Here is a 71,564-nt window from a genome sequence, read left to right as displayed (position 1 = left end):
AGCCATAAAGCTTCTTGAAAATTAGGAAATTATTTCAGCCTATCCATTTTGCAGTATCATTTGCTTGCTATTGGAAGAGGCTGATCTTGAAGGACTTCTGGAACAGAGTTTTTCTGGCCATATGCATGCCCTTCTGCCTTCCTAAAGCCTTTAAACATAAGCTTTGCATACAAAGATTGTTTAGGGTCTTAAAACTTTGTTTGGCAGTCAAAGTATATTTTTAGTGTCCTTAGCTAACTGAAGAACATACCACCGAAGTACGGCTTTAAACTTCTTAACTTCCATGTCATGTTTGTGGGTTGTTCATCGGCGAAAACTTGTGCCTTTCTAATGAGCTAGCAAAATACACCGTGTATGCTGACGTAAAGCGTTCTTGCTGCTTTGCATTTCCATTGGGCCTTACTGAGCAAGAAAGCTTTGGTGTGCTGTCAAGTGCTGCAGGTGTCTGACGAGCTGGGGTGCAAGGGTTGCGCAGCGCTCGTGGCCTGCGCCGGCCTGCTGAGCACTGAACAGCAGCCGGGCATGGCCGAGAGAAACCCCCGCTTGGCTCTTCCCTGAGGTAGTCGCTCTTGTCCCAGGGAAGTAATAAAGATGTAGGTGGTGGTTTGTGTAACTTAGAGATACAGTGCATAGCTGTACGTGCAGGGGTTTTTTGTACCAGTGAAGTTGCTCTGTGAAGCGGACGTTGCTTATTTGTGATATTTCAGCAGCTCTCTGCTATTTCTTGTTTTCCTAGGAGGGCATGACTCTGTTGTAACCTGCTGTCTCACTTCTGCCTCTGTTTCAGGAGCGTAGGTTGTACAGTGGTAGAAATGCTCACTGAGAAGCCCCCGTGGGCAGAGTTCGAAGCAATGGCTGCCATCTTTAAAATTGCCACTCAGCCAACCAACCCCCAGCTACCACCTCATGTCTCCGACCATGCTCGGGATTTCTTGAAACGGATTTTTATCGAGGCCAAGCTGCGACCATTTGCAGATGAACTGCTAAGACACACGTTTGCACACTATCACTAACAGCCTGCCTCAACTCAGCTTGCATCTACTGCATTTATTTTCTATTTGACTGCACTTTTATTTTTATTTTTTATGAAAAAAAAGAGAAAAAAGACAAGAGAGAGAATATTCTCTTGAATCTTTGTTTCACTTAGATTGTAAACAATCTAAATTTTGTATCTAAAATGAGAATCTTCTCTCCCCCTCTCCCACCAGGACTAGAACTTTTTGTTTCTATAATGTACTGATGTGGTTCACGTAGATAAAGCACTTTAGTACATATTTGTTCCTTATTTAAAGTGGAAAAAAAAAAAAAAAAAGACAAATGCTTGGACAGTCAGGAACTGTGTGACTTTTTCTGACACCGCTGACTGACTCAGGGTGCAAGGAAAAACAGACATGCAGCTAAAGGACAAGAAGGTTACTTCTCTGTGATTCTTCTTTGTATTGTAGGTACTTGCAGCAGAGAGTTCTAAGTTCTTATTATATTTTAACATTTTAATCAGTTTCTGGATTTTACAGTTTAAGCTGGAACATGCAGTTATGAGAGTTAAAGCTGGAAGAACTTGGAACTCTTTGTACAGCAGCATGTCTAACTGGTACTTCTAAGTGACCAAAACAAAATAACAAAAAAGAACTCAACACTGATGTACTAGCTAAAGACTTTGGTGTAGAACTATTGTATTATCTTAACAGGAAAACAATTACAGGTAAACAGATTACAGACCCAGACTCCTAGGAACTCCTATACTGCAAGGGAACAATTTCTGTAATAGACAAGGGTCAGCTGTTGGATGTAAGTCGTTAGGAGAATGCCTCCTGCTGTATCTGCCAAAGAGAACCTCTGTTGCATAAGCTTGGAGGGTGATGGTTGTCTTAGGTAAGAAAAAATAGTGCTGTTGAGAGTCAGTTCTCCACCACAATCCCATGAACATGGTGGGGAGTGGGAAGGGGAGTGACTAATCCTTGTGCAGTATACGAGTTACTTAATTCAGAATGCGCTGTAAGAAATAATGTTTTCAATGCTGTCAAGAGGCGCTAGGATGGAATGTATGTCAACATCAAGTGCCTGATTAATATAAAATTCTTCCCATTATGCACTAAAAAAAAAGTTGTTTTAATAATACAATTCAGTCATGTAGGATGTGTTGAAAATTCCTGAAATAAACATTTTTTTAACACCAGGAATAAGTCACTGAGAAAGAAGACTCCAGTTATCAATGCTACCTTATTAAAAATATGAATCCATATGAACAAGGAGGCACAGCACAAAAGATTGTATAAAGAATAGGCCAAAAGTGCAAAGAGAGCCAGCAGTTAAATAATGTTAGCATGATTACTCCAGCCTGATAATCTGGACGATTGGTGTTTATCAGGTTTCCAACTGTCATAAAATGTACGTTAATCACTTTTTCCATTTCTGAAAGAGTATAATAAAAGAACAAAAGTAAAACTCTGAAATGCTGCTTCTCAATAGAGAAGTCCAGATACTGATCAGGTGTAGTGAATAACTGACTTGTCGCTACAGAGGAGTCAGACTCTCGTATTTTTGTAGAAGAATACAACATAAATAATTTAAAAGGGCATTTGGAAATAAACTATTGGACTACAGAACTGAAATAACGTTTACTGGTTTGGGTGATTCATTGCTTGCCTTTGTTGTTTTGTGAAGGCAGAGCGGGCTGGTACTGAGAACCTTGTCCACTCTGACAAGGCTCTACCTGTTTTGCATCTTCAGAGGACTGCCAGAATTATGAAGTGCATGGAGATAAAACAAGGAGCTTGCCCATTCCCATGGTAGTTTACTCACAAGATTTCTGAATTTATTCTGCTAACTTTCAAATTTTCTATCAGAGTTTGAGTAGGAGTATGGATCTGTCTTAATCACTTTACCTGTAGTGGAGTAAGAATGATTTCTTTGAGGCCATCTCTCCTGAGACAGACTGGTGGCTTCTTTGGTTTATGTGAGTGGTTTACCTAGCTTATAATTTTCTCGGTCAGGGTACACAACTGTGCAAGGTTTTCTGAGCATGGGAAGAACTAGTCAGGCCAAGGAAGGTTTAGAAGGCTGAAAGGAAAGTCAGCTTGCTTCTCTGTCACTAGATAAAAGCTATGAAAGCAGCCTTTAAGAAGAATTGGTATGTAAACTGCTGTAAAGGACCTTTGCTTTATAAGCAAAATTTAGTGACAGCAGGGATGGGAAGTTCAATGTAGAGCCTAATAGTTTATGTAGGTAATTTAAAGATCATATAATTGAAATTATTGATTTCAAGCAGATTAAGAAGGTACCAAAACCAACATAAAAATGTATATAAAAAATCAGTAGTGGACAGTGATATCTGAAAAGGTAAGGAAATTTTATATTACCAAAAAAGGACTTTAAAGGGAAAATGTAGCCAGGTTTATCTGTAGCATTTGTAACATTTAAATATACTATTCTAAAAAGAAATTGCACTCTCTGAAGCTTGAAAACTTTCAGAATCTAGTTTTCGTATGATGTGTCTCTTTCGTGAGACAGTGCTGGCTCATGTTTATTGCAATATCACTTCCTCATTGTGATTTTTAATTACTGAATAATTGATTTTGCTGCTTTTATGCCTTTTCTAAAAATGGCATTCAGTCATGACAACAGTAAGCATTTTGGAGCCAGGAAAAAAATGATTTGCAGAATGCATTTTCCTTAATTTCTTTGACATACCAGAAAGCTGACAACATAAAGACAGTGCTTCTTAAATGAAGGTGACATTTGCCAGTTCCAGTGATTCTAGTAAAATTTGACTAACTTAACCAAGATTAGGGTTGAGCTGTTTTTTTTACCCTATGGAGAATTTGTCTTCTGACTTAAGCAACTTATGATAAATTAAATGGTTATTAACATAAAAGTGTTGAGCTAGAAATAATTATGAATTGAAATCAGACTTTTACCAAAAGGTGAGCTAATATTTATCCCCTATTGGGGTAATGTAGTAAAACAAGCTGCATTAAGTAACATAGCACCTCTGTACACAGTGTCCGTAAAACACTTATATTGACTACTGGCGTGATAACGAACAAATTCTAGTTCTAGAATTTGAGAGGGCACATGGAATTTCATGCTTAAATGTCCATTGGAGGAGGGTTGCAGAGCCAAGATCCCTGCTCACGGCTTCTAAGATCTTACTAACAAAGATACCAGCATTCAGAATCGTTACTTATTCTTAATTGTTCAATCTAATCACTAGAAAATGCCAATGAAAACAGTACTGTTTTGCTTTTCTGTAAATGCCATGATGAAGCTCTGATCTCAGAAAATAAGGATCAAGGTTCACAGTGAGTATGCATATTTTCAAAGGACTTATTATTCTGTTTGCTGCACATATTAACTAACCAAAGTCAAGCTACTTCTCTAGTCTGGGTTTAATGGTGTAACGAACAGTCCTGTTAGAGCGTGACTGAAACTTTCAGTCACGTTAGAGCACGTTGTTTATTTTTTAATTTGGGTGGTAGAAATATCCATGCAAGAGCTTAAAAAGGTATGGATCTAGTAACTGCAAAGTTAAATCTGCATAGACTTTTTTTCTTGACAGTTTGTAGTCTTAAAATTTTAATCTGATTTGCAATTCGATTTGTAGCTAAACAGTCCTTAGTATAACAAAATTAAAAGTTTGTTTTGTTTGTTATTTTTCTTTTTTTTAGCTAGTGCCTTTTTATCTGTATGCCTTAATTTTGTTCATATTTGAACACCATATTGAAATACATCATACAGTTCCATGTTGCCAATATACTCTTGGAGTGTGGGTTTTTTCAAAGTGCCCAAACCAGACCTCACCTAACCGCACTGAAAAGCGTGTGTTAGTTCTAATCTGTTGCAGACATTTAAACTGAGATTTTTTTAAAAGTGGGGTTTGGAGCACTTCCTGAAGGTTTCCTGTGCTAATACAAGTTTTGTATTTGCATTTTGGAGATTGTACACTGATGCGCATTCCAGGAAAATGACTCTTCTGCGCTCACAGAAATACTGTTAGAGTCAAGATTTCGCTTCCTCGCTCTGGGTACTGGACTCTGGGTTTACTGTAGAGGCAGCAGCAGAGTTCTTAATGGACTTGAAATCATAGTTGGTACATTTGTAAACGTGGTACTGTATTAAAAGCTATTTCCTTTCAGTCCACGGGAATCCGAGGTGTCTAAGCAAATCAGGAGGTTTGTCAGTGAAGCTAACATCGTGCCCCTTTAATTATTTCCTGTGGCTTTTGGATAACCCTACTCCTGCCGTTGTCTTGACTGAAAGCCTTGTAGCACCTGTAGGTACAGCGCAGTACAGCAAGCCATTCTTTTGGGCTACGTAGAGCAATGTCTAACTGCAGCTTCAGAGACTTGAGCAAATTGGTCAGATCTACAGTCATTTATAACCAATTTCTCACTTTTTAAATCTCGAAAGTCTTTGTCACACATATAGAAAAGCGTAATTTATGTGCCTGAATGTTAAGTCCCTATGGTGTTTCTGGAAAAGCAAAAGTATTACTGCCAGTATAATTTTTTCTTGCTGGTAACTTGCTGTCTTGTGTTAATGACAAGTCTGCAGTGTAAAATCACATACAATTACCAAAGCTTTTCTATCCCCATATCCATATAGCCAAAAGTGATGTTTCATGGATTAGTACTGTTACTTATAGATACATATATATCCATCAGTAAGCTGTTGCTAACTGAGTAAAGCAGATACTAGTAAAAAGTGATAGACACCGCCCATATTTAAGAGATGTGGGTGTTTATAGTTGCTGTTTCGATGTGCAAAATTTATGCCAGCATTAAAATTAAGAATTTGCTTTTAAAAACTCTTTTCTAACCTAATCTTATCGTTGTCATTCTAAAAACATTGCGTAAGCTCGGTGACTAAACCTGGTGACTCTGATAGCCAGGTTTGAGCTTTGGGACATCTAAGGAATGCCACGAAGACAGGTAGAGAACTGCTGTGTGCTCTGTAGTGAGAACGTTTCAAAGCTGAGTCGGCTCGCTGTGAGGGGCAGACGTCCCCCCAGTCCCAGGGGTGTCGCTGCCTCCGGGAGCGGCCGCAAGCGCACGCCGAAGGGAGCCAGCGGGATTGCTGCCAGCCCAGGGTCTCGCAGTCAAAATCCTGGATCAGAAACGAAGCAGCTCCTTTCCCTTTTTATTTCCCCCACTTGGCCCGCATGGTTTGTTTTACTTTCTAGTTGGCGTAACTTAAATACTTTGTAGGTGGTGGCCACTGATGGCTTCTCAGTAAGGTGTGAGTTCACGTACAGCTTTACACCAGGGCCCTGCCACTTCGGGGCAGGACGCTGCATCTCCCCGCTTGCTGGAGCCCCCCCTGGTTTTTCTCTAGCAATACATACACGTACGTGTTTGAGGGTTAGGTGGGACGGAGGAAATGAAATTACTCACGTTTCAAAGCACCAATGCTCGCAGTCACGCTTTGGCTAGGTCTTGGTTTTCATAGATTTATTTCAAAAGGAGAGGAACTGGATTAAAGCACACGAAAATTGTATCTCATGGTTCAGCCCTTACACTGAGTCCACCGATGAGGATTAGAGGTCAGGGTCTGTTGTCGAGAGATAAGGAAAAGGACACTTGAACTCCGGAGTGGATATTCATGGGAAGTATTTCAGAGGTGTGTTGTGTCTTTTACGCCCAAACTAGACCATCCTTTTCCCCAGAGGTTATATAATGTGGATTTAAAAACAAGGATTGCATTTTCTCTTCTGAACAGGCATTAGGCTGTCGGTTCCCTAGTGTTTGTTTCTCGTTAATACCAGTAAAAAAAGGTGGTGTCTACTTAAAATCGGAACGGTATATTAAAGCATAGTGTCTGTCATCTCAGACCTCCCAGGAGTCGTATCATGGAATATCCCTGTAAATACACGGAGGAGACTTAGATGAATTGGAACGTAGGCTTTTAGTTTTCATGAGCTATGAATAAAAATTTGTAAATTTACTCTTGATCTAATGTACATTTTTATGTAGTCATTAAATTCTCTATTTAATCTATCAGTTTCTCACTGTAAATGTTTTTACTCTCAGTTGAATGCTGGGCACAGTTTGTAATGTATGTACACAAAGGTGTTTTTTTCTATCAACGTTGACTTTTTTGCACATTTTGGAAATATTTAATTTGTACACTGATTTAATACTCTGACCAATTGTTGATGGATGTATGAGAATCACGTGTGTGTGCAATGTACTACTGTCTGGATGTATGGTTTTTTTTATTACTTTTGAGATGTTGCTACCAGTAACTGCACTGCTGTTGCTGCTTTACATGGAATATCTTGTGTATGAAGAAAAAAAAAAAAAAAAAGATAAAAACAATTTCAAAATTAGCGTATGGTTATTTTGGTCGAGGAACTCAGGAGTTGAGCGTTGCTTACTAGTTCCGTTTGTCTAACAACCTTCCAAACTTAAACAAACAAACAAAACCCCCTTGTAATTCTGTGTATGCATTGAATGTGTGTGTGTATATATCCAGTAATCTTATTTCACAATTTAATTTTTACATTTTTAAGAACTTGTTTTTTAAGGGTACTATGTTTAGTTAGAATAATTAAATATATAAAAGATTTGAGAGATGATTTACTAGATAAATATATTTTCAGCTGGCTGATGTTCAAAATATTTTTTTAATTTTTGTTTTTAACCATTCAAAATGTATTTGTATTTCCAAAATCAGACACGAATTGTACTTAGAAATATATTAAAACACTCTGTAGGGACAACAGTGTGATTTCTCTTTTAAGAGTTTTGTACTTTAGAACAATGCGGAACGTCAGTCTCGTGCTTGAGTTTCCCGTTGGCTTGCCTTTTTTTTTTTTTTTATTTCTTTAAAATGTGCGGAAGCCTGTATTTAATTATTATTTAAAAAAAAAAAAAAAAAAAAAAAAGAAAAAAATAGTTCTCTGCCCTTCTCTTTCCGCGGGGGTGCGCGGCGGTTTCAGAGTCCCACTCCCCGCCGCCCCTCTCCCCCGCCCGCCCGCGCGTCCCCCCCGCGGCGGGGGCGGCCCCGGCACCACGAAATCGACGGGGCCGGTCGCTGCGTGTCTCCTCCCCGCCCGCGCGGCGGAAGTGAGGCGGCGGGCGCGGCGCGGCGCGGCGGCCATGGGCAGGAAGGAGCGGGGTGAGCGGCGGGGCCGGGGCCGGGGGGCGGCGGGGGGAGCGGGGCCGGGGGGTGGGAGCGGGGCGGGGGGAGCGGCGGGACCCCCTGGTGACCGCTCCGGCTTCGCTCCCAGAGAAGAAGAAGTCCAAGAAGCGGCACTGCGATGACGACGAAGACGAGGAAGACGACGCTCCCGGCAGGGAGTCGCAGGAGGCGGTGCCGTCCGCGGCGGGGAAGCAGGTGGAGGAGAGCGGCACCAAGCTGGACGAGTACGGGGCGAAGGACTACCGGCTCCAGATGCCCCTGAAGGCCGACCACGCCTCGCGGCCCCTCTGGGTGGTACGTGCGGGCGGCCGTAAGTCCGGCCCCGCAGGCCCCACGCGGTTTGTGGGAGGGCGGGGGCTGGTGCCGCCCGTGGGAGCGGTCGCTGCAGGGCCGCGGCGCTGGCGTCTGCAGCCCGGGGCGAAAGAGCCGTGAGGCGGGCTGGCCTCGCGCCGGTTGTCGTCTGTGCCCCGGGGGGGGACGGCGGTGGGGCTGGCCGCGGCCTGGCCGGCGGTGCGGGCGCGGGGGGAGGAGGCGGGTGCCGGTCACCGAGAGCGGTGGCACACAGGCGCCGGCTCTCCTCCTCCTCCGTTCCTGCGGCGTAAAATGAGCGAGGAGTTTGGTTTGTTTCAGGGGAATAGGGCTGGAAGCTGGCTTCTGCTCAAGCCATTTGCTTAGCGCTAAAAATGAAAAGAGACCCCGGCACGGCCGTCTGGAGAAGCTGAATCGGTCTGGGTGTGGTTTATTCTTAGTGCCGTAGGAGGGACGTGGACAAATTAACGTCTGGACCCTTTCAGAAGACAAAAGTTGTGCGTTTCTGTGCCTCCTCTCTTCTTTTTCTTGTAACCTCGTCATTAGGGCCGACACTTTTTTTTGAAACCCTGTCATGTGTTACTATCCAAACAGCAGACTGCATACCTTAACAGCAGCTTTATAGGAAATTACTGATCCTGCTCAGCTAACACTGTTGTTTCTTCAGCAATTCTTTTTATTTCCATAGGCTCCCGATGGCCATATTTTTCTGGAAGCCTTTTCTCCAGTTTACAAATATGCGCAGGATTTTTTGGTTGCCATCGCTGAGCCTGTGTGCCGGCCGACCCACATTCACGAGTACAAGCTGACTGCGTACTCGCTGTACGCGGCTGTTAGCGTTGGCTTACAAACAAGTGACATCACAGACTATCTACAAAAACTGAGCAAAACTGGTGTCCCGGATGGAATAATTCAGTTTATCAAGGTAAGACTTATATTGGTATTGGAAATATATCTACTGCTACTAGTAAAATCCTTCCCTGCTGCCGCTGCTTAATTGATTTTTTTTTTTTATTTAGTCATTGTTTTTACCTTCTTGTTCTATTCTGTCACTGTTCCGAGAGAGCAGAGGCTTTATCTTATTTTTTGTCTTTTTCTTTACTATATTGCTGTACACGTACTATTTTTACAATATGTCCTTTGTGGGATTTATAACTTTAAAAAATATATATATACCCAAGCATCTGCGTTCACACTTTAAGCCAGTATTTGGAGAAAGTTTCCTCAGGTTTTTTCTGGAAGAAGACTGAATGTGGGAAGCAGTCTGTAATAGCTGGGCGTTATAAAACAGACCCTACCTTGTCCTGCGAGTTTGTTCTTGCAGTCTTGGAAGTAGGTTGGAATTGAGTATCAAAACTGAATATCTGTGACCGATCTCCCGTGTGAGATGATGTGTGTGTCTTCTGAAAATACCTTTTCAGGTTTGTTCTATAGGCATAGCAGCATTGCAAGTAAATGTTTCATGATACCGTGCTTCCCTGCAAAGACCTAAGCTGCACTGCAGCATTTGGTTCCAAATGTGAAATCGCTCTTTCGCTCGTTCCTAATGACTCCTCTTGTTCGTTTGTAGCTGTGTACTGTCAGCTATGGGAAGGTGAAGCTGGTACTGAAACATAACAGGTAAGTGGCTTCTTCCTTAACTAATGTGGCAGAGGAAGTCCTCCGAGTGCCCAGCTGTGCATGAATGAGTGGTCTCAGTAGCTGTTGAGTCCTGCAGCCCCCAGCTGAGTGTAGCGTCTGTCAATACAAGATCACTTTTTCAGTTGCTGAAAATGTTTAATACATTAGTCAGTTAATTCAGTTTGACTGTCCTGAGCCACTCCTGGTTATTACATTTTTAAAAGTAGGTTGCAAATTTAATGTTCTAGCTTGCTTCTGTATTGCTTGGACTTGGAAGGTTTTCAGAGAGTTGTTTCATTCTTTCTTTCCTAATTTACATGAACCTGGTTAGCAAGTTTTTCTCAAGGTGTCCTTCAGTCTTGTCTATTCTGACTTGTAAACCATTATTTGTGAAGAACAAGCAAATCCATGGACAAGAGGTGCGTACTTGTTGCTGGGCTGAATCTGATTTGTTTCAAACCCAGAAGATAATGTTGGAAAGGACCTTGAGAGGTCAGCTGGTTTAGAGCTGACCAATTTTATCTAAACCTGTGATTCTGTGGTATGGAGAGGGAAAGGAAAGAGACAGCAGAAACCTGAAGCCTCTGTCTGTACCTTGCCTGTGTACTACACTCTTCCCATTTTAATTCTTTGCCAAAGTTCTCTGTTGTCCGACAGCTGCAGATAAGCTATGGGACTTACATAATCTATATAATATTATACTATATATAATGCTCTGTTTGTGCTGCTGCTTTTTTTGAACCTGCTGATTTGCATAGAACTAATGCTAGTATTGCTAGTAGGTTTTTGTCCTCTTCCTAGGTGTTTCTGAGAAAAAGATTTCTTCCACGCCGCTTAAGTCTCTTTTGGCTCATATTTTAACTGCGATCTCCAACCAGCATCGTTATTGATGAATCTCCAGGGAGGGAAACAATTTCAGGATGTACTAATTTAAATTTTTAGGTGTTTTTGTTTGGGGGGTTTTAGAGGTTTTGGTCCTGTGGGCAGGACTTTAAAGCACCACATCCAGTGTTTTCACAGATGCACCTCAATTCAGTCTCAAAAAAATTGACTTGTGTCACATGTAGCAAATAAGACACGTACGAGAGAGCTGTCTCTAGGCGGTTCTGCTGGAGTTTTCCCACTTGCGTTATGTTAGGGAACATTTGAGCAAGATGGATAACTGCATGATGCTTTTGGTATGAGACATCTTTTACAAATTTTGATTGCCATAATTTTTTTATTTTTAAATTACCACCCCCAAGATTGAATACTTGAGAATGCATCTGGGATAGCTGTATATTTAAGCATCTATACCACTCTTCCTGTAAGTTATTCGGTTGATTAGTTCATAAAAATGTTTTTCTTTGTTATTTAATTTTAGGTATTTTGTGGAAAGTACCCACCCTGATGTCATTCAGCAGCTTCTGCAAGACTGTGTAATTAGAGACTGTCGCCTGAGAAATGCTGAGGGTGAAGAAACAGAGCTCATTACAGAGACATTCACAAGTAAATCAGTGGTATGTTTGGGCACGTTTTAAAATTATCGAATTAACAGTAGATAAACTGCTTGAGTAGTTTGGAGTGGTTATTGCTTGCTGCTTGTATCGGCGGTTGCTTTCAGTTCTGTCAGCAATGATCTGTGCCTCCTTAATGAACTCAAATTGGGGGGTGGGGGTGGAGTGTGTAGGTAATGCAACCCTTGGTGAAAATTCCTGTCTATTTCAGATTGCCAAATCCAGTGAAGGTGGCTGTGGTCCGTCAACATCACAGGTAGCAGATGTTCAGAATAAACCAGATGTCGCAGCTGACTTATATGAGTTTTATGAACAGATGGACAAAGATGAGGAGGAGGAGGAGGAGGAAACACAGACGGTGTCTTTCGAAGTCAAGCAAGTATGAGCGTTTTAGTCTCTGCATTTGTAGCTTTGGGGAATGTGCCCAGGACTTGCAAAGCAGCTTGAGAACTTGAAGTAAAGTAGTACTGTGGCTCTTTGTTTGATAGGGGAGATCACTGGAAGCCATTGATATTTCTTTCCTTTTACCTTCCAAAATCTTAGAATCTTATTCTTTTGTACTAAGGGCAGCAGACTGGGTATTGTTCCTCCCTTGCCCCCAAGGCAGAGCGCTCACAGGCCAGAGAAAGGCTCCAAAGACCAAGGGAGGTTTCCCCATGTGCAGCTTAGTGTTGCTTTGTGCCAGACAAGTGAGAACCCAGTGGAGCACAAATCTGCTGTTGGTTTCAGAGCTTTTGTTTTGTTTTGTTTTGTTTTGTTTTTTTTCTTTTTTTTTCTGTTTTTGTTTTGTGATTCATGTTTGGCGAAGAAACTCCTGGTGGTTCTGACTGCATAGCTCGAGAAGGGTAGCTGGAGTTTGGAGCAGTCCTGGCTTGACCTTCAGAGAGCTTTTGTAGAATTTCTCAAGTTGTTTTGGGGCTCGGTGATTCTAATGATGCCTTCCTGGGGAAAACAGAAATTTTTAAAAAAGGTAACTTAGTAGCTGTTTTGCTTACTTTGAAAAACCCAAACCAAACCAACAACCTCTCAGTGATTGAATCAACATGTCATTGTGGTGGAATAACTGTTACCAGGGTACAGAGATTTTCCAGATAACAGATGTGCAGCTTGGGTAGGTCCTTCTGTGTAACACACAGAACCTTTTGTGTCTGTCGTTGAGCTCTTTTGTTGCAGAACTTCAGGGTGTAGTTTAGTCACTACCGTATAAAGAACACACATCTGAGATTAACGTGTATGTTCTTCCATCTGTCTAAATAATCTTCCCTAATATCACCTGTTATTTCAAATGTTTGGAGGGGGTGAGGGTGATCACAAATAAAGTGTTTGGAATAAACTTTTAACCCTTGCAGACTTCATGACCATAAAAAATAAATTTAACTTCCCGTGGTACTGTATAATATGGTTGGTTGTTTAAAAAGAAGAAATAATTAATTCAGATGTGGAGAATTAATTCCAGATGTTTCCTCTCCAGGAGATGATTGAAGAACTTCAGAAGCGTTGTATCCATTTGGAGTACCCCTTGCTGGCAGAATATGATTTCAGAAATGATTCCGTGAATCCTGATATTAATATAGATCTGAAACCTACAGCTGTCCTCAGGCCCTATCAAGAGAAAAGCCTAAGGAAGATGTTTGGAAATGGACGAGCCAGGTCTGGTGTTATTGTCTTGCCATGTGGTAAGTTCCTGGATTGGTATTGAGAGGTTTTGTTCTTTATTCGCCTGGAGTGACGTGACTTCCAGACATGACAGCTGCTTCGATTTCAAACAGCAGTAGGGATGGTTCTGGCTACCAGTATGCAGAGTCCTGTTGGTTTTCAGCACGTGGGTGGCGAGGCTGTGGTGAGGCAGAGCCCGGTGGGGAGAGCTGTCAGGCATCTGCTCAGCAGTGCCGTCGGAATCCCTGTAGTGACCAAAGAACTGATTTGTGGTTGTGGTAGCTTCAGGTTACCATTTGTGCGTTCACTGTTCCCTCTAAGTCAGCTCGGCTGATCTTTCAGTGAAATGTGAAGCTATTCACATCATCTGTTCCTTGGTGGGGAACAGGGAGACTGGGGGGAACAGGGAATTCAAATATAGTGTGAGGGGTGTGCAAGGAAGAAAAGGGCTTGTGTGCACAAGTTCTGGGCAGGGGGGCTTGGGAAAGAAATGGACGTGCAGATTGGGACAACCTGCAGGAAGCAGTGGAAGAGGGAGGGAACAGGAGACTGCATGTCAGTGCCTTTGGTGTTGGGGGTGGAGGAAGCACATGGGAGATACATCAAGGGCCTGAGAGAGTGTGTGGGGAGTGCTGGGAGAAGCGTGAAGGAGGGATGGAAAGATTTAAGGTCTTGCTGTGTGGGGAAACAAACATAGCTGGCAGGGGCAGTGGGATAAATCACGTTTAGGGGAAGCATTCTGTAGCCACTTGGAATTTAACATGCTTTTGAAATCAAGAAAACATTAACATGATCGCTTCTAATTGGCAAAGCCATTGTTTACAATTATTTTCTTGAGAAAATAGTTATGTGTCCAGTGGACAATCCAGCTGTTTTTTTTTAGAATTTAATACTCAATTTCTGTAAGACTATTATATACACAACCATAAAAAATACCAACAAAGAATTCACCCTTATATCATTTCATATCTTCTCACAGTTCTCCTGTTTTCCTTTGCATGCTTTTTTTTTAAATCTCTCCTACTCCAGTGATACCTGAGAGATGACCAGTGAACATCACTTTTCTTCCCCTGCAGGTGCTGGCAAGTCTCTCGTTGGAGTGACGGCCGCGTGTACCGTCCGCAAGCGGTGTCTGGTCCTTGGGAATTCTGCAGTGTCTGTGGAGCAGTGGAAAGCCCAATTCAAGATGTGGTCCACCATCGACGACAGTCAGATATGTCGGTTCACTTCTGATGCCAAGGACAAGCCCATCGGCTGTTCTATTGCTATCAGCACATATTCCATGTTGGGACACACAACTAAAAGATCCTGGGAAGCAGAAAGAGTAATGGAGTGGCTTAAAAGTCAAGAGTGGGGCCTTATGATACTTGATGAAGTACATACTATTCCTGGTAAGGAAACAGTGTGCAAATCCTTCGTGTTAGATACACTGTTAATGTTAGTCTGCTCTTTTAGAAGTGGTGGTTTTTTCACTCTCTTTCTCGTGATTAATATAGTGAGTAAACCCACGGTTTAGGGTTTTGAGACAAGTAAACTGCCTTGTCCTGACGTTTTTGTTTTTTTTTTTTTTTTTCCCCCCCTACAGTTTAGCTGGCCATTAGTTTTATGAAACCCTTCAAATTAGACACACGGCAGTGTAAAATAAAGTGCCTTCTCCTTCTATGTAGGTTGATATAGTGCTGTTAAGATACCTGAATTACATAAGTATAATTTTGCTGTAGACAAATTTGAGCAGGAGAGGGATTCATCTGCCTTCTTTTCTTTTGAGATGTAGTGGCACTGCAGGTTAGCTTTTAATATCTTATTTCTACCCAATAAAATATGAGTAACCATAGTGATTACTGACCAAAAATAGCTGTTGTATTTGAAATTACTGTGTAATTGAGATCTATACTATCGGAAAGCAATAATGTGGTATTAAAGTGTCTGTGGAATAATCCTGGCTAAAAATACCTCCCAGGATTCTGTTAGCTAGTCTACCTTGTTCTCATGATTCCATTTGAATATAATTTGGTGTCTACACAAATGATGAATTTCAGAACTAGACCTTGATGATTAACTTCCATTTTATCAAAGTAGTGTGTTGCTGCCACCATTCTTTCACTTTTGTTCTTTCTTGGTTTCATAAAAATTAAGGTATAGAACCTTCTCTGTGATCTCTAGTAATACTAAAGATGAGTAATTCTGCTGTATACTAGAAGTCCTGAACGTAGCAGTCAGCCAAGAGTCCTTGTGTTGTTCTTTCTCTGAAATGCTATATGACCTAAAGCAAGCCATGTAACCTCTGAATATATTAGTTTTCTTTCGGGAAATGGGAAATAGTAAAGATGCCAGAAAACTTACTGGGATTTTCAGAGTACACTGAATATGTAAACCAAAGCTGCCATCAGTGTGAAGTTTTGCTGTAAAACAGTTTTGTTAGAAGTGTCTCTGACATGGGGTAAAATTTCCCAGCACTGTGCTTGCTTTGTGTTCAGCAGTTGATGAAAGTTTTTTCGTTTTGTTTTGGTTTTTTACGTTGCAGTATTTGTCTTTTAAGTCCATTCAGGAAAGTAAACAGAAAATTTGTCTTGCATTTCTTAGCAAAAATGTTCAGACGTGTGCTCACTATTGTACAAGCTCATTGTAAACTGGGGCTGACTGCTACCCTGGTCAGAGAAGATGATAAAATTGTTGACCTGAACTTCCTGATCGGACCAAAGCTCTATGAAGCCAACTGGATGGAGCTGCAGAACAGTGGCTACATTGCTAAAGTCCAGTGTGCTGAGGTGATGCTCTGCTTTTTGCTACTACTAGTGTTTATTTAGTATGCTTATAACTTTTTTTTTTTGTTTTGTTAAGGAAGATATATAAATTTGTAGTATTTAACTGGGAAAAACAGGTGTCCTTATGACTTTTCCTTTACTTTGTAGTTTCGTCAAGGCTGTCGCTGGTCAATACGAACATGTGGCAAATCCAGCAGCCACATGTTCTTCAGAGTGACTTCAGCCCTCTTTCTCTTTGCGGGGACTGTGGTGCTTGATTGGCTGTCTCCACGTCAGCATTCAGAAATGTGAAGAGTGGTTGCTGTATTGTAGACTTAGTTCGATGCAGTTGACATTCGTGTTGTCTGTCTTGACTTTGGATCTTAAGCTCAGTTCTCTGTGGTAGCATCTCTGATAACTGTCAGCGAAGATTCGGGAACAGTATAAAAACAGGGCAGACATATCTGTTACTGCTCCCAATACTTCTCCAAGCCCTCAATCGTTTATGAGTTGTATGTGGTTTCTGTGTAACCATCAGGGTTTATTTTTCATGAACTTGTCCGGACTCTCACTGAATGGAAGTAAAGTTTTAGCAGCTACAGTGTGCTCTGGTAGAGGGTCATAAGTTATCTGTCTCTTGGATTTTTCCTGGCCTGTTTCTCAGGTTTTTTTCATTGTTTGTGGGGTTGTGTTGTTTTTTTTGTTGTTGACTGTTGCTGGGGTTTTTTTAAACCTGTCTGGCTAGTTTCATGCACTTCTTAATAGCTCTGGTACTGGCCTAAAAGATGCAGGTCAGCTATTCTTCTTTTGAACTTTGGGCAAACTGGAGGTTGTGGAAGGGAAAAACCCCACAGCTATTTTTAAGTAATGCAATGCAAGTGAAGAGCATCTAGAAAATAACTGGCTTGAAGGGAGAGTAACCAGTCTGCAAATTGAAATTTGACTATTTAGGCACTTTGGTTGATTCTGCCTTGGGAGCATAATTCTTCTCAGTCCCTGAACTGCCCTTTAGACTTTGAAAAGGGAAGCATGGGCTACCTTTCTTCTGAATGATGTGAAAATTCTGCAAGTTTATATTCTTTAGGTCAGTGTTTTGAAACAACTGTTGATGGGACTACCTAAAGCAGAGGATCAAAACCAGTCACTGTTGATGGCTGATAAATAACAAGTCTAATACATGCACAACTGCACTATGTATTTGTTTGGCTTTTGTTGTTGTGTTGTTGAGAAGTAGCATCTTTAATCAACTTGGCTTATTCCCCCCATAGCCAAGAGAGATGTCTGGTTTGCTCTTTAAGTGCTGTTCTTTCCAGGTGGCAAGAGGGGGCAGTGCAGCTGTCTGAGAAGGCAGGTCTTGGTCGTTGCAGGTACTGCTCTTTCACTGCTCTAAAAGAGAATAAGCAGCACAGTTAAAAAAGTTAAAAGTTAAAAAAAAAAACCCAAGGATGTTCTTTAACTAAGTTTTTGACTTGGAGTGCGCATCTTGCAAAATGTGAAAATTGAAAGATCATTGGGGTGAGAAGTAGATCTTAGCCATTTCCAAATCCAGAAGAGAATGCAAATACAAATCAAAATATATTCACTTTGCCATACAGAGACATTAAACAATAGAGGAATTATTTTCCTAGAATCAAATATTCAATATTCATCTCATTATCACTTTGAAATAGCCTCTTCTGATCTGAGAATTTTAGATCTTTCATATAGACAGCATACAATAACAGTGGAGCCTATTCAATGGATAAATTTATCGTTAATGTAGTCAAGGGATGAAAAAAGCCTCATTTAGCATTTAACTTACTGGAAAAAATGTTTTGAAACAAAAAAGTAGTTCTGAACAATACAGAACAATTCAGATTGTTTAAAACAAACTCCTGTAAATTGTCACATAACTTCCTTAGCTGAGCAATGGTTATGGAAGAGGGTTTTCTTTGCAGCATTCTGTGAATTTGTACTGTGCAATGGATATGGGGGGAATAACCCATGTACAGCAGGATGAATCTCGTCTAAATAATATGCATCATAGTGTCGTTATATGCTATAGATATCATTGCATTGACATAAACTTTTAACTTTATATAATTTCTTCTATTTTCATGCTATAGTAGAAAAAAATATCTCAGTAAGCCTAGACTTGTGCTGTACTATGATCTGTATTAATATAATAAAATCATTGCTTAAGGAAGCCTATTGAAAACTTCTTATCAATCCCAGTGTTTTGAAAGTTGTAGACTCAGTAGCTGTTAAAAGAAAGGTCACTCCTTTGTGTATATGAAAAAAAGACTGGTAAATTTGTTCTGTAATGAAGACTAAATTTGTCTCTTAGTTTTCAGAATATGGATGAAAATTAATTTTTATGGAAAAAGCTTTGACTGCCGTGACAGGGAGATTACACAGTTCATTCTCGTAATTACTGCTCTGTAAAAGTAGTAACATTCAGTAAAATTATTAAGTATGCAACATAAAGGAAATACCTTCCAGTCCTGTCCCAATCCCACTGCCTATTTCTGTTGTGGATCTTGCTGCCAAAGCATTTTGGAAGGCCAGAATATTAATGAGGTTAAACAGAGTTTGGCAGCGCTGGAGACTACACCAATGGGTAGTTTTCATTTTGGTACAGAAATGACTGTGTTAAAATCTGTGGCCTGCACTATACAGAAAGTCATAATGCATTATCATCCCCCCAGTATTTTTTGAATTCCCACTGGAATAAAATAAATAAATAACAGAGGGTTACTTTGTGTGTATGTATGTTTTCTAATTCTAGGTTTGGTGCCCAATGTCACCTGAATTTTATAGAGAATACGTAGCTATTAAAACAAAGAAACGGATCCTGCTGTACACCATGAACCCAAACAAATTCAGAGCCTGCCAGTTCCTGATTAAGTTTCATGAGCGACGGAATGATAAAATCATCGTATTTGCTGACAATGTGTTTGCATTGAAGGAGTATGCAATCAGACTTGGGAAGTAAGTGTTCACAGCCAACAATGGCACTTGTTCTCCTCCCTCCTGGAAAATTGCCTTGCAATCTCACAGTTTTCAGGAGTCTTTAGATATTTCTTGTAATACTTTGATTTAACTCCAATCCTCCTAAATAAAAAGGAGCTCGAGAGAGCATTTTTTTTGATGGATTTTATTGGCACTGCAACATCATTTTGGTGTAGAACTGTTTGAAAAGAATCTCTGTTTAGCACTTGCCTTAGAGGGGTTTTCATCCAAGATTTCTCTGAAAGACTGTTAGTATTTCTCCATCCATTTTATTATTAAAAGCCAGTGAATAAATAAGGGGCTTTTAAAATATCGCTAGAACTGTTTCTTTTAACAGGTCATAGCTTCTCCTATCTCTCTGAGACAAAGGTTTTCAAATATACACTCTCTGGATCTGTCAGGATCTTTGGGGAGTCAGGGCATTCCTCTTCAGGTTTTCAAAGGGTCTTAACCTTGTCTAAAAGACCTAAGACAAACTTTTTGGGGATCAGTGCTGTTACCAGTGCTCTGCCCAGAACTACTGTAATTAATAAACCAAAGGATGTGGCTCGCATGAACTCCTCCGCTACCTTAAATAACTCTAACATGAGTGCAGTTACAGAAGGTTGTATAAATAGAGTTTAATGAGAGGTTAATCGGTGTATTTGTAGGGTTTGGGGAGGGATGATCAGGGAGAGTGTTTGCCAGGATCAGGCATAGAGCAATTACTGAGGAAAATAAGTACAGAAGCTGGCCTCATCCTTTCTTTGACAAGCCCAAATAACGCCTTGCTTGCTGGAAGCTCTGGGGCATTTTGACTGTGTATGATTTCATGTCTAGGAATTTCAGCAGTACTTCTTAGCAAAACCACAAATGAGCCTAACAGTGTCCAAATTTATGATCAGTTTTGACTGTAGTTTAATGGCCATGTTGTGCTGACTTGCTGTGACATCAAACAGTAAGCAGAGCTAATGGTGCTGGATGAATTCCAGCACCCGTGGTCTCTTCCCTCGTTTTTTTAATCTGTCTGGACAGAGATTAGCTGTAATGATGCCTCTGGAATGTCTCTAGCAGAGTTCAGTGCACCACAAAAAAAGCCTTTAGCAATGGCGATGCTGGGAGGGGGTGCTTGCTAAATAGCGCAGCAGTTGTTAAGTGGGGTAGATGCTGCAGAAGCATGGCAGGAAAACAAGTTGAAGAAATATTAGGTGCTTGCTTTTCATGTTCTTGAGTGAATTCTCTGTTCCTCACATCACGTACAGAGCTCCAGGTTAAGCGGCTGTCAGTGTTAGAAGGAACGGAGGCTTGCAGGGCTGGATAAAGGTGAGGGAGTCTTTATTTTAACCAGAGAACGTTCTGTCGTAGTTTGCCGTGAGCATGCTGAAACACGGGGAGCTGTTGGTTTGGGTGGGTCAGGAGTTGCGGGTGTAAGGGGCAGAGCGGCGGGGGCGGCCCGGGCGGGGCTGCCCACCCCCACGGGGGCCGCTGCAGCTCTGGGGCCTGGGTGAAGCTGCAGGCGGGCGGGTGGGCTCCCCCGACGGGGGGGAGGTGGCCAGGTGTGGGGCGGCTCTCTGCAGCCCCTCCCTTATCCCCTCTTTCTCTTGGTACCGGCAGGGAAAGGCCGTGCACGTGACAGGAGCTATCTGGACTATAATTTTGGCGGCCACAGAATTCAAATTTGTTTTGCCAGCTTTTACTTTGTCATGAGTCCGTCATCCAGTGTTGAATAGCTCATGTGCTGACGTTTTTTTACTGGTTTAATATGTTTAATGTTATGGTTAATATGTTTAAATCACTATGTCTGAAGGACCGTGCCTCTGTGGGTTTGACAGTTATGCCAGTTAATGGGAGAGGGATTTGTCTTTGCAAATCCCTCAAATACCTTAAATATCTTTTTCGGGGGAGGAAAAGGAGTAATTTTTTTTTTTTTTTTTTTTTTTTAGAAAATCAATCTAGCATTGAATGGTCAAGGTTCAGGAAGGTACTCAGATATGTGCTAATGAAACATTGTCAGGTAGGATCTGGGATGGTCAAAATGGAGGATTGATAGCCAGTAGTTACAGGTTATTCTGTTCTTCAGAAATGTGTTTGAAACCCTTCTTGATGGCTTTAAGAAACAGAGGGCTCACAAATGCTTTAGTTTCAGCTTAAAACTTCTATTTAAGTTTTGTTGGGGATTAAAATCATCACAATTCAAATATTAAATGAAATTTCAAATAAGGCTTAAAATATTACTGAATGCTACTAATTGAATAATAATGGTCTTTCAGAGTTGACTCATTTGCCACTTTTATTTTTTAGCTGTGTTTTTCTAAAAATCTGGTTAAATAGAGTAAATAGAAGAATTAGATTAGAGGTGACTAGGATTGTTTGGTAAAGGTAAAACTGGAATAAAGTTTGTAGTAAAGAAAGCAAGAGGAGTCAACTCAAAGGAATTAGTTGAAAAGAACAGAAAACCTTAGTGCTGTGCACTACATGTTTATGTTCAGCTACCGCCCATGTATGTGCAAATATTGAAAGTTAAATTAAATATTTGAGGTTGGTTCCTTGTTTTAAAAATAATGTATGGAAATGTGAACAAAAGAGAAATTGTAGAACTTGATTCCTGTTATTTGGAGATGCTTGTTAACAAGCATTTGGAAAAGTAGTGCAACAAATGAAAAAGCAGTGGCTCTGAGATCCTGTGTGCCTCCCATTTCTTATGTGGGCTTTGCTATTTCTAGCTTCTTTGTTTTAGAACTCTGCTTAGGCAGGAAGAAAACAGCCAGAATTTTTCTTGGAAAATTCATAGTAGCCTAAGTTACTCATGAAGCCGGTGAGTGGCTGAGAGTTTGTGTGAGCCTTCTGGATTGAGATATTAAATGTTCCAGGTGATTCATCGTCAAATGTTAGAAACCTGAGGTGAAATGCCACTATGAGCTGCTCATGACCATGGAATTTTTGGGACCTTGTTCTCATTTCAGTAGGTCCAGAAGGTATTAGGAGGGGAAAGAGGTTAGCTTCAAAAGAAAAAATAATTTTCCCAGAACAACATCCAGCAGCTAGCTTGTGACAGTCAGCATATCATTGATAGAGAAGTCTGGATTTTCAAGTGTTTAAATAGGAAGCAAAGGTTGCAGCTGTCAATGTGCTAACTCAGTAGATTTCAGGGAAAAAATCTCTTATTTTAACAGCTGCCTTCAGTCTGTCATGTAGGCTTAGCAAATGGATTCAGTCTGTTGATATACAGCTTCATTGGTGCCTGTAATTGCAAAACATTTATAACTGTCAGAATTTATTTCTGGCAGACTTGAGTTCCTGCAGAGGGTTCCACAAACAACTGGGTAGCTGCCATAAAGAGCCAAACAAGCTGAAAGTAAACTGTGAGCTATACCAAAATCTGTTTTGTTTTTGTATCATTCAAATGTGTGCTGCACTCCGTGCCATGCTATCCTAGTACCTCATAAGAAATGATTGAGAAATCTCAAATTGATTTAATTTGCGTATGTTCTGTTCTTTTCAGACCCTATATATATGGTCCTACTGCACAAGGAGAAAGAATGCAAATTCTACAAAACTTCAAACACAATCCAAAAATCAACACTATTTTCATTTCCAAGGTGAGGATATTCGGTGTGTCCTTGTACCTGTCTTCAGAGTGAACTTTATTTAAGAGTAAGTTAGACATGCACGTTGTCCATTTGACATCTTTGCATTGCAGCTCACAAAGGTATACTTTGCCATTAAGTCTTTGCTGATGATATATGAACATAAGGTCTGGTTTGTTTCTGTTACAGGTAGGTGACACATCCTTCGATCTGCCGGAAGCCAATGTTCTGATTCAGATTTCATCCCATGGTGGGTCTCGAAGACAGGAGGCTCAAAGACTGGGACGAGTGCTGAGAGCCAAAAAAGGTAAATGAAGTGGATGTTGGGCTCTGGGCCTTGGTTCGTAGTTTCATAGAACTTCAGAGAAACTGGATGTTCGTGACACTTCTTTATATTGTCCTTGGATTATGTTTTAGTCAAACAGAATATGCCTAAATACCAGTGAATGAAAATTAAGCATTTTCTGGGCCAGTAAAGCTTTGTGTTGGGAAAACTTCCAAAGGACAAAAAAAGCTGAAGAAAAATGAACTTTTTGTTCTCAGGTGGTTATTTCATTTTTTCATTCCTTGATAATTTCCTCAATGTGAAATTGTTCTTAAAAAATCATAGTACTGCTCTAAAAAGCAAGTCTCTAGAAAGCACATTTTTGATAATGCAGATTACTTTAATTTAAAAATGGGATTTGGTTTCCAAATAGCTATGTTTTTGCAAAACATAACCAAGGATCTTTTTGTTTAGAAAAATGATTCTTAAAACACTTTCTACTTGCACTTAAGATCTGTATATACTTATTTTATGTGCAGTTTTTGCTTGCTACAGCTGAGGCTTTGTTTGAAAATGCATACAGAAACATGGAAAACATTCACGTTAGTGAATTAACAAAAGTCTTAGTGAAACCTTGGGTTTTAAAAGAGAACCCAGTGCTGTTTGGATAATAGATCCTAGGGACTGTAAGTTTAAAAAAATAAATGATATGTAGCCTGATATATCCTAGGCTTTAAATAGCCTTATGATTTCTTAGCTAAATATCTGTGTCTTTCCTTCTTTAATGCAAAAACTCTGCTTCTCCTTTGTCTTATTCTATTGAACTTTTTTGACATTTGTTGCAATCCTTGCTCTTGACTTTTTATTACTTCTTTACATAATAGACATTAAAATAATTTTATCTTTTGTGTTGCCTAGCAGTTCTTCTCAGAGCACCAGTGTAATTGTCTACGCGTCCTTTTTCATTTTTCCCTTTTTGCCCATTCTCAAGTTATTAAGAACAAGAATAGGAATTTCCATGCTGTGTATTTTGACAATCAGTTTATGTAAGGTTTGGGTACAGCTAAACTTTGCAAATTGTTTTTGTGGAGAGACAACTTATTTAAACACCTGTTTTCAGTATTTAGTCATTTTTTGTTCTTTGTTGCAGTGTTCCAAATGGAACTAATCACTCAGTGTTTTTGACTCCTAGGCATGGTTGCTGAGGAATACAATGCCTTTTTTTATTCTCTTGTGTCTCAAGACACTCAGGAAATGGCGTATTCAACAAAGCGACAACGGTTTCTTGTAGATCAAGGTTATAGCTTCAAGGTAACTTACATTTATTATACTTGTGGCCTAAAAATACAACTTTCATATTCTTTCAGGTTAATATTAGGTCAAATACTGGAGAATTCCAGTTGTGGAATGTATTAATGAAGGTTTTGCTCACAAGCAAGAACTGTTCCAGTATTGGTTTGTCATCTGTATTACTGCAAGGGTAGATACAAGTAGCTTAGTACAGCTTCTAGAAAGGTAAGTACTCTAACTTCAGATGAAGCACCCACTGGAGAGTGAAGCGAAACGTTACGTGCATGGTTGCCTTTTATTTATGCTGTTCAATTGTCTGTCCATCCTCCTATTATGCATTATCATACTGGCTGTGCGTAAAGCAGTGTTGGTAGGTGTTCATGTTTGTAGTGCCCAGCAGCAATTCAGAAAACTTCCAAAACATCACAAGTCACAAATAATTTCCCAAGAACTCCAGTCTCAGACCAATATTTCACTATGGGGAGAAAATCTTTTTCGCTGTGGCTAAAGACAATGTGCGGTGGGCAGGATTCATCCATCCTACATTCATACCTCTGACTCTGGGAATCCAGGTTAGGTGTCTGAAGTGTCTAGCAACCCATTCCGAAACAAACACCTTTTGAGGATCTTTGTCTACGCACTAATCTTGTGCACAGTTTCCACAGTGCTGTCGAAAGCCGGCAGTGGGACAGAAAATGGGTCAGGATGCAGCCATGTTGCTGGGGTGGCTCTGTGTTAGCAGAAACTGCTCTGGTCTTCACACTGCGCTTATTTATCTTCCACCAACAGATTGACCTTCCTCTTGTAATTTTCTCTGCATGGAATGAAGTATATCATCAGAATCACTGGGTTGAATGTGCATTGATTAAGAAATGATGGTATTTACTGCAGGACAAGACTGTGACTGCAGAGTAGAAATTTTCCTACCTACAACTAAAACAGACTTCTCAAAATTGAGAACACTTTCATTGTTGACAGTGTTACAGAGCCGTGACTCGAAAGTCAGAAATTTCCCTTTTGTAAAGGACTTAATGCTGTCTCATTTCTCCAGACATACTTGAAAATTGATCACCCCTTGTACTTGAGTTTATTACGTATCTTTATACGTTGTCTTCTTACAAACATAAAATCTTGTTCCACCAAAGCTCCTCTATTTTATAGATTTCATGGTGTAGCTCATTTATACTTCTTTTAATTCCAGAGTTGCCCTGTATGCTCATCTATTGGGTTGTTAAAGGCAACAGAGTGTCATGATAGCTCTTGCTTTTAGGTAAATTATTCCTTTGCAAAACTGGAGTTTACTGCTCTGATTAGAAGCCTTCCCAATAAGAAACGTTGCTGAGAAAAAGAATAAAAGATAAGGCTCCCATATCCGCCTTTAGGGAACAAGCTCAAGCCTATGGCGTTGACAGACTCGTGCAAGGATTACACGAGGTGCAAGGGCAAGCAGCCTCTGCTGGATTGCACTTGAGCTTGGCTATTTAAGAGCTTTTCCTCATGAGGCATACAGGCAGCACGGGACATCCCTACAGGTAAAACCCCTCTGAACTGCAGGTATGCTGAAGTAAATAATTGCTCTGTAATCGCTGTCCTATTAAAGAGACCTTTAAGGGGGTTCTTACACCCCAATAGACATGTCACAGTCTTTATAGGTTAAAACCTTGTTTTGCTTTGTAGTGAATGTATTTTGACAAAATTGTAGATCAGTACTAAGCTGCAACTAATTACAGCAAATGCATCTATGTGGCTGTAGCCAAGAAGATTAGAGAAATCCCTTTACTTATATTTGAGTGCATTGGATTTTAGAACTAAGAAAGAGACTAAAATAGAGGGATTTTTGTTTTGCAAGGAAGACCTAGTCCTAGGAGTTTTGGTGTAATATGGGGGAAAAAAGCAGTAAAAGTAGCAAATGAGTATCTGGAGGGACATTTTAGCTGACCTGTACTGGAATGTTCTTTATTTGCAGTCTAGGAACAAAATTTTAGGATATCTACTTTCTCCTGTTTGCCAAACATTAAGCCTTAGCCCTAGCTGGCATCAAAGAATAATAGGGCTGGAAGAAACTTTCAAGAAACCACCTATTGTGTTTCTTAATTTCAAGGCAGGATCAGCTATGTGTGTGTCATTTCCAGCACGTTTGCTGCCTTATTCTTCCAAATATGGATACTCTACCTCATCTTTAGGGAATTATTTCAGTGCTAATGTCCTCTCCTTCAGAATTTTTGTTCCTAATGCCTAAATTACTAAAAATTCATTACTCCTTTTAAAAGGGTAACAGTCTTCACGTTTGTTTTCTAGGTCTTACTTTCTTCTCACCATTTCTCAGTAGCTTAATTCTCTGCCTTGCATCAAAAAGAGGACCGGAATAATATTTTTTTGATAAATCACTTATTTTGTCTTTGCTTCTTAAATAGGAGCCATGTCATCACAATTTACTGTTTGGAGTCTAATTATCTAGTGGGTGTTTTTTTGTTAGCTAACCATAGTTTAGTTGTTTACTGTGTTGTGGTTTTATTTAGAGGCTGAATGTAGGATGTATTACATTTTAAACCAATAGCAGAACTCCTCACTGTATCAGAGAATTGGGGATAACTTTAAACTTGGCATCTGTTGAACAGCTTAAAAAAAAATGATGCAGCAGGAGTTCTTTCCGTTCTATGAATCACATTAGCACTGTTTTGCAACCACAGCTGGAAACAGGCTAATGCAATTTAAAATTGCTTTTCATGAGTCCTTTTTCTTTATTTTTGAGATGATCATAATACATGTGCTTCTAAATAAACAAGAAGGGGGGACCACAGTGTTCCTTTAGCCACATAATAGGACAGGTTGTTCCCCTGAACGGATTCTTAAAGGTAGGGACATTTCTCAGAAAGACACCACTTTTCAAATTAGAAATTGTCATTGACGACAGCCCACAACACTGATTGTTCATTCTAGTGTTTCACTACCCTGTTTTTCAAAAGTAATGCTCTGCATCTGATGTGGATTTGTTTCGCCTTGAGCTGTATTTATATTGTTTTATCAGTCTTTGTGATCGGATCCAGCCCAGATTACTGAGGCAATTAGTTTCTAATTGTTTTGGATCAAGAGATAAGCTGAAAAAGGAAGATGAGAAGGGGAAACACTACATAATCAAGGGAAATGGCTGAATTAGAATGTCTTCCTCAAAACCTCTTCAAGTTGGAAACATAATTGGAAAAACTGAGATTCTCATGTATAAACATAGGTTTACCAGAATGCATTTAACTGCAGGAAAAATTCTTGTGCAATTTTCAAAATACCTCTAATTAAGAAAGCAAGCAGCCTATTGTAGAACTTTATAAGAGAAACTTGAGAGCTTTTCAGTTCTTAGGAAGAGGTTTTTCAGCTAATGGAGTATATGGCACTATATTGCCAGTAGATGGCACGTGCCCTGCATCCTTGGTTATCAAATGAGTTAATAAGAGTTTCATAGAAAACAAAAATAACAACAAAGTTATCTTGTGTCTAAGCACATGAATGTGGAAAGAGTCATTTTGCTCTGTTGCTGCTGCTTTGTTGCAGGTTGCTGCGCTGTCTTTCAACAACTGATTATGCGTGTTCATTTGCTAGGGGTTTTATTCCCATATTCCTCAAGGTTTATTGCTAAAATTCTCCATGTCTGGAAGACTAGTGGATTATTTTTGTTAAATTTAAAGTGCTAATTCTTAAACTAGACAAATATAGAGCTCACAGCATGAAGCTAACCTTGCAGTAAGTTGAATATACATCTGAGTTATATGTGCTTTGCTCAAGTTCTTGGTCTAGCTGCTATAGGCAATGTTTGGCTGACATTCTCTGTCCAGATCTTTTCTCCTCCCCACCCCCCCCCCCCTCAAAAAAACGGTTTGTGTTTTGCATTTTCAGCCAGGATATAACAGGGGATGTGTGTGTGTAAATATATATATACACCATTTAGCAAGATTTTATATGTATCTGTGGTATCCCTAATGTTAAGCTGTCCAGAGCATAAAGAAGAGTTGCAGGCAGTTTCCAACAAGATACGGAATCAGAAGTCCTTGTCTTGGTTTTGAATAGCTAACAGTGAGGAGGAAGAGTCATCACCTTGTACTGTGCTCTGTTTCTTAGGTAATAACAAAGCTTGCTGGCATGGAAGAAGAAGATCTTTCATTTTCATCCAAAGAAGAGCAGCAACAACTTCTCCAGAAAGTCCTGCAAGCATCTGACCTGGATGCTGAGGAGGAAGTAGTTGCTGGAGAATATGGTTCAAAGTCAACTCAGGTAATGAAGAATGCTTTGAAAAGGATGACCGCAAATATGACAGAACTGGGCCACTTCATTTTAATTCTAAATGTGATGCCATCATTGATGCCCTAGTATCTTTGTGAAACCTTGGAGAGCAGATTTCTTTTTTAAAGTTTCATTAGCACTTCACTATTTGAGTAATTCACTTGTTGGGTGCTAGAAAGAAGTTAGACATGTAGTTCATATCCTTATCCATCATATTTGAGGGAGAAGATCACAGATCTATTGTTACAGATTTTTAAGTAAATCTTCTAAGTCAGAAGCAATTAAAATATTTTAAAATATTTTGAAGATGCCCATGTGTCACAGCACATACTCTTTTGTGGTGGCACTGTGCTCATTGAATCATGCCCTGAGGATAGAAGCATAAGGGCCTCTTTTGTTCATTTTTAGTAGAAATACTATTGTTGTAGGTAGTAGTTTGACATTTTCAGCAACAGGTACAAGAAAAATAAATAGTCTGAAACATTTATTGATACATAAGTTAAAGCCAAGCTACAACATGGTAATTAATTTTTTAGGGTTAGCTTTTAGCTAAATGGCATTGTGCTGAAATGCATTAGGAATTCCCAGTCTAAGGTATCTCTCCATATTAATCCTTACATATGTTTGTATACTTGTGGTGAGTGGCAAGCTGTGTCTTTCATTGTAGAAATTCTTCTTAAGAAGGAAAACTTGGAAGGCTTTTTGACATTAAGGTCACTAAATGAACAGTGCTGCCCAGTAGCCCGTGGGCATCAGTAGGTTAGAGTTGGTCTATAATCACACACTGAGCATGGGTTTTTTCTCCTCTTACTTGCAGGTGTCACGTCGTGTGGGCACGATGAGCTCTATGTCAGGAGCAGATGATACTGTTTACATGGAATATCACTCTTCACGGAGTAAGGCATCTTCAAATAAACACATCCATCCACTATTTAAACGCTTCCGGAAATGATGTCCTTCCTGTCTGCATTTTGTTAAAACTGGATCCATGTACATGTTCCCATAAATAAAAATACGGAGTTGAAATTTCTGACAGGTCCTTCAAAAGACTTTTTATGTGCATCTGTATGGCCACATACTTAGCAATATATGTGCTTCCATGGGTGAATATGAAATGCAAAAAGCAACTAAATCTCACCACAGAGAAGATATCTGGTGACTGGATCCTGGTTATACCTGTCTGGTTTTCAGAATAATTGGTATGAATTTATTTTTATTAGCTAAAGACCCATTTTCAGAAGAATTCTGAAAAGGTTTTGTAAATTAAGTTTGTACTGATGTTTGAAATATAATTTATCTGATTACTGTATCTGCTCAATAAAATACTGTTTTTTAAAATGCTTAAATAAAAATCATTCATTGAGCTCAACAAATCCTGATAGGAACACTTTACATAACATTTTTAACCTGGGAGCTAATTCATACTTATGACTTAACCTGTCCTAAAATTTTAACAAATTGGAAATATTTTGAAATTCAAATACAAGGAGAAAGAGGAACTCTGTTTCCAAAGTAAACCCAATGAAAGCATTAGTAAATGCAAATAAATTCTGTGCTCCATTTTTCTTGCTAGTGTCAAGAAGTTGCCGAAATAAAAGCTCTTTCCCTTTTCATTTATATTTTATTTATTAACCGTGCAGTAAAACCATCATAACTGCTAAACAGTGCAGTGTCACTGCAGAAGTTGTTATTGAGTCAAAAAGTGTGTTGGATGCAGAGGTGTGAAGGAAAGATTCCCGACTTTGGGTTTGTTTTTTTTTCCTTAATGAAGACTGCAGTACATTTCTAGAAAATTTGAGGAGAGGTGGGGTGGTTTGTGACAGAAGAATGCTTTTTAAATAACATCTGCTTAGTATTGTGATGGTTATGCTATTTGGTATTGTATTATTATGAGGTGCTTTTTTTGCTGAAAGTTTGTAGAGCTTTAGGACCAACCCATGAAATAACACTGATCTTGATCTGTTGGTTTAAAATACATTAGTGTAAATCTTTACCATACTGGAAGGAGCATGTTTGGTAGAGCTATCCCGGTTATATGACAAACGTGCTTCAGAAAAATATTGTTTCTTATTAGCATAAATTCACAAATTGAGAATATAGAATTATTAGAAGCATAATTCAGAACACATGGTGCTTGTTTTCAGTCTCTGTATCAGAGTCAGGTAATTTTGAAAATGGAACTGATTTGGTTCAGTTTAAACTTTTTTCGGTCTCTGAGCCCTACCCCATAATGCCTGGTTTTCTCTTGTTGTGAGTCTTCTGCCTCACAAACTAGGACCAGCTGTGACAGTGCTTGAGTGGCTTGTATGGAAAAGATTAATGTGCAATGTTCTGGTGCTGATTTCCTCTCCTCAGTTTTAAAGCTTTGTTTACTTCTAACAGTAGTTCAGACCAGCTCTTGTGGCAACAGTTAGTAGAAGAATGATAATTTAGTATAATGGGAGGGCTCTGTGACAACGAGATAGATAGCTGAGCAAGTCAAAACGTGTCCCTCTGCATAATTCTGTCTAACACGTTTTATGAATTGCTTTGGAAATATTCTCCTCTCTTCATAAACTTGGGGAAAAAAAAAAACCAAACAAACCAAAAAAAAAACTACTAAATGTAGAAATGACTTCATAGTAGTACTGATTTTTGTAATTGTGGCACTAATAGTAGCTGGATTTAGGACAACACTAGTTCTTATGCAGTAAATCTCGGCTACAATGACTAATGATCTTATTCTTCTAAGTAATGGGTCTGTGTGGGATGCAGTACTTTCATCATCAAGTAAAGCATAATAATTTTACAAGGTGAGAATGACTCCATGCTTCAGTAATAGTGTGTTGGTATTCAAACTTTAGATTTAATTACTTTGATATGATTACTGCAGTAATTACTGCCTGCTATTGCTCCAGAGTGTGGCTGCGAGTGGCAGACTGGTACGCATTTACTCACTACAGAACAGTTGCTGCTGTGCATTGTAGCGTCTGTACTGGAATATGCTCCATCATTTCTGCTTTCCAGACAGGGGTCAGTTGCTGAGAACCACTGCTGGTTCCTGGGGCTGTTGTACCGGTCCCTCGCTACTCCCACTGTCCGGCAGTGCTCCTCACCCAATGGCTGCAATGGGCTGCTCTGGAATTAGTCTGTAATCCCAGCTCTCTCGGAAACTAAATTGTCTTATTCAGTCACAAAACTCAGCACCATGTGTTGTCTTTGAAGCAGTACTGTAGACTGCAGTCGTGATGCTTCACTGTGACCAGACAGTGCGTGGTGGGCTCTCACTGCCCTGTAGCCTGAACCCAAACAATCTGGGACCCAGCTCTCTTGGAGCGCAGTCAAGTCTTAATATGTTTTATCAGATGCTCTTGTTGGCCAATGCTTCCCTTGCACAAATGGATAGCAAGATCCTTCACTAAGTAGACTGTGAAAATGTTTGCCTTGAAAATGGTGCACATGAAAAAAAATCTGGCTTTCTGCCACTGCACTGCTGCATACGTACCCTTCTGAGGTGCTGCCTTTATCCAGCCGGGAGGGTGCCTGCACAACGCTGCGTGTTTCCTAGCAGCAGCCCAGCACACTACAGTTCGTGGATCCAGATGACTTACAAATGAACAGTGATAGCTAGCTGATGACCCAGAAAGGATGTGTTTGTTGTAGCACTCTCGCTGAACTGGGGGCAAAATAACAGATTGGTGTGGCAAAACTGTGTTTCAGACCATGAGGGAAGGCAGAGGCAGGTGAACTTGGGGGTAGGTACATAATTTCTTGGAAGTCTGTGGACAGAGGAGGTGCAATTTTTCTTGGACGTAATTCAGGTTTCCTTGCTGAAATAAAACTTTTACTCTGCTCCTGGGCCACCTCCTTAGTTATGCTGAATGCCATACTGAGGAAACTTAATCTTCTTGAGGAATTGTTATTTTTTAATAGTTCTTTGTGTTTCTGATAGGCTACAATACTGAAACTTGTGTTTATGTGCCCTTCTTCCTCGTGGCAAGCCAGCAAGTGTCTATATGTGAAGGGATTAATGCTTGAAGGATATTGTTAGTCACTGAGATGGCCTTCTAGACTGGAAGGGCACAGTAACATTGGAGTGGCAATTGCAGCAGCATTACAGCTCAGCAAAGCACTAAACTACACCCCGTTTCTGTCTCTGGTTCCTTATGCCCTCCTAATGGCCATAATTTTTAGTAGTGCCTTTTTTTCTAGTGTGTTTAAAACTTGGGAGTTCGAGGCGAATGGTTCTCAGGATAACTTAATGTGGTACACAGTAAGAACATAGGATCAGGATCTAAACCTCCTACAAAAAGTCTACAAGTAGAGCTGAATTCTTTATTTGTTGCAGTCAGTTCATGGGGTTCTTGTTAAGCACTGAACAGTAAATCATGCACAGAGCTACCAACACCTGGGATTGTCTAGCTTGCTCTGATTTAAGTATCTTCTTTTTGTACAATATTTGATTAAGATTTTAATTGTTGTCATATGATAGATGAAACCAAAGATTGAGAAGAAGCCATTTTAATTTTTCTTTTAAACTAAAACTGCTTCTATAATAAATTACCTATAATCTCCATTCTCACCTCATTGCATGTTAAGTTTCAATTTGTTTCCTTTTAAAGAAAAAGCATGGGAATTTAGGAAGCATTTAAAATTCCAAAGATGTAACTTAACAACTTGAAAAGATCTTTTGGAAGATGGGTTTGAGGACAGTCAGAAAAGGCAAAAATCATGACTAACTATGGAAGAGATATTTTGAATGACACTGGAAAATATTGCTTACATTTCTGATGTTTTAACACTTTTTCAGCTTTTCTTCCTTGCAAATGTTCTGAAGAGCCTATCTGTACAGTCTGACCTGAAGGTGTTACTTGGGCAAAGTTAAATGCCTCCGATCAAATCTCTTTTACTTCCATAAATTATGATTGTAGATGCATTAGCTATTGAAACAGTTACGTAAAACATATGCAGTACAATATTTTTTTTATACTGTATGTCATAAAATAGTATTCAAGTAATTACAAGCCAGATATAACCAAGACTTAAGAAATGAGAATAATTCTAAGAAAACACAGTTCCTGGTAAGATGATACTATAACCATTGACTCTGAATACTGATGTTATTATGACAGAAATGAATCTTCAACTGAACTTTGTCAGAGTTCATGCAGAGAGAAGGGCAAGTTTAAAATGGATTTAGGAATAAGTAACACAAGGTAACAAAGTACAATTAGTATGATCCCACTAGGGGTTTAGACTGAGAGAACAGTATGACCGTGGATTTGGAGACATTATCATCCAAAAATAATACATAATCTAAATTATCGATAGTCAAGTTTATTTTATACTGTGATCCCGTTACATACCAAAAGTTAACGAAAATTGAAGCACTTCCACTGTGAAGAGGCACATGCTCCAACTTGCTTGAAATCACAAAAGTCCAAACGGACTAGTTACATAAAACAATTTTTCAAACTCAACAAACCAACAGGCTAGGACAAATGTCATTGTTTAAAGAACTGTGAGTGTGTTTTCAAGTCGATGTTAAGATGTCTGATAAATATACACTTTGGAAGATTGTAGAAATAGGAGGAAATATTTATCTTCCAAGTCACATAAATGTGTTTTGGTTGGCTAGTGCTGATGGCAGAATTTCTCCTTTCTTTACGGTTTGGTGGTTTTACACGGATTGGAAGGAAGTTTTATATCATGGCTACTACACTCACCATTATTCCTGGGAATTCTGTGGCATTAGTGCTGGACTTCTGTTACCTGAAACAAGTCTGTGATCATATTTGGGAGGAAAATGGGATCAGGCAATACTGATCCCTCCACCAATTTAGGTTACACCCTAAACCTCTTGCTGTGTAAAACCCTCTGCTGCTCTTTCAAATGTTTGTTGGTTTCTTCCCTTCACTCTTCCTTTCTCTTTTCCAAGTCTACTCTAGGAAACTGTTATTTCAGCTTCATCTATCCCTCGTAGCATAAATTTTGTGTTTTACTTGTAATGTTGATTATTTAATGTGCTGCAGTTTGCAAGTTTGACCTCCAACACAGATTTTGCAGTAGTAAGGATGCAAAGTTTCTCAGTAAAGCAGCAATCTTAGTGGCATATACATACATTAATAGCTCTAATTTGAAAGTCAAACAAAACCACGCAATTATGATCTAACACAGCAAAGAGAAGCAAATAGTTTAATTACACATTCCATGTGGTAGCCCACACGTGTTCATTCGCATTCATAGATATTCCCTTCCTGTATTTGGCTATTTAACCACCATACAATCTGGCTACTGTCTGCAATATTCTTTTTCTATAATTCACCTAGAAAAACAAGCATGTATCTGCACTGATGGATTACTATAGTGTTATTGATAATTACTGTATAATAGTGTTGTGTTAGTGTACCTGAGCCTGCATCTGTTAGTGGCTCTGCAGTTCTACCCCATCTAATAAACCTCCTAGAAATATCTATTATTTATAAATATTTTTGAATGTTAAAACAGGGTTATTTGATAACCTATTTTGTGACCCCTCTGTCATCTGTTATTCACTTATCTTGAACTACAATATGTCAGCCTTTTAGGCCCACTGGCCCTCAGGTCTACTACTGTTTTACCACCTGCACTATGTAAAAATTACGTTTCTGTGGATGTCAATCCACTCATACTGCCTTTCGTACGAGGAAGGTGTTCTTTATACAGATTTGCAGAAAGTCATCCTTCATCACCTTTAAATCCTTCTTTTCTTACATCCAAGAAATTTGGCAATTTTCATCATTAATGCATTGCTACTTTGTGCTTTCTTCTTTTAGTTATTTCTGTTATACTCAACTGTTGTCTCTAACCTACTCTAGAAATTCTTCAGGATGGGGTGGTTTCGGTTTTGTTTGTAAACATTGATAGCACTTTCTAATAAAAATACAAGATAGTAGGTAGTAATGGAGGTGTCTCACAGGTGCTCCCTGGTTAGCATTATTCTCAAATGGCACACACATTCTACCATTTCTTTAAAACCAGACAGACAGTAAGTATAAAATCTTATGCAAAGTTAATTATATACTTTAAGGTTTTCCTGTAATTTCGTGTTGTTTGGTTTTGGTTTGGTTTGGGTTTTGTTTCTTTTCCTTGATGTTTGGTTGGTTGGTTGGGGTTTTTTTTAATATTAATAAATATTTGCATATGAATAATGGGAGAAATTGTCTTAGACTTTCCATTGTTGAACACTGTCTTAAAAAACAACAACAAAACCAAAGTCTATCCAGACAGCAGAGAGCATCAAATTCCTGAGGAGACTTAGCACAATGCATAGCTAGAATTTTTTTTCCTGAAATTTGCTTTACTGTGGTGGTAAAAGCTGCACATATAAACTTGATAGCTGCTAATCACAGAATTTTTGACTAGTTAAATATTTGCTGAGGACTGCCAATAATGAGGTCTGAATGTCTGCAGCTGTTTTACATGCCACACCAGGTGGGCTAGTAAATAGAGAATATATAAATTGTATGTAGGTAGCCGTTACATTGGAGGATACATTAGTGAGCAAGGTTAACTATTTAAGAACATCTTGGCAAGGTAGAAATTATGTAATGAATAATTGTCCAGAGACACTACAGATGCGAAAGAGCATAGCTGCCTTGGCTGTAATTAAAGACAAGACAGCTCTGCTTTATAATATTAAAATCGTAACACAGCACTCACTGTCCTGTATTGCTGTGTTGTGCATCGCACCCGAGTTCTGTGGCTTAGTGTCTCCTGAAGTGAATGGCATATGGATGCTTAGTGCTGCCTTCAGCTCCCTGCTTGGCTGAAATTGCATATTCTCTGAGTGTTTACCTGTTTATTTGAAATGGGATCTGTGTTTCAGACCATTTTAGTGCAAACCAACAAAAATCTAATAATAAGCAAACTGCCTAGAAAACTGAGTGCAAGTGGAGTTATACAACACAGTTTCTATGCTGGGACTACTGCCACCTCCAGAAATTCCTCAGAGGGAAAACAGGTACTGTTCTGGTGAAGTACTTACAGAGCAAAACTTCTGAAAGTCTTTTTCAAGTAGCTTGGCTAGAAACACTCTCCTACAATGATTTTCATGGAAAAGAGGTAATGGTGGGAAAAGAGCGACTATCCAAATATGGAATTAACTGCAAAAATGTACAGCTAGAGAAAGCTACTGCCAGTGGCAAAACTGTAGCCTTTACAGCATAATGTATCTGATATCTGTGAGCAGCAGTTTTCCGGAAGGGTGCATATATTCCCTCCATCAATCTAGAAATTAGAATATGAAAATAATTTTTAAAGCTGGAGAACTACTGCATAAATTTGAAAAAATAAAAAATAAAACCCCTCAAAGTATTAGTACCGAGATTAAGAATTTATTGGGTTTAATTCTGATATAATCTTTAATACGTATAGCTAAGGAGTTATGTTGGTGTTCATTACAAAATTCCTATTCTTTCCATTCTATTTGTTGATTTACAATCTAGGGATATCTGTTGTTCAGTACATTTACGTTTTTGTGGTTATTGTTCGTAGAGTATGGTAAATGTAATTTAGATAGTTTGGATTGTTCTTTGGATGTTCTAGGACTTGTGTCCATCTTTTCTGTCAAATAAATAAAGGGCCTGTTTTTAAATTCTCCTGCAGACTTCTCATAGTATATCTACTTGCTCTGTGAGATACTCCTTTTTCTTGTCCTCCACTGTCTCTAAGGGAAACATGGAATTAGCCTTACATTTACTTGTGATGATAAACTTGTTCTGAATTTCACACTCACCAGCTGGTTTTAATATTTTTTCCCCATAAGTATTGATTTTATGAGTAACTGTGTGTCTCAAAACATATTTAGATAAATATTAAAGAAATAATGTAGCTACACCATGTAGAAATGTGGGAAGAGAAACTCCAGAGGTAACCGAGACTGTGATATACCCAGATGTGCCTGACAGATGTTTCTCAGTCGTGTTCTTACAAAGTTTGGTGATAGCAATTACATAACCTCCTGAGACACCTTGGCTATCTGAGATATCCCAGAAATACCTGAGATTGTAAGGTTTACCTGAAAATCTAACCAAGAAATCTGTAGCTGCAATCTAAGCCCATTATTTTCTGTCTTTCCTATCTGACATGTATCTTTTTTAAACAAAAGATGTATGCATCTGTAGGCTGTAGTCATGCTCCTGGTAGTCATCTTTCCCAGATGAAATAATTCTCTCAACCTCCTCCTTATGTCTTTTTTTTTTTTTTTTTTTTTTTAAAAAAAAAAAACAAAACAAAACAAAACAACAAAACCTTATGATTTTTTTGGTTGCTGTTCTTTGGACCTTTTTAAGTATGATGAAGCCCATTTTAAAGGCATTATTTTAGCTTAAACCAATATGTACTTTATAGATTTTAAGACTGTTTACCATCTGCCTTTTATTCCTGTAATACTGCTGTATCTACAGACTGGTGTACATGTCTAACTTCAGAGACAGATTTATTTCAGTGGAGTTATCACTGGTAAAATTAAGCATATACACAAATCTTAATTGGATTGTGGCCTCAAAAATAAAAATATAGAACAATAAACAGAGGGGAAACAAAGCGAATAACTTCAAAGCTCACTAGACTTACTTTTCCAGCAGTTTGTTCATAACTAAGTTCTGGAAACATGGATTTTCCTTGAGATTTTCCTATGTCCTCAAGTTTTACCTGAGCTTCTGATTCAGTTAAAATCAAGGTAGTCTCGTCCACATAAATTCTGAAACTAATCAACATTTTACAGATTATCATTAACACATTTGGAATTATACAGAAATATATATGAAGACAGCACAAACACTTTTGAAACTGAGTGAAGCTAACTGATATACAGGTTGGAGCTCAATTTCTCTGTGTGTGATTATAGATCTATGCAGCTAAATTGAGGAAAAACTGTGGTGGAACACTAGGCAGTTACAGGGCACTGGTTATTTTCTACAGAAGTTGACACAAGCTGGAGTGTGTCCTGTCCAAAAGATAAATCATTCTGTAATACAAATAACATCCCTGGATATTGTAATTTACAGGAATTGTTTGTAAGGTTACTGTGTAAAACCACTGTTATTTGTATGTGGATGCAGACATGTTTTCCATTTATGCTACAGGATGATGATTGATACTAAGAGAACTTCTCACAGAAAATACAGTATTTTCTAACATATGGGAATGAATTAATGCCACAGAAAAAGTAGCCCTAAATCCACCTTTTTAATGAAGGAGAAAGATGGGATAATCCACGTGAGCTTTTTGCCAAACCAGTGGGGGAAAGAGGGAAAACCTAAACTTTGGCTGCATACTTAATGGGTAAATTTATCTGATTTGAATTATACAAAATAATAGGTTCGTTCTATTCAAGTCTCATCCCAGGCCCACCCCCCTTTTCCAGCCCTAGGGGAGGGAGCGTTAAATAATGGTCTGTGTAAACTGATGCTCATGCAGTAAGAGTTTGGAGAAGTGCTGCTTGTACAAGTTAAAGCAGGCAGTGAAGAAAGAGCAACGAAATAAAAAGCAGCTGCGGGAGCAAAGTGGACCTTTCTGCAATTGAGACATGTCTTTCTTCACGAGAGTTTTGACGATGAAGCGCAGGCAGGCGCTTGAATCTGAGACAACTTACTTCTACCACGCGATTTTTGCCAGCAGGTTTCACCAACTGCCCAAACTTTCCAGCAGCCAGTCCCTGGAGGTGCAGAATAACTCTCCAGCGGCGGCAGAGAACAAAGGCGAGGAGATGGTGGCAGGCTCGGGGCGCGCAGGGGAGCTGCTGGAGCCCACCCCGCACCAGCTTAGCAGGGTGAAGAGCCTGCAAGAAATGCCGGGACCCAACACCCTCTACAATCTCTACGAGTTCTTCTGGAAGGACGGCTTCGGCCGCATTCATGAAATCCAGGTAGAGCCTCCTTGTCTATTTAATACTTGATTACTCGAGCCTTTCCTTTCCTCCCCTCACAAAACACCGCTTGCTCACCGGGTGACCCGCAGCGCAGCCAGGCACCGCCGCGCCGCGTTCCCGCTGTCCCGAGTGGGCCGGGGCTCGGAGGATCCCCTCACTCGCTCTCTCCGTCCCCCCGCGGCTCCGGGAGCTTTTAGCAGTTTTGTTTCGGCGAGGAGCCTACGGGTACGCGGCTGGCGAGCCGTGCCGACACCCGCGCTCCCGCGTAACCCCCTTTCCCTCATGCGTGGGGTGGCTGCCTGGCCGGCACCTTTGGGCCCCCCCTTTCATCTTTATGCGTGTTTTGAACTTTTAGGTGGGTGCTCAGGCTAAAATATATGTATATACATAAACCCCGTCTTTTTTGAACCGGGTCGTTTCACAGACTCGCAGAGAGTTTTTGGCGGGCGGCGCTGGGAAGCGTGGGCTTCCCTCGGCTCCCGGACCGCAGCGTCTCCACGCGGGACCGCCTCAGCCGCGCTGCGGCCGGGCTCCCGCCGCTGCCCTCCCTTCGGCTGAGCCCGGCGCTCCTCTGCTGCGCCCAGAGACCATTTTGTCTCTCCGACCCTCGCTCCTACCCTGGCCTCCCCTTACATAAATACACTTCGCATATACAGGTCCCCTGAGGGGGCGGTAGATGCGCCTGGCCCTGCTGCCGTCAGCGCTGGCCGGCCCACGGCTGCCGCCCCACTCCCCTCAGCGGGAGGCGGGCGGTTCGAAACCTTCCCGGGGTGGGGGGGGGGACGGGGCGGGGGGGAGCGGCGGCGGCTGCTGCCGCGGCCCGCCCGGGGCTCGGCCGCCCCCTCCCCTGGGCCGCCCCATTGGCTCGCGGGCGGGCGGTGCGGCCGGGCGCGGGGGAGGGGAGGGGAGGCGGGAAGCGGGGGCGCGATGGCGGCGGGGTGAGGGAGGGGAGGAGGGGAGGCCGCTGTCACCTGGCGTGCGGCAGCTCGGGGGGACGCGACGGGGCCGGGGACGGCAAAAGGAACCTGGAGGCGGGGAAGCGTCCTCTGAGGTTTGGGCACCTCCACGCCCGTGGGGGTCCCCACAGCTCGCGGCGCGTCCCCTTCCGCGGCCGCGCCCGGCGAAGGTGGGTGCAGCACGGTTGTCCCTGCTCGGGACAGCAGGAGCTGGGCCAACGGGTATCCCCGCTCTGTGTCTGGGATGTTGGCATGGGCAACTGTCTTACCGAAAGGCTGTCTCTACCCAGAGATGAATTGTTTTGGTTGCTTGCCAAACATGTGGATTTCATTCCTAAAAAGTCACAGTGCATCTCCTGGGGCCCTTTCCCCGTGTAGTCCAAGTGATTTTGAACTGAGCACTTGTGTTTGAGGGGGTAGAGCAGTGGTTTTCACCATTTTGCAGTTGTGGATCAGTAATGCTTTCCACTGGCAGTACAGATCTCTTCGGTAATACCTCAGATGTGGCATTTATTATTTTGCTTTTCTTAGTGACTCTTGGCAGATTCCTAGCAAGAGATGCACAGAACCAAGAGGTTCACCACCTGAAAATCACCGAAATTTTTTTTTTTTTTTAAAAAAAGAGGGGAAGTAAAAACAGAAAAGGGAAACCAAAGACAACAGGACAGAACTTTCAATGGTTTGAGGACCAAAGTTCGAAAGTTAGGATTCACAAAGGGCTTAAAAACACCAGAAAGAGGCAGGAAGCAGGGGAAAAACAAAACCAAAACAAACAAACAAAAAAGGAAAACCAAAAAAACCCAACCCAAACCAAAACAAATTTAAATTTCTGAAAGGTTAGTCTCCTCAGTGTATGCTGTGTTTGATGGCAGACAAACTAGGTTGCTAAAGATGAATTGTTCAACTTAATTGCTTGCTAACCAAGACACATGCAGATGAAACTTCATGATACCTAAAGCTTTTTGTTGCGTTATATTTCTTTTTTTTTTTTTTTTTTTTTTTTCACCTCTGTGGTGGTGTACAGAATTTGAGAGGCACTCACCATAGTTTTGTAGCACTAAAAAAAATACTACTATTGAATTCAAGTTCTTTCACTGTCAAAACAGTGAAAATTATTAAAATTATTTAAGGGAATACAAGACAAGCTAAATAGTATATGCTTTTCACTACCACTAGCTGATATGGATATTTTCTTCTTTAATGAATATTATTAATAGAAAGGAAAGTGGGAGGATAGATAAGGAGGAGTTGTAACATAATACTAGTTTTTATTCTGTTTAGAGTCTCAAAAATCACTTTACAAGTCATGGATGCCATATTTGCATACATGCTGGATACAAATAGGCATTAACTGGATTAATAACAGTCTGTTAAATTTAACAATACAGTGAACATCAGGAATGAATTAATCTGAAACCCTTTGGTAACCAGCACAGCTACTTAAACGATGTCCTTCGGCGCACACAAATATTTGTACGCTATATGCAGAAGGGGTGGGGAAGCTGAGCACTTTTTCACAAAGGAGGTTCTGTTCTCAGTAACATGATTCCTGTTAGTCCTGGCCAAAGCAGTAATGCCTGCAGCAATTATGACAAAGGAAAAGTATTTTTAATTTGATGGGGTTAGGTCTCTTTTGTCTCATCAGTGCAATGCAAGTATAAAGAAAGGTGAGGGGGGAGGGTTTGGATGCTGGCAGCTTGAATTTATGATGTGTGAAAGAATGTCTGGTGTGAGAGTGGTATGTGAGGCATTAAAGTATAATATTTTTAAGGTTTGGAACAAGGGAAGGAAGACCTATGTTGTGATAGAAAATATGAAAGAGAAATTCCGGGCATTTCTTTAAACACAAAGATGATACACTGAACATCATTCTGTTGAAAGCAAGAGATGTCCAAATACCTTGTCCTTGTCTGTTTCTGGTTTAAAACTAATATTTAATTTATTTGATTGGATGGCTTGACACTTGTTTTATTTTCTGTTGAAGTTTATCCTCCCATGTAAACCTCGCCATCAGATGAAACAACCAAGCTGTTCCATAAATAGCAACATTTATTGAACCTGTTTTTCTGTAAGTGGTGACCTGTACCCGCCCCCCCCTCCTCCCCCCCATTCCTCTGCCTTTTCCTTGCAGCACTTACCTCCCAACTCATGCTTTACTTTAAAGACTTATTCTCTCAATTGTCTCCAGGTTCAGTTTTAATATCCCTAAAATATCTCTAAGGCAAGAGATACTTTGGGTTTTGGGAGTGCTTGGTCATATGTTGGTCTGCATGTGGTTTTTGATTAGCAGCAGACCAAGCAGAAACAATAACAGTTGAGTTCCAACTGTAGCATTTCCCTCATCAAGGTTACTAGTATGTGTGTCTCATTTGAATCTAGATGCTGATTTTTGCTAAAAATATAGTTGTAGGAGACCTTTAACTCTCTGTTAAACTTGACTGAAATTGGCCATTGTGTTCCAAAAGTAGTTGAGACGGGCAGAGACCACAATTGCAAAACTATGTTTTATTTGGAAACCAGGCAAAGAGAGTTACATTTTTTTATAAGCACTTGGTACCGTATGCTGAAGAGTGTTTCATGTGTCTTAAACTTTTTGTTGGCAATTAAACAATTCACCTCTGTAACCAAGACCAAATTAGAAAAATGTTTCTCATAAGTTAATCTTGTGTCAACAGTAGACTTTCACTAGTGTAGTTGTATCAAACATCTTTGATTTATAATCAACATAACTCTGCAAGCAGATGTCTTTGGATTAGATGCAGGATAATGTGACAAAGTTAAACTTTGGTCAGTTTAACTTGTCTTGCTACTTTAACCTGAAATAAAGGCTTTAAAATTTAAAGCTTTCTTAAATCTAAAGTCGTAATAATATCTCTTTAACAACTCCTTTGCAGTTGCATTTTTTTTTTGTTTTGTTTTGGTTTTTTGTTTTTTGTTCCCCTTCCCCCCCTCCCCAAGCCCCCAAATGACGATGTACCTCCACTTCAAGTAAGTCTGTGGGAGTTGGGTGTTTCATTTCATGACCATGTCAGAATATAATTTGTTTGAAATAATCAGTAAGATTTCATGGGACAGCGATAGTGCAATCTTACTGGAAAACTTTTGTGGGGTTGTTTGTTTGATTGTTTTGTTTTTTTTTTTTTTTTAATATGTAATTTAACATTTTCCAATCCTCTTTCTTAATTGCCTGTTGCTTGCCTCCATCTTGAATCATACAACTTTTGGAAGGAACAACATTCTTTCCTTTTGCAGAATTAACATGTCTTTCTAAAGTTCCCTGCTGACAAAGCTGTCTCAAAATGCAGTTTTTCACTAGGCTGCTATGCTATCATTGTCCTTGGTTAGGTGTGAGAAGCTTACAAGTAGGGTTTTTTTGTAAAGAATAAAATGGTAGAGTAAGTCTTTATTTATAAAAGATATTAAAAATAAATTACTGTGTTTTTGTATTATACTGTTAATTTTACGCTATTTACCTCCATGTTTTTAATTTTTCCAGACATTCTTTCTAACCTGTTTGATCTGAAGGGATGTGTTTTTAAGTGCCCCAAGTCCTTTCATCTTCTCAGTGTTGTGTTTGGTTTCACTCATGCTTTGTGCCTTAGAGCTTTGGGTCTTTTCAGTCAGAGGTCCTGAACGGTGTGACCTCTTTGTTTTCCTTGTGAATATTTCACGGTGATGTTTAGATGCTTCCTCCTGACATTTTAAACCATTCTTTGACTGTAAGGCTGGGGATCAAGTTCTAGATGTGATAGATTGATTCACTGTATGACAAATTGTCAGCTTCCTTTTGTAATATTTTTCCTCAGTAATACTTTACTTCTGTTTCTCTTTGTTGGCGATATTGTAGCAAAAACACACTCAGGAATATGGAAAGATCTTCAAGTCTCACTTTGGTCCCCAGTTTGTTGTATCCATTGCAGATCGAGATATGGTTGCTCAAGTCCTCCGAGCAGAAGGTAGAACACCACAAAGAGCTAACATGGAATCCTGGCAGGAATACAGAGACTTACGAGGAAGAGCCACGGGACTTATTTCCGCGTAAGTGTTATTACTCCTTCATTTTCTTTGTTTTCTTGTCAAAGTTTAATGATTTTCTGAAGGACTGTACAGGTCATCCGAGAATTCAAGCTTCTCTGTGTGGGAAAATTTGTGTGTCTAGTGGAGGGAAGAGGGTAGGAATTTATGGCAAATTGTTCTGTTCTGCTGTAAATTTTCAAAGGGATGGTAATGATGAGTAGTTTGAATGGTGGAGTAAGCTATGTTGCATAAAAAATTATTGGGGAGGGTGTACCAACTAGAGTTGTCTGAGCTGACTCACTTACCTGGAAGCAGGATTACAGAACAGGGCTTACTAACTTTGGCGCTGCGCAAACGTGGCGCTTCAGATCCAGACTGTTGCATCTGTCAGCCGTGTGCTGTGCAGACCTGTTGGCTCAGGTTGGCTTTAGCTTTGTTGTTCACTCAAGTGCCGCCTCAGTAGATTAATGCAGAGAAGTCACTGTATGGTAAATTCACACTGTAGTGCCATCCCCCATGCAGATATTCTTGTACGTGACTGATTCTAGAAGAGTCATCTGTCTTTAAAGCTTGCATAAACTGGCAGTGCATGTGGGTGTGGTTAATTGCCACTGGGAACTGCTCACAGTCCCCACTGACATAGGATGTTTATTTAGAGGGAAACTAATTTCCTGAGTCAAGGACAGTCTGTTTCTTTCATGGTGGCAAAAGGCATTATGTATTGCTCTGCAGACTCGAATCTTAATTTGCAGTTCAGAGTCAAAGTAACAGTTCCTTGAGTTTTTGTGAAATGAGATCTCAAATCAGGACATAATTAGAAAATGTCTGTTAAAGAGATTAAATTTTTTGCTGGCAAACGAGGTTCTGTACCTTGCAGCAGCATTACTGCAGGTGAAAAAATTTAATGGGAAATACATAGAAATTTAAAATAAATGCATAAGAGACAATTAGCTGTCTTCATAACGATTGAAAGGTATCCCTGGAATGACTGTTCCCAAATACTCTGCTCATATGAAGCATATGGCTGCTACAATTCATATTTTTAGTCTTCATCACAAAGATTTCAATACATAGCTCAGCTGAAGGAGAACCTAGCTGTAAATTGTTTATTTATAGCTAGGTCTGCTATCCTATTGTTTTGTAGGTTTAGAGTTAGTGTAACTGAAACTGATGTATCAGTAATGGAATTTATGGTACTAGCTTAAATGATTGATTTGTCCGATCTGAATGTCATACCCTTCTTTGGTAATTAAGCACCAGTTCTAGGTAAAAGCAATTTTGCAGAGTATCCATTCAAATATTTATTTAAAGTAATTTTAATAAGAAAATTTTGCTATTTTTTTTGTGTTAGCTACTACTAAAATACTAAGAGAGAGACACTTGTCAAATTCAGAACACTGAGTGGTCAAATTCTGTCACTCAAACCAGAGATTGACTTACACACATACATACATGCTGCAACACTGAAACTTAATGAGGACATGCAACAAATACAGAATAAAAATGTTTGAGCATAATACCAAATATACATTATCATCATTTTAATTTCACTACTTGCTTTCATTTTACATGAAAAATCATAAACAGTTTCATTGCGGAGCTCTTACCCAGCTGATGGTTGTTATGGAAAATTGTGTATAGACATTATTAATATTTTTTTCTAGGGAGGGGGAACAGTGGCTAAAAATGAGAAGTGTACTGAGGCAAAAAATTCTGAAACCCAAAGATGTGGCTGTTTACTCTGAAGGAGTCAGTGAAGTTATCACAGACTTAATTAAAAGAATCCACACCCTCAGAAGTCAAGAGGACGATGGGGAAACAGTGACCAATGTTAACAACGTTTTCTTCAAGTATTCAATGGAAGGTAAGCCCAGGCTGTGTAACATCTGTAAAGAAAGTGGATGTAAAGCAGTGTGCTTATGGTTAGACATTGTGTCAAATGACTAGTACCACACTGTGATTAGTCTGAAAAGGGAAGCTTGATATTCTGCACTCAGGTGTCTTCCTACTTAGTGCAGCAGATATCAGCAGAATTCCTTTGTAGAGTCCAAACTGATGATACCTTGTATTAAGGGCCAATTCCTGTGGAAATGCCGGTATATAGGCAAAATGTACAATCGAGGCCCAGAGCACTTTCAGTACTCTGTATTTCTGTATTAATTTCTCAAGAATAAGGGTGCTGACCTTCTAACAGTGTGTCTTATGAGACATACTAATTTAACAACATACTGGCCAAATTCCAGGTGGGGAATCACTGTGTGATGTATCTAAATTCTGTTCATAGCTTAATATGGGAAAAAGATGCTGCTTTCCCCTGCCTGCACATTCTGAGTGTGGGATGGTTATGCTTGCCTTAAAATCATCTGCCACTGGCTACCATCAATGAGAGAATGCTGAATGGAACTCCAGTCTGAGCTAGTATGGCATTTCCTGTGTTCTTACAGAAATCTAATGGTGATTCCTATTCATGCATTCCTGTAACTGACTGCATACAACCTGGTGTTGTTATATGTAGTGCCTTTTACAAACATTGGTACTCTTTGCTGACAGGCAGCTGAATAATTTGAGATTTGCACGAACTTCTAAATTGCTCACCTGTGAAGATGCTGTATCTAATTGCTGGATGCCTGTTTGGTAAACTAATCTGAGTCTGTTCGACATTATTAACATCTAAAAGTGGCATTAACTAAGTGTTACCAATTTTATGGAATTTTAAACTCTGAACTTACAGATTCACTTTAACTGATAGGTTAGTTTAAATTCTTCACATTCTTTTAGCTTTTCATTTATAACTTGTGCCTGGTATGTACTTATTTCCTATATGAATTGCAGTTTTAATTAACTTACACTGTCAAATGTTCAGGGAACCAATGTGTAAGACTTTTTTTAAAGAACTATGTAAAGAGGAAAAGCATGCATAAGAATTAAAAGTTTCTGAAAGAGGCACAAAGACATAAAAGGCACAGAAAAATATCTTCCATTGGAGGAAAATTAGAGAAGGAAGAGTAAGATGAAAATAACCAGATTTAAAAATTATGTTTGTTAATAAAGAAGAAATGCAAAACAAAGAAAAAAAAAGGTTTCTTAAAATTTGTGTGTATGTGTGTGTGTGAGTGTGTTTGTATGTGTGTGTGTATATATACACACTTGAGAATTTATAGAGAATTTGATGGAGGGCAAGATCAAGGTTAAACATCATTATCTATCGTACCTGTTTTTAATAGGAAAAACAGAGAAAAAAATAGACTAGGGTGTTAATAGAGCAGTTAATCTAATTATCTAGTTCACAGTTATTTTAATATTTCCTGGAAAGATGTGGACAAACTATTAACTAATTGTTTTAAAATAAACTTTGTGCTTTCAAGTTATTTGGTTTGATGCAAATGGCCTTGAGAAATTGTCTGAATGCCTTTTTAAATTACCTAGCTGCCATTCTGGATTTTAGAAAAATCATTAAGTAAGGTTATTTTGATAATAGGAATGCTTTTATACTGTACCATGTGATATTTTCATAAATAAACTGGCTAATATGATCTAGATTTTGCAGGTTGGGAGGAAAAATTGCTAGAAATCTGTGTTGAGGAAGTAATTAAAAAATGGTTTGCTGTCAAACTGAGAGAACATTTTGGCTAACTCCAGTAGGGTAGTTTCTGGCTGAGTTCTGTCTAGTATTTAATAATTTGTGTATGTTTATAAAACTGATTGGAGAGATTGCAGGGACACTAATGAAGGGGAGAGAATTAACTTAATAAATGCAAGACATGGTTCAGAGTTGATATAATAATAGTAATAATTTAATAAAAATATATATAAAGTACTGTTCTTTGGTGGATGGAAGTGGTGTTTCTAGTAGGGATCACTGCAATACTGCGGAAAAACATATGAGGAAATAATAGCAAGTCAGGAGCAAGAGGTGAGTTGATATTGTCACTTGCAGCAGTGTCACTATTTTTCAGGGTCACGTGGAGTATACTTTGTGCAGTAAAATCACTGCCTAGAGTGCAAGCTTTTTATCCATTTATGCATGCTCATTATTCATTTACTACCAGCTTATGAAGAAGAAAGGCATAGCCACTGCTAGAAACTCCTGCATTATCACCAGCTATCAGAAATGTCTTTGGACTTGTATGTCCCTGTGAACTCAGAGGCCAACCCAGCAGGCTCAGGATTTGTGGTGCAATGCAAAACACAACAAACATGCTGGAGGGCTGCTCTGCTTCTGGTGGAATTCCTGGCTGTCTTCTCATGCTGGGTATTATTGACATTGTAATCACTGTCTCTCTACAATGTTTAGCTGGGATTTTCTACGGTGTTTTAAATTTCTATTTTATCTGCTCCCAACTTCAGTAATAATTACTAACCATTTTTGGAAGGTAGTTCCATTATGTTAGCATTTTAATTCCTTAAATTATTAATATGTATATATTCATGTGTATAGCAAATTCTTTGATTTCATATGTGCAGGTGTGGCAACTATTCTGTATGAATGCCGGTTGGGCTGCCTGGAAAACAACGTCCCACAACAGACTGTTGAATATATTGAGGCTCTGGAATTGATGTTTAGTATGTTTAAGACTACTATGTATGCAGGTGCTATTCCCAAATGGCTTCGACCACTTATTCCAAAACCCTGGAGAGAGTTCTGCAGATCCTGGGATGGACTCTTCAAATTTAGTAAGATTTAGTAGTAGAAAAGTTCAGCTGTGTTTCTGCAGGTTCTGTGTGTGTTTGAACAGGACTTACTGCATTTCTCTTCTAAAATTATAAGAAGACATTGTGGCAGAAGGAAGTTTCATATTAAATGCAGGGAACTGTCTGAAAAAATACTCTATTGAAAAATAATTTTACCAGTACCCTTTAAATATTCCCTTATTTTATACTGCTGTTTCTTTATTTGCCTTCATTTGTTTCATCACCCAGTCCTCACTCCAGGTTCAAGTTCTTTAGCAAGGCTTTATTTCAAGCCACTCAAATTTTAATGAAGCTACTTTTGTTGAAGCAAGTTTTCAGTCAGGCACTCTGATAAATAATCACCACTAAAACTGACTAGAAAGTTAAAAAATTAGACTCTAGCAATTAATTAAACTCTCTGTGAAGTTTATATATACACATACAAGCATATAAGTTGACACAGAAGTACACTGCTGTACTACAGTTTTGTTTTTTTTTTTATATATATAAAACATTTCAGGCTACTTTATACATCAACTTTCATGTGAGTAAGAAGAAGGAGTTGTCTTTGTAATATATATTTTGTTTTAATATTCCAGAGTGTTAAAAAAATCTGAACCCTTTTTCACCCTCTAATGTTAGAAAGCTACATGTGTTTTTTAATTTATTGGCACTATTTGCCTAGGTAAGTCTGTGTACGTCTTCTTGAGGGTAAATTCTTTAGTTTATTAAGCATATTATGTGCATTAAAAGTTAAGTTTTAATATGTATTGATCTATACCTACAGTAGGCATTAAGGAATCCATTTAATGCTGATACAGGTGTGTTTTCTGTGTAATGTGTATTTTTTTTACACTGCCACTTTCAAATTATTTCCCATTATAAAGTACGCTTCTTCCCTTTTGTGGGTTAAAAACAACAGTAGACTTCAGCTTTATCCTAACAGCAGCTGAAAAACTGTTCTTGAGGAATTTGTTCCATTTGAAACTTGTTGTCTTTTTCTTTGTTCACTCCCTTCGTGAAAAAGGAATTTAAATGGTAAAAATCACTGTATGTGGTATGTATATTTGTGGAGGTTTCATAAAGGAACATGTTGATTCTAGTTCACTTTTTTTGTAAGCTCATTCTGCGAGGCATTAACTTTCTGAGGAGTTTTCCTCTTTTTAAAGCCCATGTTTCACTGAAGATGCAGTTTGTAGTCACTAAAGTATAAATGGGAATGTGTGTGAAATTGCTCAAAATGTCATCCACTGCAGTTTTTCATTTTTTTTTGTTATTACCCGATGCTCCTCATCTTTGTCTTCAGTGTAATTCAGTTATGTGTCTCTGACCTTCTGGTTGCTGCTAACATCTTGTAGCAGCCTCTGTGTGCTGAGTTGCAGCATGCTCTGCAGAGTTCACCTCTGCTTGCAGAGTCATCAGAAACAAGCCAGGTGGGCGTGAAAACTTGACCTTGATCTTCCTTCACTCCCTGTCAGAAACTATAGTTTCTTGTGTCCTTTCTTTGTGCTCAGCATTCTCATGCTGTGAGCCACTAAGGTTCCTGTCAGCTCAGTCTTTCCTTACCATGAGTACCCAAGATCCTCCACCACCACTCTGTTATCTTTTCCCTGAGAAATTAGATTCAAATATATAATTTTTTTTTTTTGGCTCTCTAGTGTAGTGTAAGGGGAAAATTTCATTACTGAATGGAAGGAGCAGAAAAATAAAAATGGAGGATTAACATTTTTATTAATCCCAAAGGTCAAATCCATGTTGACAACAAATTGAAGAATATTCAGTCTCGGCTGGACCAAGGAGAAGAAGTGAATGGTGGGCTACTTACATACCTCCTAGTGAGTAAGGAGCTTACTTTGGAAGAGATCTATGCCAATATGACTGAAATGCTTCTGGCAGGAGTGGACACAGTAAGATTTTTACAATTTCTCTTGTGCATAGTTGTTTTTGTAACCCAGTACCATTCACAGCTATCTTCAGTGGGGTTACATTGTTTATAAGGACATAATTTCTGACACATTTAAGTCATGACATCTTTAAAGCGACAGAAAATACTTGCAGCACTGTGTAATCTCTCTACTGGAATGCAGTCAGTGCTCTGTTCTAGCTGTGATGTACAGGAACCCATCATTTGGGAGTTGGTTCCACGGTTTATTAAAAAGATAAAATAGTAATTGTCTTTACGTTCAGCTTGAATTTCATATATTTCCTTTTACTAGTTTGAATATCAGATTGATATTTGTGCTTCTTTAGGTAGACCACAACAGAAAAGGCTGCTGAAAGTTAGTGTGAAAAAATTGATCAATAAACTCAGTGTAGAATTTGGTAAAGAATTTTCAGGTATGGCTAGTTAAAGCAATTGAGACACACATTACGGGTTAGATACCTGGTTTCTGCTGAAGTCCATTAGGAGGGGGATATTAGGCCAGAGCTAATGTGGGTAAGGTATAAGGTCACTCTGCCCATGCTTGTGCTGGCAACATACAGTCTGAGGCAGAGAGCTGTGGTAATGGGGCTCGATATGTATATCATATGTTAACACCTAGTGAAGCATTTCAAGTGGCCATCTTTCCTTATTCTTCTGATTTGTCATCTAGAACATTTGAAGAAACATTAAGGTCATGTATATATCTTCACTTCCTCTCATTCCTATCATATGAGATCAGTGTAGCTTGGTATTGCCTGCAGCATGACAACTAGAAGAATAAGAAAAGGTAAAAATGAGTTATCGTATTGTGTATACAATGTATAGAGTTATTTAGGACATCAATGAACACTATTATTGTAAATGATGGTAACTGAACAATTTTTTAAAAGAAATCTAGATTAATTTGATAAAGTGCTCTGTAAAACTATGTTTAATAGTCTTACAGTAGAAAATACTAAAATAAGTAAAAAAGTAAAGTAGCCTTAGAGAAAAAAATCCCCTTTGGATAATTGAATTCAGGTTTTTTATTTAAGAAATTTTGTAAGGTTTTTAAAGAAAACCAAAAAACCACCCCAACAATAATACTTTTGAATTCCAAAATAAAGAGCATATGTGAAGCTTATTTATGTGCTGGAGATTATTCCATTGGTTAAATATCCCAAGGGCTTATGAGTTTGGAAAGCTTTTTGATGTTTGGTTCTTAAGTAAAGCACAGTTATTCATCCCATTCATTTTCTAATCTTTCAGACCATTAATTTTACATTTTTAGTGTGTGACAGTTTTCATTAAACTAAAAGGACAATGTTCAAGTTCATGCCAACAAGAGTTTCTCTTTCCATTTGACTCAGCTCTCTCAGCTGGCAGCAGTTTTTTTTGTGAGAGGATGGTACTTCTGATTTCCTCATTTCCAAGTACAAGACAGAAATTGAGGGAATCTTTTTTCCCCTACTGCTATCACTTCAGATTTTGTTTTATCATAGAAAATGAAAGAGGTTTATTAGGGGATTATGAAAGCTTTCAACGAAATTGTAAGGCAGTTTTTGGCTACAAAGCATTTTGTCTGTCCCTGGAAGAGCACTACTTTTTAAGAGGTTATGAAGGAGCTGGGAACCTGTGAAGGAACAGTGTTTATATCAAAGACGTTCTGTATACAGCTGGCCCAATTGCCAGCTCCTCTGAGCTCTGAGAGGAAGAGAACAGGGTTGCATTTTAGCAAGGGACAACCACTCAATATTACAAGAACTAAAAAAGAAATGTTCCAAGAATGATACTTCTAGCATTATACCCCACTTTGAAGCTAAGACATAAAAGGTCACTGTCATGATAAATTTGCATTCTAAATTCATCTTAAATGTAAGCCCAAAATAAGACATTTCCAGAAGTTGGGTTTTTAACTCATAATTGTTTATAACCTTAAGCTTTGTTGTGCTAGTGGATGAGAGGCTGAAAATAAAACTGTTTCCTGTGTAGAAAGTGAAACTGGTTTTCTGTTTTAATTATACAAGTTGAAAAAAATACATTTACAAATAATTTCAATAAAATTATGGCAGAGGTTACAACTTTTCTCTCTTAAATGCTGTAAGATACTAAGAAAAACACAGGTAAGGAAAAGAGTTATTGTACTGGCCATTTGCTTGACCTTAATATCTTGGGTGCAGCTGACAGTAGAAGCAAAATGTCCTGAGTGTGTCTAGTATTCAAATGGGATAGTCCCTGAAATCCAGGTAGTTTAAACACAGTGACTTATGGTTAAAATGAATGGTAAAGACTAGATCACAAAAACTTAGAGTTGAAATACTTAGTTCCATGTTGATACAGATGGGGTGAGTTCATGCTCTCAGAGTGTGTCCTAAGTTGCAAATGTGCATTGAAGTGTGGTTTTTGTAGCTGAGGTGAAAGAGGCTTAAATAATGAGTTCCTTTAAATCATCTTGTGCTCAAAGTTGAACTGTCTTCTGCATTGTGTTCTGCTTCTTCCTTTGTAAAACATATTCTCAAATGATTTTTCACACAGTATCTCTTTTCTGGAGCCTTGATAATTATTAGAATCATTAATTATGGGTGGGTGTATTTTAACATTTTGGGGCCACTTTAAATATATAAGCTCCTCTTCAAGCTCCCTCAAGGAAGCTTTCAATAGGATGATGAATGTCAGTCAAGTGGGAATTTTCAAGAGGTAGAAAGTACCAATTGTGGTGTAGTGTTGCTTACCAAAGGGTGAAGTATAATCTCAGCAGTGATAATATAAATTCTGTGGAATTTATGATGCTATGAGGAGGCTACCATATTCTTAGAAGGGGTTAGTAATTTTCTGAGTAGTATTCTCTTACCTTGTTTCCTGTGAAATATTTTTGATGAGAAGAAAGGTGAAACACATATTGAAAACTAACAGTTAATTTAATCTATTGCTGTTTAGGTGTTTATGTTTCAGTTTTGTTTATGTAGTGTTGCTTGCATTTGGTTTTTCTGTTGCTTTTTATATTTCACTGGGAAAATATCAGCACAGATTGTTTTAATATGTGGGGGATTTTTTGATGGAAAAGGGATGAAAGAGGAGATGGTGAAGTCTGACAGCATCCCATTGAGTCCAGATGTAAGTCATTGCCAGTCTATTTTATAACATTAAACATATAAAACACATAGTTGAAAACTAGTTGTTTTTCTTGGATTGAAATTATTTTTAATCTAATCTTGTTGGACTTGATGATGATGGTTGTGGTTTTTTTCCTTAGACTTCTTTTACTTTGTCCTGGGCAACATACTTGTTGGCAAAGCACCCTGAGGTTCAGCAACGTGTTTATGAGGAAATAGTCAATAAGTTGGGGAAAGATCAAGTTCCTGTTGCTCATGATGTCCCAAAATTGCCTTTGATTAGAGCTGTGCTGAAAGAAACCTTGAGGTAAGGGGTAATCATTAATTAAAAAATGTAATTCTGGGTAGTTTTAATGAATTTTGAGTCCATGGTAATGTTTGTATGTAGTTGTTGTTATTGTTATTTGCTACTTATGCTTTTATTTATTGTAGCAGTATTGTGTCCAAGGATGCCTAAGCAAAGAAATATGATAGATTATATAACATTTAATGTTTTTAAGTATGTTAGAAGTAATAACACATATGTAGGATATGTCTGTTAATGTAGGTAACTGAACACTTAATTTTTGCCTTTTAATTATGATGGACTGTAACAACCTCCGCCCCCACACTGATACTTTGCAGTGCCACTACAATCATTTTAAGCTTCTTGACTTAAATTGAAGGCATGTGACATGCTTTTTTTATATGTTTATACCAAACATTCATAGTGAGATGAGGGGCATAAGCGGATTTTAGAGAAGGTATCAACAAGGCTTTTCAGCTCCCAGTAGTGCTAAAACGTCTCCAGCTTGACCAACGGGTTGCATGTTTGTACTTGTGTAAAACAAATAAATATAAAGACCAAATAGCTCAACCTTCAGTTGCTACTAAGTAACTTTTCTCAGGTATTAATCATATTCTAATAGGTGATACAAGGTCTTTGAATCTCCAAGGTGTTCTGTACTTTTGAAAAACCTTTTTGCTGTCAATGCATATTGCATTCATCTTGCATATTTGTGAATTCAAATTGTAAGCCTAACTTTTTAAGTTGTATCAGTTATTACTGTTGAACTTCTCATAAGTATTTGCCTCTAGGTTATATCCAGTATTGCCAGGAAATGGAAGAGTGACCCAAAAAGACTTGATTGTTGGCGGATACTTGATACCTAAAGGGGTAGGTTCTATTGCAGTCCTCTGCAGAGAACACAGTTTAATTTTTGTGTATGAAATGTGATCTATTATGACGTATATACACTCCGTTGTTTTCAAAAGATTTTACCAATCTGGAGCATTAAGAGTAAATTATTTAAATAATACCCATTTACATGACAAAAATTGACTTTATAATTGACTTGTTGCTGTTTTTTTTTTCAATTTGGGTCCTCACCCACTAATCAAATTTACCATTATGACTTGTTCTTAATATTCTTGAGGGTGGAGTGTATTAATAACATCTCTTTGCAACATTACAATTTGATTTAAAAAGCATGATTTTCATTATTTTTACAGTTTTCTAATTAATTTCCTGTTAATTTACTTAATAGAAAAAGTTTAATTTCCTTTTACAATTATGAATCTTTCTTTTATACTATTCAAAGATTATACAGAGATCATGGTAGAACTGTGTGGTTCTATTTTAAATCACAGCACTTATGTGTTAGAGCAATGTAGCTTTAAGACAGTCAGGATGATTAATTGTTAATATACTTATTTAAATATTACTCCACACACATCTCTCCCTCAGCATTTATTTGGAAACATCATCACATTAATTACAGATGTTTTATTTTTCCTGAGGTGGTGTGGGTTTTTTTTCTTTCCCATCCTCCATTTTTTCATTTTCCATTGACTTGTATCTCTCTTCTCCCTTTCTCTCATACTATCTTTTTGAGATAATACCCAATAGTTGTGACTTCTGTTTCCATCTACTTCCCCACTGCATCTTCTCTAATATATTGAGCAACATTTAAAACAGTTTGAAGATTACTTCATTTAACCAGTTGAGAAAGGAGTCTGATTTTCTAGATGTCCTTTTTTCTTCCAGAATTACTCTTACTGATACTTAATTTTTATCACCTCGTATTGCAGAAATTAGAGTAATTACAAATGCTTTTTTATTTTGTTATGTGGTTTGGAGTTAGTTAAATATAAATATAATTTATTTCCTCAGACGCAGCTGGCACTCTGTCATTATACTACTTCATACAGTGAAGAAAATTTTTCAATGGCAAATGAGTTCCGACCTGAGCGCTGGCTGAGGAAAGATAATTTGGACAGAGTAGACAATTTTGGTTCCATCCCCTTTGGTTATGGCATTCGAAGTTGTATAGGAAAAAGAATTGCAGAGCTGGAAATTCATCTTGCACTGATTCAGGTTAGAACTATGTGACAACATTACAAGAAGAAAAATATATTGGTATGATTCTTTTCTATGTATACCATTTCTGGATATCTTACAGTGCTCAAAAACTTTGTTTTGGAGTGTTGTCTAGCATACTCATCCTGCAAAGTCTTAAAATATTGAAAATAATCATACTTGAAATGTAGCATACTAGTAAACTACATTGCAAAAGAAAAAGTCTTTCTAATACAAATGAAATAAAACTAAAGGTAAGATTGTTAAGCAAGTATTTGCATTTAGTACAGAAGGTTTTTGTAACCACTGGAAATCTTTCTTAAATTATGTTAGAATGGTTACTTGCTTAGTTTCAGTATTGTAGTTATGAAGAATTCAGTACTTAGAGAGACATAAAATAGTTTTTATATCCTTGTACTGACCAGAGCGTTACAACAAATAATAGAATTTTCCTATGTTCTGTGGTTTTCTGTCCCTTGTTCTTTCTTTTAACTTTATTATCGTTTTAGATATACAACCTAAAGTAGTTAATGCATATTGATATGTATGGTTTTCTGTTGCTTCATATCATAAAGAAAGCTTTCCCCACAATCACTGCATTTTTTGTTGTTTACAAGACACCCTTTAACTCAAATCCTGAGATTAAATTGTGCAATAAAAATTCAAAGATTTGGAAGCTATTTTTAATTACTTAACTATAAATATATTTAGACCTATTTTATGTGCTCAAAGCAAAGCTTGATTGAATTTGCCTTAGAACTTCCTTAAGTAAACTCCTAGAGAAATCGCTGAACAATTAGCATCTGTCTCTCAGAATTCAGAGTGAGGTAGGTCTCAGGGGGCTGAATAAAACAAACATACTTGAATCTTTTTGAAAAGGAGGCTCAAGGAAATAATAGCCTGCTTTTGTTTTCTGGAAAGAAACTAGAACATAATAACACACAATTTATGGAAGAATCTTACGAGAACGAGATGAAAATTTGATCAACCATCTAACACTGAAAAGGTAGTTATGTATAGGAAAATAATGCATTATTCATCATGCTCTACTAGGAGAAGGATAAGAGAAGATTGCTTAGTTTATAGGATAAGTGTTTGAGATTTAATATTAGGAAAAGTTGAGGATGTTGTGGTATTTCCCATGTATAGAAATAGAGGTTTAATGTATAGAGAACCTGTGTGATTGAATTGTAGTGATTTTTTTCAGGAGAGATTCTGATATTTGACTCCTTAAATTATGATTGTTTCACTTGGTCCACTGGACGGTTGCTGTCTCATGTTTGTTTTGTTTCCTTTTGCCCAGGAAGATAAATGTGTGCGATGGGATTGGGACTCTCTTATTGCTTTGTTTTGTAATTGCACATATTGATTTATATTAAAGGAGGTAAAATCAAAACCACATAGAGGTGAAGCTCACGAGGTTTGAAAGAGACCTGAGTTTCTTTGATAGCTCAGACTGTTTAATCTAGTTGTATAGAAATTCTTCAGAAAGGACTGGATCAGTCCTCCCTCAGTTAGAGGAGGAAGATTTTTATCTATAAACTTCACCTTGTAACAACTATTTTTAATTTCCTGTGTGGGAATCATGGCACTTAGACTCCACAGAACTGGCAACAGAAATTTTGTTTGTGACAGTCTGTTGTGTTCTCTTTTCCAAATTCTAATTTTCACCTGTAATTTTGCAGCTTTTCTAATACTTGTCCTGTTTATATTCACAGTTGCTTCAGAATTTTGAGATCAAAATTTCTCCCAAAACTGAACCAGTTCATGCCAAAACCCACGGACTTTTGACTCCTGGAAATTCCATCAATGTGAGATTTTCTGACAGAAAGTGAGACTCAAATGTTTTGGAAATACTTGTGTGATTTTCACGGGAACAGACTTGCATCTTATGGATGTTTAATCATGCTTGTTCTCTGGTTTGTAGGTATTTGGCAAAATGATCAAGTGTCATGTTCTGCATTAGTTCTATCAGTACACAAGAGAAATTACCTCTCCTATAATAGGTAATTACATATATGAAAACACATACTGAAAAAATTCCTTCTTGCATAGGGAGCCTGCTTTTACCTAGAAAGATTAGTAAAAAAAAACCAAAATCAAATTCAGTCATGTCGGTATCATTCAGTGGTTCTGTTACACTGCTTTATCATAAAAGTCAACTACTCATTGATTCTATTTGAGAGCAAGAGTATTACTATATAGTATGTGAATATTAGCTGCATTTATGTGTTTGTGTTTTCTTGTTTCTTGTCCTCCAGTGTTTTTTGAATGTTTCCACCTAACATTGAAAGTGATATAATTTTTCTCATCTGTAAAAATATTTACTCTGCGTATATTAAAAAAATAATACAGTAACATGAAAAGTAAAGATAGAAAAAATACAATTTATGTCACCTTGTTTAGACTCGAAATACAGAACAATTAAAAATTTATCCAAACATAATCCCCATAAAATGTTTCTATATAATTAAACAAACAAACAAACAAACTAAAAATCTTAAAAATAAGAGCTTAAATGTCACATTGTAGAGTTATGAACCCAGACATTGTCCTCATCACAAAAACATAAGCTGAGTGGAATAGCACAAGCCACTTTCACTGTTCTAGATAATATTATGCCAAAACCAATTGTAAATAATAAAAATGAAGTAGGTGTTACGTTTTTATCATTGTAACATGCTGAAACCATAGGCAAGTGCACGGTTGCCTTCTGCAGGATGGAAAAGTGACTACTGAAGTATTTGGAGATTTTTTTACTATCTAGTGTCCTATTAAAGAGTGGACACCTGAAAGGTTTTTTTTAATTATTATTTTATTTTTCCTATGACAACTAACAGAAAAGTCTCTCTTGCATGAGACTTTGATCTTTAGATAACTTTAGTATCACTGCACTAATCTCACGTTCTCATTTCTGAGAGAAATCTTATACCTTGGGACCATGTTTTACCTTCAACAATTCTCAAACCTACATATCCTAATGTGAAATTAACTATGTAATTATGTATAGTTAACTGTTTACATGTCAGGCTCTGACTGTTGTTTGTGAGGTAGTTTACATACTGAAAATTATAAACTTTTCAGACATATGCAGAATTATAAAAAAGTTGTGCAACTTAGTTTTTAAAATGACAATATTTTTCTTTGCTCATCTAGCTATAAAAGGTCAAAGACAGGTTGATTAAATGAAATAACACACTATAGTTTTAATGGTGTACATGACATTCCATATAGCTAACTACTACTGTCACATTATTGTAGTATTTTGGTTACTTTTTGTAGTGCCTTTTCAAGGTTTTGGGAAGAAAAAATGTCCTTTGTATGGATCTTGTATATAAAATAACAATACTAAACAAAATTGATCTGATCTGTGAGAAGATTAAATGTTTACATGATGAATTTAAAATGTTAATCCTGTATTGAGCATATATATGTACTATAAGAAAAACAGGTCACCTGTGGAGGGTTTTTTCCTTGGATGAGCTTGCCTTTTGATGCTGTTTTCCAGGCCTTCACATTATTCTCTTTTTTTTTCATTCCCGTTGTTATTTCTGATTGTCCCCACCTTAAGTAGAATGAAGAGAGTTGTATTTGCCAGAACCAGCTTACATCCCAAAGGAGGATATTTTGCAAAGGTCTGTTTAATAGTCTGCGGACTGAGTACTTGACTCCATGACTGCCTGGTTTTGTTGACTTAGGGACCAAAGAAGCCTTGAATCCAAATTTGGATTCTGTATGGTGCCCTCCTTTTGCATTGCCATAGCATCATTAGAAACAGCAGCCATTGCTGTGTTGTGGTACATTTTCTGCTTGATATCAGCCCCTATGTAATATATCACCGTAGAAGAGGGAAGAGGAATTCTAAAATGCTCTTTAAAGCATTTGAATCTTTTTATGAAAACAAAGCCTGGGATTTGTTTTATTAGAGCATCTATCCATGTACGTTGTCTTTTATATATAATAAAATATTTATACATAATTTACAAGTCCTGGTTCTCATTTTAATTGCTACTCATAATCAAATTTTTCCTTAGCATCTTAAAGTTTTTAACTTGTTGGACAGAACTGGAAGATTCACTGGTTCAAATTAGAAATTACTAGTTCAGCTAGAAAAGATGGAGATTCATACAAGAATTTAAGGTGTGTAATGACCTGGCTGAAGGAAAGATAATATTATATTAACAGTACTGTCATTCTGGAAGAAAGTAACTGGCAAAGTTATTTAAGAAATACCCTAGGACTGATTCTAATGTAATTTTTTGATTGATGATAATTGGTTAATAGATAGAAAAATATTAATGATATAAAGCGTGAAGGCATAAAGTATTAAAAAACAAAACCAAACAGAATGCAGAATGTAATAGAGATGGGATGGAATTTAATAGCAAAAGACATGTATGTAGGGAATAAAAAGAATCTATTTGAGCTCACTAGTTGAAAATGAAATGTGTAGAGGAAGACCTAGATAATCCCAGATGACTAGAAACTGCAAGTGTGTTTGCATAATGAAAAATACAGCCTAGAACATATCTCTGATAGAGACTGGGGAAGAATAGGTGAGACTGAATCTTAAGTGCTATGTACACTGTGGTTATATGTTCAGGAAAGGTGGAGTTTGATTTGAGCAGGTAAGGCAACTACTAAGATTATCAGGTTAATAAAGTTTCTGTGAGTAAAGAGAGGGTTATACTACAGTGCTCTTTTGCTCTATCTCCCTGTGGTTTAAGCAGACCACAGGCTTGCAGATCAAGCCCCAGCACCTAAGCTGTGTAACCATGGGGTTGGGGGAACTTGTTTCTTTGGACACAAAACTGTGCTGTCTTGATTACACTCCTTCCAGTTGGATTAGATACTAGTAGAAACATGGATGTCTGCAAGGCACTAAATGTATCCTCAAAAATATTCATGTAATTAGTCTAGAAAAGTGAATATTGAGAGAGGAGACAAATATTCTCTTCAAATACCTTTAAGTTAAGGTGTTTACTCCTTAAGGTAAAGGGCAATGCTTGCCCCAAACCACTGTTATCAGCTAGCAATGAATAAACTGGTGCAGAAAGTTTCAAGCCATGAGGAGAATGAGAGTTTAGAATAAATTTACTATGAGAAATGGTGAAGACAAAAAAAAAGAAAAATCCCCAACCAGTCATGAAAAGATGGAGCATGATGAAAAGAATTCTATGAAGTGATTGTTTAACTAGAATCACTGTATTCAGTCAGTCTGTTCTCTTTTTTTTCTTACTCTGTTGTAGGTACATAGGCATGGAAGGAATCTATGAAGTCAATGGTGAAGTAGTCACAACTCCAGCAAAATTATATGCCAGTGGTGAATGAAATTTATGAGCTCCTTAAATACCCCAGCATTGACGTGTCTGAGAAGATGGAATAGCATGCCTGGCAGCCGTGAACATGGCGGAAGTAGGAACTGGGGGTGTGTTTGGAGCTAGAAACAGAAGAGTTGTGCTGTTATGCACACAGGACTGGGGAAAGGGGAGTAGGAGAGCCACACAGAGTGGAGGCTTTGGGGCTACAGCAAATAATCTATGGAAGCGTACATGAGATGAAAGTTAAGGAACTCGACAGGTGATCTGTGGACTGCATGTAGGATGCGGGAGGATGAGAGAGATGAGATGAGGCAAGAGCAGTTTGGGCAACTGATATATGTGCTATTTGCATCATATACCAAAAAAAAAAAAGGCCACTACTTATTTTGATCATTGATGTTTTTCCTTCCTGTTATGTTGTCATATAATTCCAGGTAGCCAGACTCCTGAGCTAGAAGACAGGGAGCAGAATGAAGCCCCCATAGTCCAAGGGGAAATGTTTAGCGACCTGCTACACCACTTATACATACACAAGTCTATGGGGCCAGATGGGATCTGCCCCAGGGTACTGAGGGAGCTGGCAGGAGAGCTCACCAAGCCACTTTCAATCATTTACCATCAGTCTTGGCTAACTGGGGAGGTCTCAGTTGACTGGAAGTTAGCAAATGTGACACCAATCTACAAGAAGGACCAGAAGGAGGATCCAGGAAACTACAGACTCATTGGCAGGATCTCAGTGCTGGGGAAAGTAATGGAGCAGATCATCTTGAGTGTCATGAAACAGCATGTACAGGACAACCAGGTGATCAGGCCCAGTCAGCATAGGTTTATGAAAGTCAGGTCCTGCTTGACTAACCTGATCTCCTACCAAGACAAGGTGACTTGCTTAGTGGATGAGGGGAAGGCTGTGGATGTTGTTTGCCTAGAATTCAGTAAAGCCATTGACACTGTTTTCTACGCCATTGTCCTGGTGAAACTGGCTGCTCAAGGCTTAGATGGGTGTACCCTTTGCTGGGTAAAAACTTGGCTGGATGGTTGGGCCCAAAGAGTGGTGGTGAATGGAGGTATATCCAGGTGGCAGCTGGTCACAGGTGGTGTTCCCCAGGGCTCAGTATTTGGGCCAGTTCTGTTTAATATCTTTATCAGTGATCTGGATGAGGGGATCGAGTGCACCCTCAGTACATTTGCAGATGACACCAAGTTGGGTGGGAGTGTTGATCTGCTTGAGGGTAGGAAGGCTCTACAGAGGGATCTGGACAGGCTGGATCGATGGGCCAGGGGAGGTTCAGATAGGATATTAGGAAAAATTTCTTCACTGAAAGGGTTGTCGAGCATTGGAACAGACTTAGTTCTTAAGCTCCCATGGAGGCAGATGCATTGAAGAGTTTTTCACCTCCTGAAGTGTCAATAGAGGATTTACATGGTCACATAAAAAGCAGATGCTAAGATGATTTAAAATATTACCAAGTTATAGTCACAGTGCTGCACATCTGCTTAGGGAAGATGTAAGTACATGTGTCTATACAATCACTATGGAAGACAAGTCCAATTGGTCTTACACATTGGACTCTTCTGCTTTTTTGCAAGGTGGTCATCTGTGTGATGGACTGTATATATTGAAGCAAGATAAATATGGTTCACTGGAATGTGTGTTGCAAAATATTAGGGAAGAGGTCCAAAGTTGCTGGATATTTTTTATTCATACATAGGTTTTCATATAAATTTTACACCAGCAGTAGTAAATAATAGTTAGATGGGAAGATGTAAGTAGTAAATATTTTAATACCTGTTCATTTAAAAAATATATTTTTATAGATACATACATATATATACACAAAACAAGAAAAATGTTTTATCCTCTGTGATTAATAGACACATTCACATCTTTTTCCCTTTCAAAGGGTATTAACACAGAAAATACTTAAACATATACCCAGAGCTTGCAGATATTATTTATTCATGTTCATGCTGAATTTTAAAAAACCCAAAACATGTAGATGTCATGTGGGTATTTTAAAAATAATTTCATCTGAGAGATTCCCCTATGGTTTCCGAAGTAATTTTCTTCAAGGAAACCACTGAAAATAGTACATTGTGGTTTTGGTACCACTAGGTGGTGCTGCGTTTATAGTATTCCTTAGGAAAAGTCCGTGATTACAGATCTATGAAAACAACAACAAAAAATTATAGCTAAGAGCAATGTGCTTATTATAGCTTCTTAGAGATAGAGGCGTTTTGTTATACTTGTTTGACAAGGACTCTTAGCCCTAGTATGTGTAAATGTGCTCAGTTTGTGTTCATCTCTTGCATATGCTTGCTTAAAATGGGAATTTGCATGTAACAAATAGTACAGTGTGTCCAAAGTTTCACATAGGCCTCGTTAGAGAAAATCCAGCCTTTGCAGTCCTGTATGCCTTCTGCTGAGATTTTTCTTTAACAGAGTTTGTTAATCATTGAGCTTTGACACTCTACCTGTTATCATCTAAAATTCAAAATAAAGACAGTTCCTACTCTGAAGAGATTACAGTCTAGGTGAGATCAGAGTAAAGAAAATAAGAAATAATTGAGGGGGATATTTTGCATGTTTCAGGCACTACAGTAAACGTCAGTCCTGCATTGCTATAAACAGCAGATCTTTGACACCATTTAAAGGGTATTGTACCAATCTTGGCAATGTTTGAAGCATGTTGTTTGCTGCCAAGTGTTTATCTACTTGGGAAACAGTTACATTGAAGCATAAACTCACTGAAACAGCTCTCTTTACTCAGCTAAAAGGAAGGCTAGAGTCAGGGATTTTGGAAGGAAGTGTATGAGGGATGAACAGCTGCAAGAGAATATTTGATGCAGTTAAATTTCAGGATAAGATCTGCTTTTACCATTTTACTGTTTCAAATCAGTCAAATGTAGAATTGGTGTCTAAACCAGAAGCTGAAAGGTGTGAGCAGATTGTTTGGATTGCATTGTTTCTATATTTTTGAGAAGGAAAAATGGAAAAAAATATGAAGTATGAATGAAACATTTTTCTTAATGGCAAAAAGTTGTGTGCTTCTGTTATGTAGGACATGAGCTATGAGATTGCCCAACTTTGCTCAAGTTAACCATTATTTTTTCAGAACGCAATTTGCTCAGGCAACTTCAAGAAACCAGTAAGCCCTAGCAGCTGTTTGGGATACATTCAAAGTAGGTTATTTTTTTTTGTCTGTAAATTGCATTCAGGTTGCCACTTATCAGCTGAACTTCAGAAAGTTTGTGGGGGCTCTTGGCTCCTGACAAATACAAAATAATACAAGTAACCTGCAGTAAAGAATATTTAAGCAGAGTTGTATTGCCATGAATCAGGCAATTACCAAACTGACCTGATATGCATTATCTTAATCATTTGTCTGAATATTAGCATTTATGGGAGTTTTGTACAGTTTAAAGTGCATGCTGGGACACAAACTGGAAAAACTATAATAATATGAGATAAAGTGATGCCCATATGAAAGTATTTCATATAGGACATACATTTTAAAAAAAGCCTATAGCGAAGCAAGTAATTGTTATAAGTGGTCTGAAAAGTAACATCATGTGGTATCTTTCCCAATAGCAAATGTTGGTGTTCTTAAAATTAGAAAGTGTGCCAACATACAAAGGCCATTTTCTTGGAAGTGTTTATGGGAAATGTCAAGGACCTGTAGACTGAGAACATGACTTACACGATAAAGACACTGTTGATGAAGAAATGTATAATACATCAACACTGACACATCCACAATTATAGCAATTTAGTCACAAAAAAAAATCAGTTTATTTAGGGTAAAATAAATTTTAACATGGAAAAACTAGGGTGTACAATTAAGTAAAACACCTATAATATACATTCAAGGTGCTAATTTACAATAGAAGAAAAATCTTTAACCTGGGTCTAAGAGAAGCTGATAAGAAGGGATGCTCAAAGAACTTTCCTCAAATAAGTTCTTAAGTAATACCATAAAATTTCGGCCATGTTTACATTAACAGCTAAGTTCCTTTTAGCAACTGGTTATCAGCTGTTTGGTTATCTAACTGGATTAGTGCTTACCTTGGTTTACAATTGCAGGTATATACAAAGAAGATTAAAAACAAGTGTCTTTTACTCTCAGTAGCTCATGAAGACCTTTGTCTCCTTTACGCAGATAGTGGTGACCACTTGAATTTGCTTGAAGATTCCCAAATACTTCAGAGATAGTCTCGTCCCAGAAGGAAAAAGGAAGCATTAAGTCTAGATGATTAGAGAATCAAAAAGGTATGTGGGGAATTAGTTACACATATCTGGAAGGGCTTGGTTCAAAATCTTCATTTAAGATACCACTGAAAAGGCAATCAATATTTCACTATCACATCTACAGAAACTTCTTTTAGGTTATTGTCAGAAATTCATAGATAATAAATGCATAGTAATCATAATGACTCTATCAAACACCAGTTATTTTCAGATGAAGTTGTATGAAATAACATACAATTCCTTTCATATAGAATGAAGTCTCCAAATTCACCCAAGAAATAATCATCTACTAGTTGCTTATCAGTTTAGTTTTGCTATATAAATAGGTATCACCTCCAGAAATTGTGGGCAGCTGTTTGTCTCATTGCTACCCTATTTTAAAGGTGGTTACAAAAAACCTGAACTTTGCAGATTTCTGAGACATTAATCTCAGCTGGTAAAGCTTTCTAACTCCTACCAGGATGCAGATGATCAATCACCTTCCCACCAGCTGAGACTGCAGGGAATGGCTACATGCATTCACTGGCTGTGTGAGATTCAGTTGATGCAAGAAAGATCTACTTTGGCCATGCTATTCTACCAAAGCAAATGCCTCTAATGTTGTTATGTTTGCAAAACTATAGATTTTAGGCCCACCGTGAGCAGTTTCACTGTGTTGATTTCTACTTTTTGCATCTTGTGATGTTGGGTCACCTTAACCGGTAAGACATTATGAGCGAATGTATAAATGTATAGTAGAGATGAATGTTTTAATCTGTCATGACACTGGGCCACATTGGAATGCAAGAGTAGTACTTGCAATTACTGTAATTATGTTGATGTATAATTTGCGATTATGTGCATTTATAGTTATTTTTTGATGTTGGCATTTCACCACCTAGTAATATGGGAGAAGGAGAGAACAAATGAAATTTACAGAATTATTTGGCTAAAAAAAATTAGAAATAACATACTGTCTTCATTCTACTGGCACAGAAAATCATGGTGTATTAATAAGTTTCTGCCATGAGAAGCAATAAAATATCAATTGTTCAATTCAGGTAAAATTAAAATTAATTAAATTATAGAAAATTGTATGGCAGACGAGGAATAATCTTATGTTTTCCAGATGAGGGGTTAGGTCAGGGTCCTAAGGCTTTTCCACTGTATTGGGTACTTCTCAGTGGAGAAAATCTTTCCTAGCCCTTTGCTTCTCTTTTATGACTAGTATTTCAACTGCATCATCTTAGAAAAAAGTTAGGAGAAAAGAGTGCGTTGTTTTTCAGATATCTTTAACATAATGCAACAAGTGGAAGTGCCCTCCAGTTCTTTACTGGTTATCAACGTGTACTTGTCATCTAAAGTTTGGAAGTCGAATGTTGGATGATTTTACTGGAAGACTGATGTTTAGCCTCAGGACCAGGGAACAATGAGAATCCATTATTTATTTCTCAGGGATTTGTGAAGAAGGACTAAACCAAGGAATCATATTATGTCATGCTGTAATGCTTTTATTGAGTATTCTTTAAGAGGATGACAAATGAAAAAAAAAGACAAAAGCCTCTAGCTAGAAGATATTTTCCTTGGTTGGTTTCTGCAATGCTGATGGGTGCTTTTAGGGACTAGTGTTTTTGTAACCAAGAGGCCAAGAAGAACAGGTATTAAAGACAGCAGTGATTCACTATATTATTTGTGATCAGCCAGGCATTCCTACGGGATGGATAGGAACCTTGAATTGCAAAAGAGTGGGGGACTAGTCCTCCAGCAAACATTTCATTAATGGCAAGGTCAAACCTTTTTAGTCTCCCCTGCTTAAAAAAAGGCTCCTATATAGAATGGGAATATGTAATTTCAGTAGGAAAGAATTGTGTGGTTTCTAGGATTATCATACCCCTGTGAGACTTTGAGTAGATGTAGTATTGGTAGGATTTACAACTGGCTTGTACCTATTTGTTGCTCTGTCTAGGGAAAGTAGGATTGCTTGCCTTGCTACATGTTTACTGTGTAATTCCTGGTAAACCCTGAAGCATGTTGGCATGCTAGGAAGGGATTTTTTTTTAAATCTGGGATCTCAGAAGATCTTTCAGCATACATGCATCCAGAGGATAATGCTGTGCAAGATTATTCCTATCCAGGCAGTTCGTTTTGTCTTGCTGTGACAGAGCTCGCTAGTGTTGATGTTGACAAAAAATGCTGTTCTCTTATAATAATTGCCTTTTGGGTTTCTGTTTGTTCTCATTACCATACTGTTTTTTGTCAAGGCTTTGCCACATATCAAACCAGGTGATGCTGATTTGTGACCACATTGCCCTGTCACTTTTAGGCAGGAAAGAGATCCTCACTCCCTTTAAACTGTCAGGGCTGTACCTATAAGAACTATAGGAAATCTGCCTGAAGGGATATAAATAAGGAGAACTAAGGTTTTAAGGATTTCATACAGTAAAGGGACTGGTGTCTCACATGTGCAAAGGAAGGGGCTTACTGTTCCTATTCAACACATTAGGAGGAGTGGGGGGAAGAGTAGGAGGTTCTCTAGTTGTTTTCCAAGCAGCACATTTTTGCAATATAGAAACTAAATTTATCTTCCATATCCAAGACAGAAGTATCATGTCTCTTATCTTCCCTTAGCTTATGACTCAATGTCACTATCATCAAAGTATGTAGGGAAAGAAATGACCATGAATGCTTTAAAATAAATGAAACCATTTAAGCAATAGTTTAATTCTCCATGCCCTTCTCTGTCTTTGAGTTTTTGAGATTCAGATTTTGACGTTTTCTTCCTGTCTGGAAACCGCCTGATTCCAAAAGGTAGAGTTTTAAGAGAAGATCCTGTATTGCAAAATTCCTAGTAAAGATGTTGAGGTGCTGCAACACTTACTCTTTGGTTTTCAGAGTAAAGTAGTAGAAATAGCATGCATTTCCATCACTTGTACAGGGACATGTTAAGAAAAAGTTTCACAATTTAAGATGTTTGTTTGGTTTATCTGGTAGAGTTTCCTTATTTCAAAATAGAGTTTGGAAACAAAAACAGAAATTTGACATATATGTTTATTCCTTCTAGCATGCTGATGACCCTGATATCTGTACACACAAGGCTGTGACTCGTTAAACCACTGAGGATGCTTACATTAAGACTGCACTTGCCAAACCAGAAAGCTACTGTCCTCATTTTCTGAAAAATCAAATCCCAAACACCAGAAGCAAAGAGTTAGATAATTCTGAAAACTGAAAAAATCTGAAGTGATAGTGAGCTTACAGTAAATGAAGGTGAGAGAGCTCTTATAAATAATTTGTAGTGAACGAGTCACTCAATTTTGTTACCAAGGAAATTAAATGAGGCTATCAGTGAAGGGAAGGAAGGAGGAAGGCATTGCAACTGGGACAACTGTTACTCTTACATAAGTCTACCTGGTATGGTTATCACCAGTGTGAAACCTTGTGTAGGTATATTTTACAGAAAATATTTTCTGGATTTCACTGAGGTTTTGTGCTGTTGATATGGTAACCTGGTGATATGATATCCTTTGTGTTATTCTACCAGATAGGTCATGTGTTCTATTATAGCTATAGATAGGGATAATCTGGATCATCTACTAGAGTATACAATTAATTTCCATTTTAAAAATATTTTAATAAATAATAAAAGGCTTCTAGAATTCTTGGAATAATTTCCAAAGCAACCACATGATTCATGTACCTGCTCCCTTGTTGATTGACGATAATAGAAAACTGAAAAAAATTCTTTCATGTGTGCCAAATCCCTTCTTTTCCCGCATGATGTAGCACATAGAAATTTTTGTAAGCTTCTTGGAAGTAAAGGGTAGCTAATCTGACACAAATTCAGAGCCTAAGATGACTCTTTGTGGTGGCCACATCCACACAGGCAGGAAACAGAAAATAGTGGATGGAAAAAGGAATTTAATTTGAATTTTGAAATTCAGTGAAAAACCTGCCAGAGTTTTGAAGTCCCAATAAGATATAGCACGAACACCACATAATTCTCAAGAATTCAAGCAGGCTTACAATCAAGAGACAGTCTTCAGTGAGATATGAGACAAAGCTTTAATGTCATTTTATTTCGTGCCTCTCCCCCTTTCTGAGTGGGTGAATCTTTCTGAACTAGACTGGAAAAGCTCTCAGATTTGGGGCCTTCCCTGTGCTATGGTATTAGGTATCTTTTTGTGTTTGGAACATGAGAAGAGGTGCTTAGGTATCATCTATTTCTCATAACAAGGTAGGGAAGAGATTCAACACAAGCTGTGAGTTTGAGTGATGTGGGAGAGAACACCTTTTGGACACTATTTTAAAATCTAAGTCATTTCATCTTGCTTTTGTTTTAAGGGACAGAACACATAATTGGAAAGGTTTTATTTATTCTTTTTAGGGCAGAAACTTTCTAATACTTCCAAGCACCTTTCTGTGGGAGAACAAAGGGAGAGTTTGCATGGGAATATAGTCAGTCAGAAAGGAATGTTAAGGAAAACTAGATAATGGTGAAATTGATGTTTGAATTACGCTTGATAATGTTATCAGTTTAAAAGGAAAGATAAAAGCCCCCTTTGCAAGCTCTTCCTGAATGTTGTCCTAGAAGAATGTGTGATCTTCAGTGGAAAGAAAAAGTGAGCAGACTGTTTAAGCCAAGCAAGGTTGGAGTCAGAACTCGATTAGATTTTGCTACATAATATATTTTGTGTAATTTGTTTTCAGGGTGTTAGATTTAATGTCTTAAATTAATCCTTCAGCTGACGTCACTAAAGCAAGGGAGTGGTGCTGGCAATGAGTGAGGCCAAACGGACTTGTAGGGTTACAGCCAGAGTTAGAGCTGTAACAGGACTATGGATCCAAACAACCAGAGGCTTTGGGTTTGTTTAAAATGTAACCTCAACTTTGAATGCAAACAAGAAATGATGATTGAAATAGACCCATCTTGCATTATATTAGTACTTGGGGATAAAGGCTTTAGAGTTCTTGGAATAATTTATTGCAAATAATATTATGTAGTAAGAATTTAAACATTTTAGAATTCAATAATGTTATATTTACCATAAAAATCTTTAATCAACCGAGCTCTACTAAATATTTTTTAAAACCAATAATTATAAGCTTAAAATCAGACCTCCTTGCTGAAAAGAAATAAAAATCAATTTTAGTGGGTTTAAATCTTTTCTGTAACTGGAACAAAGATTATATACTTCTAGTTCTATGAATGGTAGAGAACATTACTATTGTAATTTAAAAAATTATTTTATTTAAATGTAATGGATTATGCATGAAATATTTTACCACCAGTAGCAGGGAAGCAGATGCATTTTGATTATCACAGCTTGTAGCTCTAAACACACAAGCTACAATTAAACAGTTCAAGTCAGAAAAAATAAAAATATGTTAATGGATAAACTCCTGAAATCACTCTTTAAAAAATAAAATTTTATACCAATTTGAATTAGGAATCATGAAGAAAACATCCTGCTCCCAGATGGACAAATGTAGCAAAACAAGAATAAAAATAGTAATAATAATAATAATAATAAAAAAAAAAGGTAACAACAATATGTGCAGTGAAAGGAATAAATTGTACCTAAACTACAAAATAATAGACTCCAACCCAGCAAGCACTTAAGCATATGCTTAATTGTAAACAGGTGAGCAGTTCATTCTTTAATGACAAAACTGAGAAGTGCAATGCACTTATGGGGCTGAGACATAACATAGGCATTATTGACTAGAGTATTAATCAATTACAAGAGGAATAAAAAAGCAATGGTAGGTATATACATG

At 38.2% G+C, this 71,564-nt stretch overlaps 3 protein-coding genes across 8 annotated transcripts in view; all 3 read left to right on the top strand.

Annotated features, from left to right (window-relative positions):
• MAP3K2 (mitogen-activated protein kinase kinase kinase 2) overlaps nt 1-7,725 on the top strand; it is a 56,645-nt gene extending 48,920 nt beyond the window's left edge. For all 5 annotated transcript variants that reach the window (XM_033003904.2, XM_042784069.1, XM_042784068.1 and 2 more), the window contains exon 17: nt 788-7,725. In XM_033003904.2, the coding sequence (XP_032859795.1) occupies nt 788-1,013 (226 nt within the window). In that variant the 3' untranslated portion in view covers nt 1,014-7,725. The remainder of the gene's footprint in view (nt 1-787) is intronic.
• A 322-nt stretch (nt 7,726-8,047) lies between these two features.
• On the top strand, nt 8,048-29,964 carry ERCC3 (ERCC excision repair 3, TFIIH core complex helicase subunit). Of its 2 annotated transcripts, XM_033003915.2 has the most exons (15): nt 8,048-8,118; nt 8,231-8,436; nt 9,140-9,376; nt 10,022-10,071; nt 11,435-11,570; nt 11,779-11,946; nt 13,039-13,243; nt 14,300-14,614; nt 15,807-15,991; nt 18,735-18,937; nt 22,440-22,536; nt 22,714-22,831; nt 23,982-24,100; nt 28,190-28,342; nt 29,169-29,964. In XM_033003915.2, the coding sequence occupies exons 1-15, from the start codon at nt 8,100-8,102 to the stop codon at nt 29,301-29,303; spliced, it is 2,346 nt and encodes a 781-aa protein (XP_032859806.2). In that variant the 5' UTR covers nt 8,048-8,099; the 3' UTR covers nt 29,304-29,964. The 2 variants fall into 2 exon arrangements, 1 of the variants encoding a protein (XP_032859806.2); XR_006164553.1 differs by lacking the exons at nt 23,982-24,100; nt 29,169-29,964 and adding an exon at nt 24,157-24,304 and having other exon boundaries at nt 28,190-28,276.
• An 8,888-nt stretch (nt 29,965-38,852) lies between these two features.
• On the top strand, nt 38,853-58,182 carry LOC104355522 (cytochrome P450 27C1). Its single transcript, XM_033003920.1, has 9 exons — nt 38,853-39,239; nt 44,046-44,236; nt 45,880-46,079; nt 48,680-48,889; nt 50,630-50,793; nt 54,043-54,209; nt 54,980-55,058; nt 56,055-56,258; nt 57,959-58,182. The coding sequence occupies exons 1-9, from the start codon at nt 38,901-38,903 to the stop codon at nt 58,073-58,075; spliced, it is 1,671 nt and encodes a 556-aa protein (XP_032859811.1). The 5' UTR covers nt 38,853-38,900; the 3' UTR covers nt 58,076-58,182.
• The last annotated feature ends 13,382 nt before the right edge of the window (nt 58,183-71,564 follow it).

The sequence above is a fragment of the Tyto alba genome, unplaced genomic scaffold, assembly GCF_018691265.1.
Source record: "Tyto alba isolate M040663 unplaced genomic scaffold, T.alba_DEE_v4.0 Super-Scaffold_7, whole genome shotgun sequence".
Taxonomy (NCBI): domain Eukaryota; kingdom Metazoa; phylum Chordata; class Aves; order Strigiformes; family Tytonidae; genus Tyto; species Tyto alba.
Note: the sequence above shows the minus strand (reverse complement) of the source record. Positions and strands in the feature narration are given on the sequence as shown.

Coding starts and splice junctions, on each gene's coding strand:
- LOC104355522 (XM_033003920.1), top strand. CDS start 38,901: ATGTCTTTCTTCACGAGAGTTTTGACGATGAAGCGCAGGCAGGCGCTT. Junction 39,240..44,045: donor GCCGCATTCATGAAATCCAG/GTAGAGCCTCCT, acceptor GCGATATTGTAG/CAAAAACACACTCAGGAATA. Junction 46,080..48,679: donor CTTCAAGTATTCAATGGAAG/GTAAGCCCAGGC, acceptor TCATATGTGCAG/GTGTGGCAACTATTCTGTAT.
- ERCC3 (XM_033003915.2), top strand. Junction 8,437..9,139: donor CCTCGCGGCCCCTCTGGGTG/GTACGTGCGGGC, acceptor TTATTTCCATAG/GCTCCCGATGGCCATATTTT. Junction 11,947..13,038: donor TGTCTTTCGAAGTCAAGCAA/GTATGAGCGTTT, acceptor TTTCCTCTCCAG/GAGATGATTGAAGAACTTCA.